The following is a 72,089-nucleotide window of genomic DNA, read 5'->3' on the forward strand; positions in this document are numbered from 1 at the left end:
TACTAAATATAATTATCAATTCAGTTATTACTGTCTTCTTGTAATAGACCACTGCTTCGTGGCTGATTATAACTTCACTCAGTGTTATTGACCACAGGTTTCATTTTAAGAGGTGGCTTCAGAAAATAGATGTCTTGATTAATTTCTTAATAAGTATATTAAAAAAAAACCTGAAGAATGGGGGTACACCTTTGGCTTACTATTTCTGTGTGGGGTAAATGCTTTAAGCTTAAAGGGAGAGGCGAATGAAAAGTGAGACTACCCCACCATTTCCTAGATACCCAGATGCTTTCCCACTTGGGAGGTCTAGTCCATGACTACTATCTCCTTATGTCTGTATTCCCAACAAACACACACACACACACACTGTATACACAGCATGTGTCTTTACTGCCATCTCTCATCTCCTCCTTTCAAGCTTTCTTACAGAACTTAAACACATTTCATGTCAGCAGTACCTCTATGGGTCACCTTTCTTTGGTGCTTCTTGGTGATTCAAACTGTCTCTTCAACACCCTCCATTAGAGTGAAACACAGTGAGCAGAACTTGGAAGGAATCCTTCAGGAAGTTAAACACAGCTAACAGTGTGTCAACATAATCATCAATAATGTTAATAAAGCAACAGCTTTCAGAAATGCAAGCAACTGACAGTATTCTGGGAGTTCATCGCAAAGGTAGTCAAGATAATCTTTGGGAAAAAGCAACACTTTGCTAATTTCCAGTTAAGAATTCTACCCACATAAGAAACATATGCAATTAATGGTAACAATGACCTCAGGTGCTCATCTCACACCATCCAACTATAAAGCAATGCACAAAAGGCTTTAATAAAGATAATTCTTGATAACTTATTAAATCGTTTGTCTTTAGTTTTAAATGACCATCCATGTGGACTTTTTTTTGGTGACATGGTAGCACATCAAATGTACAACCTTATAAAAGTGACTTATTAGATACCTGCTCTGATTGTGTCCCACCCATATCAACCAACCAGACCTCTTTCTTCTTTCAGAGGCTTTTTATTTCTGATTGATTAGGTTTATAATAAAGAGGATCAAAGTGGGGTACAGCTGTGTGCTGGATAGTGGATTGTCCTGAGTGCTAGTACTATGAGTAGGTGAAATCTTTGAACTTTTCACTTTATTAGACATTTTTTCTCTCACATATAAGGAGGTCCATTGGTGCAGTGTGCCCCCAAGTCACGCTGATGATACACTCAACCATTCACATGTATTTTCAATAGAAGACAAAAGCCTGGAGCGAAAATAGACGAAGAAGGGGATACTCTGATCAATATAACACAAATAAGGGAAGTGTATTCAAATCCTGATTTAGCTGCTTTTTTCTGGTCTTTGCATTGTGCTTTTTTTTTAAACCATACAAGGGATTGGTAATATAGTTTTACACTGAGTGTGTCTCCTTGAATACAGCAATCTGATGCGTCAGCATTAGTCAGAAAGAAGGAGGGGATATAAATCAGCAGCTAAGGATATCAGGCACTTTCATCAGGTGAGGCCAAACTAGACGCGCTCTCTTACCTGGAGTTACGCATTATCATTCTTTCCTCTCTGACAGAAGCAATGTGGACCCCGTGGGCAGTTTGTTTGGGGATCCTTGTGTTTGTATCTCCTTTGGTGAATGGAACATACCGAGAACATAGTAAGTTTGTTTAGTTTTATCATTTAATCGAATTAAAGCATATGAAGAATGTACTTTTAAGTATAATAATTAATATATAAAAATATGACATTTAAATTAAGCATTAAGAAAATTACTTTTATATGTTTAAATTATTCATATACCTCTACACTTAAAATACAGAAAGAATATATGCGTACACAAACACAAGCCGTAAGCACACTGTGCATTTGTATTTTTCTCCATGAATCGTATAGTGTATCTCATATCTATTAATTATATAGTGCCTTTTAGATCTAACACATAGTACCTACCATATGCATGTATGTATCAATGACATAGTACCTTTCAGTACCATCTGTTATATAATGCCTTTCATATCCGTCTCTCACTAATCACTCCTTATGTATCCTTTTATGCAGAGACCCACAAACATTAGCACAGCAGTAGATTCTTCTCAGACTGTGTTACATTGTAGGCAGATGCCAGAGTGCTACACCGTGAAGTCAGTTTATACACACACACGCACACACACATGCACACACACACACACGCACAGCTCTGACATTAAGTTCAACATTGTTGCTTGTACATGCATTTGAAGTACACATATCTTTGCTTGAACATATCAGGCACAATGATTTTTAGCTTCTAGTTCTGTGATTTTGCAAACTGATAGTCAAGTGCTTGTAAGACACAAACATAAGAACATCTTGGTTAAGTAGTATTTTTAAAGAAGCACTACTGAAATAAACTAGAAAAAGGACATTTTACTTAACATTGAAGACTAAAAAGAAAAAACAAGGTATAACAAAGGATATAAGCGAATGTTTTTTTTTCTGGGTTTGGGATTAAGGCACATTAACTATTTAACTTTCACAAAGATGTCTGCAACAAAGAAATGTTTGCCATTTCGGACAGCTTGAATGTTTTAAAGTAAAGTATGTCAAATGATTATAAATAAGACAGAACACAGGAGTGTGAGAGGAATTACCATGCAGACCTTTGTGTCAACTTGCCTCACTTGGCATGTAAGGCAGACAGGTACAGTAACTTGTATGATACGGTAGAGGCCAATCAAAAGGTTGCAGGGGTATACAGAATTACAATAACAGAAGCAGATGTTCCAATAAGTGGAATAAAGTGACATATGCACGTGAAAGCCTTAGAGGCCTGTTGAACTTCTCATATGCACTGAGTAATTCATACCTGAGCTTGATTTTGTTGATTTCTGATGACCTTTCAAAATAATGTATTTAATTCTATAATTATTTACTTTGTGAGGAAGTGTTTGAGTCAGACTAGTAATTTACAATTTAAGATTCATGGATCATGCTGTGCGATATTCACCTACCATGCCAATACATTATTTTTAAAATTGCAACAGCTTTAGTGAAGCAATAATTCATTTTCTTAAAATCTCCCTTAGCTTTCCTTAAAAACATAATTATGAGCTAAGTGCAGTAAATGAAAAGGGCAAAACACTATTCTGTACAATTAAATTATAATGACTTGCATTATGGAGAAGGATGTGCCTGTACTGAAATTATACATGTACAACCATATGAAGAACAAAAAGTTGCTTTTAAAATAAATATTTTACATTAACATAGACTACTAATATAAGTACTGAACTTGATCTAAAAAAATAGTACTTCTGAATGAAAACTGGCACATCTGGGCAAAGAGGCACTTTGGAGTATCCTGTGACTATGAGACACGTGCCACTTTCAATGAGTAGAGGCAGTGACATTGAATCTCTGGTTTTAAGGTAGTGTGTCCAGTTTATCTCATTGATTTGGTCCAGATGTCTCTCACATAAGCTCACTTTAGTGTTACCAAAGAATCTTACTGTTTTGGAGACACTTGAAAAAACTACAGGGGATATCAATCAGGAAAGAAATATAAAATATCTACAAAGTGCAAAAACCTTTAAGAAAAGTAAATGATGGAATGTGAAACAGGAAAAAATGAGGATTAAAAACAAGCAAGCAGAAAAGTTCATTTTCAGTAAAACATATCCATGAAGTTGAATTTTACTTCCAAAGTTTAAGATTTAGGAAAGAAAACTCTTCATTAAAAATGAGGCACACTGAACTTGAGATACTAATACAAGGTTTAGAAAGATACTTATGCTAGCTGGTACAATTTCAGATCACAATTGTTTTTTTTGGGACCTGAACACAAGAATACAGAATGTCATAGATGAATTAATTTATCTGAGTGCTTAAGATGACTCTTTGGTCCTGAATTCAGACAATTAGACTTAGACTAGAAAAACAAAAACAGCTAAAACATTCTGAAATTTGTTTTTCTAGCAGACTAAATTAGCTGCTGTATGTTATGCTTACCCCATTTTCTCAATCACATTAAATAATTAATACAAAAATACAAATTGGTAATAGTAAAATTGATTAAAGGTATGTCAGCATTTTTGTATATGTTAGTGTCAGACGGATCTCTGGACCAGGGTACAGATCAGCCTTAGGCTTGTCAGAACCTATGATACCCTGCAGGAAAATAACAATTCAAAAATGTTACATTTATTAAAGCAATGCTGACATAAAAATAAAATGTGCAGCGGGTATTGCTGCTGCCTTCTGAATCCAGCTGAACAGGTTAACTGGCACTTAAGAACTGGGCCTGCGTGAGTGTTATGCGCGAGTAGGCTTTGTGATGGACTGGCACCCTGTGTACTGATGTCTCCTGCCTTGTGATCACTAATTCCAGGATCTTGTCCCTCCACAAGCCTGAATTAGATCTGGCAGATTTGAGAATGTTATGTTACTTGCATAAAGGCAGAGAAGAAAAACAGTATTTATGAAGCAAACACATCAGTAGCTAAAGAATATTTTTGTTCATCCAACAATTAACTGCAGCACTAGGCACCAGACAGAAAGAAGTGCTGAGTGGAAGGCATCTTTTATTGGTCACACTCATACATACCCATTCTAACTTGCACCTGGCCAAGTAACATCTGACAACAGAATGTCTTAGGGAAGTAAAAGAAAACTGGAGAACCTGAAGGAGAGTCCCATGACTGCAAAGAATACATGCAAGCAGAAGTACAGTAGAGGACAACCAGGTTGAAAAAAAGGAACAAGTCCCAGATTTTTACGATTTGAACTTTACATTACAACCTAAAGGTCAAAAATGTGACAAAACAGCAGCAGCATCGGAACTAAACATAACACAAATATAGGGATTGTTCAACTGAATAACAATTACAGTGTGTTACTTTGACTGAGACTCATCTTAGTGGAAGAATAATACTGCTTTCTAGACACAACCTTCAATTGTCACTTTCACATTACTTATCTTAGTTATCTATTAAAGTGTACATAATATGTAAATAATGAAATGAAAACTACACTTGAGTTCCATTCCAGTCAGTGTGGTGGAGTGATAAAGGCTTCAGACTTCAAACTCTGAGGTTGTGGGTTCAAATCCCACTACTGACGCTGTGTGACCCTGAGCCAGTCACTTGACCTGCCTGGGCTCCAACTGGAAATCCAAAAGAAATGTAACCAGTTGTATCATAAATATTGTAAGTCGCCTTGGATAAAGGCACCAGCCAAATATGTAAATGGAGCTACAGTATATTACATATCAAAGAAAAGAGTAAAAATGTGGAAGGGAAAAGTAGATTAGTAAAGAAAAAGCAACAATGAACATCTAAAAAGGGAACAACAGATCAATAAAGAGAGCACAGAATCAGAAAATGATAAGAGGATGAGAATGGATACAAATGTCACGTTTGGAACTGAGAAGAGTGGTCCATTAACTTGGAGCTGATTACAACTGACTAATTCATGTACAGAGTGTTTAAACGTTTATTTTTTACATTTTGATATTGTTAGATATACTCACAGGAATGATGATGTTTGTTTTCTTATTGACACACAAAACAGATAAAGATGTGCACAGTTCGACAGTAAGAAGAGGCAATAAATGTTGTACTGCACCCTTTGCCTTGTTTTTATTTGGGTCTGAGGTCCCCGATTGGCTATAAATGTATAAGTGTAATGAGTCAATAACAATTTTTCTGTGGTTTGTAATTTCTATACAATTGTTCTATTCACGTTTTGTCCTCGGTCTTCGATTGTAAGAGTAACTTTATTATATTAGTCAATTTCAAAAATGTACATTACAAACATTGGCATAACGGCAAAGAGACAGACTTGAAATATATGTTGCACATACTTGTGCATACATTTACTTTACATAATGTACATATCCTACTGACATGTTGTGTTACATTCAAACCAGACTGAAATCACATGTCATCTGCCCAAGCAGGACGTTCTCCCTGCCTAGAATACCATTTGGGAGAACATCCAAGCACAATCAAGCATTACCAAAAAAGGAAAAAGAACACACAAGCTTTTATAATAAAGGTTTCTTGAAATGATCTTTCATTACATGGTTTGTGAAATCAAGTCTGAAATGAACATTGTAAAGAAAAACTTCAACATTTGCAAAATCCTCAATTATAGCCATTGCCTGCTGCTGTGATTACTGCTCTCAAGATTACACTGCAAACTCAGCAACACTTTGAATGAAGAAAAGAAAGAAAAATAAACTGCCAGGTTACAAGCAGAAAATGCCACTTTAACTAGTAATTCATTTATTTTTGGGAGATTTAGAAGACAGCAATGGACTGGATTCAAACATTTCCCATGACAACTGGGTGGATCCCAACTGTACCTGCAGCCCCTGTTCAGTTCATGTACATTCATGTACATATAATATTCCCTGATAATTTATAAGTGAACTTCTATATAATACTCACTGACAGGCTGTACAGATGCTGCACTGTCCCTCTGCCTCTGACCAGGTGTGCTATACTTTGCTGAACAGTAAAAAACAAATACATTTTAACAAAAAAAAAAGAAAAAAAAATCAAATTGTAAAGTATTTTTATGTTATTCCAATTAATTAATATCTTTTTGTATAAAAGCAGTACTGAATTATAATTTAACATTTTCTTTGTTATTTAACAGATTTTGTCAGTAAAAAACTAAGACAACCCTTTTTTAAGGATAGCATACAAAATGTAACATCTGTAAATGTAGCTTAATTTGGCAATTCAAGTAGTATCACAGAATAAAACTATTCAAAAAACAAAACACAAAAACTATACACTGAAAAAAATGTAAAAATACAGTAAAAAGGACGACACCAATGGGTGCCAACCAAAAAACCATCATTTACCTTATTTAAAAAAAAACACAAAAAAAACTCTAAAAAGCACAGTAATGTCTATTACGTAATTAATAGGAAAAAGACTAATTCACAAGTACACTCTATTCTTAAGGTAAATGTTAAAATACAAGCTTTTCACAAGGTTTTACATATTTGGTACTGAGAACTTAACGACTTTAATATAAATTGATGTGAAGTAAGGTGTATTCTGTCGTGTTAAGGTTTTTGCTTACGCACTTTTTACCATATTTTTTCTTTTTTCCATCACTGTATGCAACTCTACAACAATGTTTGGGCCGAGCACATGTACAAAGCTAGGATTTAATAATAACTAAACTTAATAATAACTAAATGTTAAGTCTAGTTCACATGTGGTTGAAAATAATTGTCATTGTAATATAAAATTTAACTTTTTAGATATTTTTCACATTAAAATGAGGAATTAAAACTCGAACATGAGTCCGCTAATTATGATATCACATTGTTAACGCTAAACTTTGAACTTACCCCTCACCACTGCGCCTGCTGCTTAATAAACCGTTCAATAATTTTTTTAATTTGACATTTGTGGCCGTAATAAACAAATTAGTGAGCTGACCATTTCTCCACCCTACCTCTGCTCGAGCCCCTTGCTCATAAATCATTCTTTTGCACATTTTCCTTGATTATTGGCGTCTCGCTCTCTAGGGGGCGTGGCCGGTCAGGCCCGGGCTCGTGTGATTGGGCAGGTGCATTGAGGAGGCCGCGTAGGTCAGGCTTGTGTCTCCTCGCACTCTCACGGCTTCACAGATGCACACTCCACACACAGAGAGGGAACCACCGAGAAATCAAATCAGTTCAAAGTAGGTTTGTTGGCATGAGTTGCCAAAGCAGAAACAGTTATATTGTTAACATGATTGAAAGTACAAAGATAAGGGAATAAATGATAACACACTCCTCACACAGTCCCTCCAGCCTGGGTCTCCATGTTTGATAGTGACGGTCAGCTTCTTTCCACCAGGCTGTGGCAATTCAGTCTGTACTGAGTCAGTCCTTGGGGTCTTTTGTTGTGACTGTGCAGGTATGGTGTCAAGGTGTAGTCCTGCTTCAGGTCCCATTGGCATTCCGGTTTACTTTACTGCTGTTTTTGTTGTTGCCTTTCGCTTATGCAGCTTTTCTGGTGCTGATGCCCGAAGTCTTTTTTGAATTATCATATTATACCAAATGTTCAGGCCATCCTCGCTTATCATAATAAAAGTAAAAAAGTCTTGGGCATTGTTGGACAATAAAGTTTTGTTTCACTTCCTTTTTCACATAACAAATATTGCAACCCTGCTCCAATTACTTTTTATTGAATTTATTAAATTAAGGATGCTGCTTTAAATGGTACTCGTGCTGTGTCAGTTTAGATTCACCAGTTATATTAATCTGTACATCTTTGGGATGTGAGAGAAAATTCAGAGTATTCAGATAAAGTCATGCACAGTCCGGTGAGACAGCGCCAGGCCAGAATTCAAGCCCACCTAGAGCGGCAGTGCGGCAGCAGTAACAAATACACTGTCAGGGAGTCCTGAGGCACTACCCTAGGGGGGCATTCCTTTTTACATTACAATTGATATCCTGAATTTTCACACCTAAGTCAACAATGTACTCACCTCCATTGGGTGAAGTGTAGTTTTCACTGATGGACCTCCTTCTCTCTATCTCTGCTTTTTATTAATATGGACAAACATTTCCTGCTGTTCTTGCAGCCAGTGAGATCACAGTCTTAACTGCTGCCGCTTAGAAAGATAGGCAGGAAAAAATGTGAAAGTCTACTGTGAGAGGTAGCCCGAACACCATCAGACAGACACCGGCAGTTCTACAAAACACACGTTTATTAATAAAGTAAAATCTCCACACAGCACACCGTGCCCCTAAACCAATCACCCTTACACGGGCCTTTATACGGTCGTGGGCTGCCTTTCTTCCTCACTCTTGAGCTTCGTCCTCTTCTACCCGACTCTGGCTTCTCGACTGTAGGAAGGCGGCCCCTTTTATATTCACCCAGATGTGCTCCAGGTGCTCCCTGACGTCCTCCCAGCAGCACTTCCTTGTGTGGCGGAAGTGCCGCATGAGCACCTGGAAGCACTTCGGGCGTCCCTGGAAGTTCCTCCGCCATCACTCCCAGGAGTGGCGGAAGTGCAGACATCCCATGCTCTATGAAGCTCGGGGCACCCCCTGGCGGTGGCCACGGGCCCCAATGGGGTTGAGCCTCCATGCTCCATTCCCGTGGTCCCCACACTAACTAGGGTGGTTGTGCCCTCGTGGCCCGGGGGATGTATAGTCTGCCTCCTGGTCCTTCTGGGCGTCCCGGCTGGGCATGACCCCCAGTCGCCCGCCACACTACATATCATTGAAGCTTTCGTTTTAATTCTGATTGCCGTCCACTGAAAATGAGTTTACTAAAGCAAACAGAGTAAGTTAAACTCCTAAGAACAGGGAAACCCTGAAAAATGAATGTCTTCAATCCGGTGTTTCATCACAATGTTGGAGAGAACTGGTGACGCATCAGACAGGTCGCGGTCATTCACTTGTTTGGGGCCAATTTACAATCACCCATTAACCTAACCTTGCAACTTTTTGTGAATTTGCAAAAAAAAGTATATATAGAGAAAAAAAAACCTCAGGAGCACAGAAAAAAATGGAAAAAAAGAATCAAACCCAGATTTCCAGAACTGTGAGGCAACTCAACACCAAAACAGAGTATCTACTGTAAGTTGGTCTGTGATGATCTATGAGGTTCGTTTAATGAGTATGGTAAAAAAGCAAGTTAAACAACATTTTTTAGGAAAAAAAAGTGCTTCCAACATCTGTAGAACATAAATAACGCATCACTTCTGGCTGAAATGTGGCCTGACCTAAACTGAAGAGCGACACTTGCTAGTCATCAGCAAATGAACTGTGGTGCCATCTAATAGAAATTTACCAAACTTATCAAACAACCCTTCTATTTTTAATAAACCTTTAATGTTTTTAATGAATGTATTTATACTTATACAATGTAAAACATGTCTCCATATTTCACTTGATAATGATAAATCTGTGGGTCATATTTGTGGTGTCACCTGTAAATTTATTGGTGATGTACGCCCCTTGACCATTTACTGCCACAGCCATCCCAAGTTGGGACACCAGCCCATTGCAGGGCACACTTACTCTTACATCAATTTATAATCACTAATTAATCTAAGATGCATTTCTTTGAAATACATTGGCAGTATAAACAATGATAATCCACATGAAACATTAGAAAATTGATAAACAAGAGGAGACCATTCAGTAAATCAGGCTTGTTTGGTTAGTTAATAGCAAATGGTTCCAGTTTTTCCTGGTCTTACTCTTTTAAAGTGGCTGAGGTTTCCTCTTAAACAACATGACTCAGTGGTTTTCTCCTGATGTTCATAACTCTTTCTGTGACAAAATGATTCATGCCTTCAGTCTTGAATGCTTTCCCCCTTTATTTCACTTTCGTCTTCAAGTATGTGATTTCTTATTTAATCAAAAGCGTTCTGTTGGATTTATTTGAGAAGTTTAAAGATCTGGATTAGATCGCCACACAGTTTAGGTCCCAGAGGCTGCAGAGTAGGGCATGTCCTAATGTCCTAGGATGCATTTAGTTTTGTTTCTTTGTACAGCTTCTATTACTGTATTACTATTTCTTCTTTTTGTAATGTAGTGTGACCTGCACAAAGTACTCGAGATACAGTTTCACTAGTACATTATGACGTCTGAGTATAACATTCCTTGATTTATATTCAGCTGTTTTTACAATATAACTTTAAATGTGAATTTCCTTTTTAAGTTCTTCTGCATATTGCACAGAAGATGAGATTGTTGCATTACCATAAACCTTTTGATGTTTTTGAGAGGTGGCTTCCTGTGACATGTTATTATCTTGCATGTTCCTTTGTCTGTGTATAACGCAAGGAGAATGTGCAAACCGCAGACAGACAACAGTGGGCCAAGATTTGAACCCAGGCTCCTGGAACTGTCAGGTGGTAGTGGTGATTTTGCCCCCCATGAAGCCCATAACACGTACTGTAGATGCTCATAAGTGATTGCTTGTCATTCTGTTCATAAATTGTTCTGACCTGTTGTACTGTAAGTGTGTGTAGCACACAATGAATCGCACAAGAGCACTGCTTAAATGATTTTCATCATGTTATTTAGTATCAAGGAAAAAAAAAAGAGTGAACATTTACAGTGGGGGTGTTTGGAGCAACTGAGAAGGATGCAGACTTGGCCTGCAGGGATGAACAAAGTTTAACAAGCCCAAGAAATGAGAAGTCTGTTTACACAATCGAATAACAGTGTAACACGATGTCTGACCAGAACTGTGGCTTGAATTCTTTTGAAGGCGAATATAAAGGTTAATTACTCATCGGGACAGACTTAACAACACAGACGAGACAAGGGCTGTCTTTTAAACCCGATGATTGGCTGCAGGCTTTACTACAGGCAGAAAACAGATCCTAACCCCAAACTTGTGGGAAATTATCAACTAGAAAAGCATTTCTCTTGTCAGGACATGGCACTTTGACTTTATCAGACACCAGTTTTGCTTTGATGATTGATACTGAGGCTAACTCTTTCGACTCCAGTACCACACCAAACACTCTATTATTTGAACTTGTCTCAAAAATAAAATAAACTGAATTAGTCATTTTATATATTAGGCAGCAGTTGCTTGATCAACGTGCCATTCATTTACTGGGTTTGGATCTTCCCGACATTTATTAATATTGGGGATCGTGTGTATGGACCAAGTACTTGACACTTACCCAGGATTCCTTCTGATCAGAGACCACCACCTTCAAAGGAACTGGGGGAGAAGTCATGGAAAAGCAGAAAGAACTGTAATGAGATGAGCTCATCAATGCTGATACACCTTTGTTGTAAGCTGCACTATTTAAAATTTGTATTTTAATTAGCTTGGAATTTACTAATTCACACTGTAAACCTTCCATTCAGTTTCCCCGCCATGAGCTTTTTAGTTATAATACATTAACCAACACACAGACACACACTCTGATCCCAGGCCAATTGGGAGTTACTCATCAACCTAACACAGGAGCCTGGAGAAAACCCACATGCACGTGGACAACTACACAAAAACAGGGGTCAGGATGTGCCCTCGACCCACGAGCTGTATCACTTCCATGCCACCATGACCCTCTTTTTACTTCACATTTTTCTCCTTTAGATACAAATAGGCAAAATGCGAAAACATTAACACATGGATTAAGCAGGTGTTAGAATGTTATGTTATTTTAAGAATTGTTATGCAGTGTATGTTTTTCTAATTTGAAAAATCAATTTTCTCATTTAAACGCACAGTTTAAACAAAGTGCTCATTCATCCATTCATTTTTAATTTAATTAAATCCATTTATGGTCTAAAAGTCTATCCTAGCAGCATCAGGAACAACCCAGGAAACAAGTCCAAATGAGTGCCATTGTATCACAGAGTACAGTAACACACTCACGGGCACACCCACGCTCCATGGCATCTTACCGGGTGGACCGACTAATTTATCTTATGTGCGTGTCTTTTGAAAGCAGATACAAAAACAAAGAGCCTTGAATGAAAACTGACACAGCTGCTAGGGGAATGTGCTGAATCCACACTGAGCTTGCTAAGGCCAGGACTGTGGAGGTGTAAAGGAGCACTGCTGGTCAATGTGCCACATGCAGTATGAGGCGCGTCTTGTAATTACAATGGACCACAGCCTAAAGTAACTCGGGAAGGAGTTCACCGGTCACACAGAATATGGTGTAATAAATCATGTTCACGATGGATAGCGATGCATGGCAATAATGTGCTAAACTCTTATGTTATATATAAAGAATATTTGTTTAAATCATTTCACTTTGAGGTAGGGGCCTGCAGAAGCCCACCCATGTTTTTTCTTTCCACATGATAATCAGAAGAACATTTCTGCCTTTAAATGGATGTCACTCCATTGCAAGGCACACACTCACTCCCACACCTCTGCCCATCTTTGCTTTGGTTGGAAGTTCACATGAGCCTGAAGAAAACCTGTAAACAGAATGAAGCCTGCCCACCATCCAGGTCTTGAACCAGAGTCTGAGAGGTGTGAAGCTTGAGGAGTATTACCCTACCATAAGTTTCAGCTCGTAGGACTATGTACTGTATATGTGCTCCTGAGAATTTTTTTCTCTAGATCATCTTGCAGGACTATTTATTCAAATAACGTTTCTCTACTGCTGCAGAACATTTCTTATATGGAATATGGAAGCGGTCTGGATAACATTTTTATAAACATGTTAATCACTTTCTAAATGCAAAATCCAAGCCAAGCCTCATTCTAAATTATGTAGGAGATGTAGCAGCCCCATGCCCACTGGCATATTCATGTATAAATACAAGACACAAATAGGTTTCTCCATTACTTTAATCAGGCTTCCCAGATAAACACCCTAATTAGCTTCTAGAAATCCTGAAGAGAAATATTCTGGTAGCATTCTTAAAAGCATCTGTCTATGAACCAGACATGTTTGGGAAATTAAATTAATGAATTGTGTAGGTGGTATCTGATTGCAACAATGATCACTGTGCTTTTTTTTTCATTTATTAATTTATTTTAACAAGTTTGGGCTTTGTACAGTGCCGATCTCTGACATGATGAGACAACAATATGTCATGAAGTTTCCTTGCATTTAACTTCTTTGCTTGTTTTATGTTTAGGTGTCTGCAAGTGCAATGGCAAATCTAATATTTGCACTGTAGACTCTCAGGGATTTCTCTGTCTGAACTGCATGGACAACACTGAAGGACGCAGCTGTGAAAACTGTAAAATGGGATACTTCCACCAAAAACCCACAGGCCGTTGTACTCCTTGCAGCTGCAGTAACCTTGGTGAGTCATTTTTTAACTGAGTTAGTCTTACAAAGCTGCCATGTGCCAACCTACTGATGTCTTCTGCTAAACTGTTCCTGTCGAAGAAGAGTGCGTTAGCTCAAATCATACAAGACAATCCAAGCAATTCTACCGAGGTGGCTAGCCAGATGGTCTCCAATTGATATCACCAGGCACCTAGTTCATATTTCACTGCTGGGATTTTGTGTAAGAATAAGCAAGTCAAAAAGGCTCAGCCATTAGTATTCGTGTAGTTTCCATGGATTTACCTATGTCCACAGCCCATGATCCACCATTTTTGATGTGAGATCTTTTCAATGGCCTTTCTAGTATATATCAATTTCATGTTAATGTTCCTAATTACTATTTACACTGTTCACCTTTTATTACACCTCTTATTTCAGTAATGGCCTGCTGGGGGTTGGAGCCCATAAAATTAGACACAAGGATGGAACCAAACCTGGACTTGGTGCCAGTCTATCACTGAGCAATCATGGTGGAGAATCCAGAAAGACTGATTGAACTGAGAATCAAATCCTAGTCTATGGAGGTCTTTGACTGAAGTGCTAACCACTGTGTAGTGCCTTGGCATTATCCTCTGCCGATTAAATTGGCACATTTCACTTAAAAGTAAAGGAAAAAGCCTCTCTTGTTAAACGACTAGAGAGCTCCCATGTTAAGCACTCATAACTTACGTTTTGCCCCATGGTTCAGTTTTTGTTTGCAGTTGCAGCCTCTGCCACTTGTCAAACAAAATCAACAAATCTCTGATTTTAAAGTAAAGATGTTCCCATCCTTTTACTTCAAATTTACTCATGAGTTTATCACTTTGATTTTGAAAGATACCTAATGGTGGTGTACCAGCCAAACACAAACTCACAGTGGCAATTTACATTTTCAAGCTGAAGTGAGGATACCAGGGAACTCTAAAGGACACAAACAGGTATTTGGTTTACACGTTTGCTCCCACCACCTTGAAAGGAACCATCAACATCACACTATTAGGCCCAACCACAAGATCTAAAACTAAATTATTTAGCCTGCTGATCAAAGTAATGTCTCAGCAGCCCATAAGCCACAGCAACCTTTCTTCAGTGTTGGGCTCACTTCTTAACTGTAATGCAACATAAGGATTTCTTTCACTTTGTATTCAACCAAAAAATTAATGGAGCAATGGAACACTGAAATCTGAGCTGAACTGCTTGTGGAACAAGCTGTGGGTATCATTGAACTCACTGCTGCTGCATCCAGCATCCATATTCCTCATTTAATGTTACTCACCTTTGACTTCTAGGCTCTCTGACTGCACAGTGTGACAGTAATGGGCGATGCAGCTGCAAACCTGGGGTAACAGGAGACAAATGTGACCGCTGTTTAACAGGTGCCACCCTCACTCGGGATGGCTGCAACAGAAGGTGAGAAGCTCTTCTTGAATTGCTTGTTGGGCATTACAGAATGATCTTCTCCCAAGGAGAATTTACAACATTTGGAACTGAGCATTTTAAATGCATTTTCTGTTTTCTATTTTTATATTTAGATGCAGATCAAAAGCTAACAATCAAGTAAGGTCAGAGTCAAACAACTGCCTTCCATGTTTCTGTTATGGACATTCATCTGATTGTACAGAAACAGACGGTTACAGTGTTTACCCCATCACTTCTACATTTGACCATGGTAAGTTAGTGGATCAAACAACGTTTCATCCAAGATTCCTACTTTGGTGCCAGTGCAGCCAGTTCAGGCCAGTAAGTTCAGGAACTGAATGAAAAATGTTGTGATTTTATGGCTAAGGTAGGAATAGGTGACTCGGTACTTCTGGTTTGAACAATTCAGTGAAAATGATTTCTAAGACACATTAGACAAAAAGAGTATCTTAAAAAATATGTAGGAAGCATTTTTAAAGACAGGAAGCTGATTGTCTGATTTGGTGTTTTATTTATATTTGGTAGCTGGTAAGAAGGCCACAGCCCAATAAACATGGTGCCTTGCCTGGCAAATGGTTCTTTATGTGTCTGTCCAGAACAGCCTGCTAACATGCTGGGATAATTGCCATGCTAAGTGATTCCAGAAATTGTATTAGTATTAGTGAAATATAATTCGTAAAATATGTGTGTATAATTAAATTATTTAATAAAAGCTTACAGTTAAGTTGAAATTTAGTGTCATGAGTACATAATCAAATAAAAGTATTACTTGCATGTCTCCCAAAGTCTAGTGACAGAAGTAAAATACAAATAGACCAAAAAAAAAAGACGAGGAATGCATCTTATTTAATATACTGCATATAAGGTATATATTGATCAGTATGAGTAGCTGTTGTGTATCATTTTGACCTGTGGATTTGCAACATCACTTTTTCATCTAAATTAAATAATTCATATTAAGCTCAATCATGTCTAACTTGTCTTTTAATCCAGATGCTGATGGGTGGCGAGCATCTTTCCGAAATGGTTCACAAGTGCAGTTCCAGTGGTCATCCAAACACCGTGATTTGTTTGTAACATCCAAAGACAATAGTCTTGTCTATCTGCATGCACCAGGTATGAAGATATACAGTTCTATTATTGCAGATAAATTAAGAATTCTTTAAAATGAAACACTTGAGAACAGGGAAAGAAATAAAATCCTTTCCCTCTTTAGCAGTAGCAGTAGAACTCTTTAAATAATGTTAAAGAAAACACTGTATGCCTGATGACCATTGATCAAACCTAATGTTTGCAATCCAGCAAAGTTCTTGGGAAACCAGGTGATGAGTTATGGCCAGAACCTTACCTTCTCATTCAGAGTGGATCGAGGTGGCCACATTCCTTCGCTTAATGATGTGATTTTGGAAGGAGCTGGGCTGAAGGTTAGCCTGCCTCTCACAGACATGAGTACTCCCTTACCCTGTGGCCAGACAAGGATTTACACCTTCAGGTATGAAGCAAATCTATCTATCTATCTATCTATCTATCTATCTATCTATCTATCTATCTATCTATCTATCTATCTATCTATCTATCTATCTATCTATCTATCTATCTTCATACTCTGAGTCAACTGGTATGCATTTCCTCCACACTGTCAGGCTTGACGAAGTTCCAAGCAGTAGATGGAGTCCACAACTCACTTCATTGGAATTTCAAAAGCTGCTAGAGAACCTGACTGCCATTAAGATCCGAGGCACATATGGTCAAAACAGTGAGTTTCTGGATTTGTATTAAAATGCATTTACTTCCCTTATGTTTAATTTATTAAATAGCAATGCAAGTAGATTAAAATGATAACGATGCAGTCATTTTATAACATTTACTAAATTAGTCATCTATTTTTGTCATTCTTTCAGGTTTTGCATATCTTGACAATGTAAGCCTCATCTCAGCACGTCGAGGTGCTGGTGTACCTGCAACATGGGTGGAGAAGTGCAGTTGCCCAGTAGGCTACCAGGGTCAGTTCTGTCAGAACTGTGCTCCAGGGTACAAGAGACAGACTCGAGGCAGCGGGGCATTTGCTCCCTGTGTGCCATGCAACTGCGCAGGTGGCACGTGTGACCCTGACACTGGTAAAGAGTTTGCCATTGTTTTTTCAAAACCTCTATAAAAACTTGAGCTGCCAGATAATCTAGTTCCAATGTATTGTTTTTTGCTAATATCCAATCCATATTTGTATTTTACAGGAGACTGCTATTCAAGAGATGAATCTCCATCTGTTTTAACTCAGTGCCCAGCTGGATTCTATAACAATCCCTTAAATCCCAGCAGTTGTCTGAAATGTCCCTGTGGCATTGGTGCCAGCTGCTCAGTCACCCCGGGTACTCAAACAGTAGTCTGTGATCATTGTCCTGTAGGCGTGACAGGTAATGGAAACATTAAATAAGTCTTTTCTTTCTTTCTTTCTTTCTTTCTTTCTTTCTTTCTTTCTTTCTTTCTTTCTTTCTTTCTTTCTTTCTTTCTTTCTTTCTAATACCGATCCCTGTTTTATGGGGTAAACCTCTAGGGTTGGTTGATATGGCATACACAGCTTCAAGTTCTTCTGATCTTTTTTGCTGAAGGCACCTATTGGTTTACTCTTTATTATAAGGATGTAATTTCCTTCACAAAATATGTTCCCAAAATGGCCTGCAAATGAGGGTTTTCAGATCTAGAGGACCAAAAATAGAAGGGAACCCCAAAAAGCTCAATGTCAAGACAAGTTGTTTATGAGGGGTTTCTTGTACAAAAAAACTGAAATGATTTCAAAGCATTCATAAGTATTTTGATGAATACAATAATACAAAATAATTTTAAAAATATATTAAAGAATAATGCAATACATAAAGAAATTTTTCACATTTTCACAGAATTCACTCATTGGTTGTTTGTAGTGCAAATGATTCACAGAAAAAGTACAGCAGCAAACAGTTTTGGCCTTTCAAAATAACCATAATTATGGCTTCTGTATTTGGAAGTGTTCCTATAATGTTTTGAAAATCAAAAAATCAGTCTTAACATGTGCTCATTTTACAATCAGTGATGACTGCCAAACATAACACGATCACAATAAAATACCCTTTGGCCTTTTATGATCACACACACACAAAGTTTTATTAACACTGTAATTTTAATTGGCAGGTCCACAATGTGAGATGTGTGAAGATGGTTACTTTGGAGACCCCATGGGTAAGAATGGGCCAGTCAGGCAATGTCAGAGATGTCAGTGCAATAACAACATTGACGTCAACGCTTTAGGAAATTGTAATCGGCTGACTGGCGAATGCCTCAAGTGTCTGTACAATACGGCTGGCTTCTACTGTGAGCGGTGTCGTGAGGGATTTTACAAGAGCTCCGTGGTCCTCGGCTCTGCTCAACGCTGCACATGTAAGATCATTACAGAATTCATACACTTGCAGGATTTTGGTAATGTAGTTAATAGAATTGCTGATATGTGATTGTCTGATACTGTAGATAAGCTAATGGAACATCCATGCAGAAGTATTAATTGAAAATTGCATGTGGCGGAGGTGCTATTAAATCTCCTTTTAAGAGAATTAAGAGTTGTCTTTATTTGTAAGGGGAAGGGTTGGAAAGAAGCAAACTTTTATCTGTCCCCGTGTAGGAATGGCCTGTTAATTGTGCTAGTTAGAAGGATGGATGATTTTGGCACTACTTTTCAGTGTCTTTTCAATTACGCATTTATCTTTAGTATTCATTTTCTAGGTTCAGCAAAGATTAAGAAGTTTATCCATCCATCCATTTTCCAACCCGCTGAATCCGAACACAGGGTCACGGGGGAGAAGTTTATTACATTTTAATTGATATATGTTTTAACCTACAGCATTAGCACCCTGGGACCTTTAAGAGTTCTACACAGGCTTTTATACAATTTAAGAGTATATCACTACTATAATTAGAGAACCTACATAAAAGTCATGGACTTGACATGTATGGTGCCAGTAAAAAAATAATACAGGACACATGAAATACATTTCCCTAATAATTTCATTTTACATACATTTCCCCTTGGGATTAATAAAGTATCTATCTATCTATCTATCTGAAATGAGAAAAGATCTGGAAATGTTTCCTTGATCAAATCAATAGCTATTTAAATGTAATCAATCCTACTCAATTTTGTGCAAGTTCGTCAGGGGCAGAGCCCATCCCAACAACTTCAGATACAAAGCAGGAATCAATCCTAGACAGGATAAAATAAATATGCAATTAAAAATTAGTTATTAAAACTTAATCGATTAAACTTGCACTCAAGTGCCTCAAAGGCTCATTGGAAAGAGTTCTTATTTGGATATTCCAAGCTGTCTGTTCTTTACAATAATTGTCTAGGTAATCAAATAGCAATGTGCAGTTCAATATCGATCACAGTGTAATCTTGTAAAGATGCTTTCAAGACAAGAAGTGCATTTCAGCTTCCTCACAGTCACAAATCCTGTTTGTCAGATTATCATTAACAGAACCAGACTTAGGCAGTACTTACAAAGATCTTTACATACACCAGATTAAAGGTGGGAAAATATGAAAAATGAGGTACTCTTGTCTGCATATTAAAAACAGAATAATTTAAATTATGAAGTCAAAACTAAGTTTCTAGAAGGAACTAATATATGCCATTTCTTCTAATTCCAGCATGCGGCTGCAATCTTTTTGGATCTCAGTCACTGCAATGCAACAGCAATGGCCAGTGTCAATGCAAGACTGGCTTTGGAGGGCTCAAGTGTGAACAGGCAGTGTGTCCAACCTGCTATGACCAAGTGAAATACCGGGTAAGGTCTAACGACTAACATGTTGGCTGGTGTTGAATTGTTATACATGTTTTCTCAGCTGGATTTGATTGAGCTTTTTATTAGGACACATGCATTAGCAGTAGGTGTCCAAAGGAGTATACAACATGAGCATTACAGCAGCCTTTACATGCCAAAAACAGACTGAACCAGCACCTTTATCTAGAAAAAAGGTCTTTGATGGAACCCGCATATGCAATGCAGAATGCCAATGAGCCAACAAAATTCTTCCACCCATTGGAGCTAGAGCCTTTCCCAGCAAGCATGTGCCACAAGGCAGGAACAAACCCTGGACTGGGCGTCAGTCCATCATTTAATGAACACACACGGGACACTTTAGGAATGCCAATCCACCTAACCTGTATGTCTTAGGACTCTGGATGGAAACCAAAGAACCTGGAGGAAACCATATGGACATGGCAAGATCATGCAAACCACGCAGGGATGATCTAGGATGTAAACCCTGGTCCTCTTTCTGCAAGGCAGTAGCACTACCAATGCACCATTGTGCCCCCTAGCCAATAAAATGTCATTAATCTCCTGGAATTTGCTGGATTAATTATTTCATTTTGTTGTATTGTACTGCGGTGGGCTGGCACCCTGCCCGGGGTTTGTTTCCTGCCTTGCGCCCTGTGTTGGCTGGCATTGGCTCCAGCAGACCCCCTTGACCCTGTAGTTAGGATATAGTGGGTTGGATAATGGATGGATGTTGTATTGTATTAATGTAGAATATATTGCAAGGAACAAAGAAATATGTTTTTGTGATCATTAGATCAAGCCTTCATCACACAAGAATGATGGATGACTGTCGACACTGCCTTGCAAATCATTGAACTGATTTAAACTTTATTGCTGTGCAACACAGTGGAATATGCCATAGAAATAACACTAGTAAAATACAGTTCCAGCATTGGATACAACAGCAGTAAACGTTACTGTAGTGTAAAGGAACACAATAAATAGATAAAACAATATGAAAAAATACAGAACTGCACACCCACGTCTTTAAACGTAAACACAATTTCAGTTGAACAGCAGTGTTTAGGAACCTGTGAAGAAAGAGGCGAGTCAAAAGTTGTGATTGAATACAGAAGGAAAGAAGCTATTGTTTCATGGTAAAAATAATTGGAATAGATGATGTATTTTGCTTATATTGTCTAACTGAGATGTACTGTATATACTGGAAATAGTCCAGTTTCAGGCCTACAGCATTTGCTGCCTTCTATGGCATGCTTCAGTTCTGTTTTAATGAGCAGACAAAGTGCCAAATCAGATTGTCACAGGGGAATCAAGAATGCTTTGGGAATGAGATTTCATAAGCTAGCTATTGTCTTTGAGTGGGCTGAGCTACACCTGCCCAATGCTTCCTTAAAGAATGTTTTATGATTAGCTTAAATCTGACTGCTATGAAAGTTGAAGTTATTTTTAAAGATTTTTTTTTAACATATTACCCATCTATCCATTTTCTAAACCCATGCAGACCAATTCAGAGCCTATCTCAAAGAAACAGGTCTGGACATTGCGAATGTTCTCCCAGTCCAATACAGGACACACTGACACACACCACCACCATGACTCATGTCTGACCAATTCAGTTTTGCAGTTCAACATACTGTAGATATGAGAGAAAACCAGAGGACCCAGACGGAAGTGAAGCAGACAAGACAAAAACATGCAGACATTTTTCTTGCATTGACCAAGATGGGACCTGTAGTCATGTGTTTGAAGGCAATATACCTCCATATTACCTTTTAGCATCTCATATTTTCTTATGTATATTAAATGACTGTATTAATATATAAGAATACACTGCAAAGATGAGGTGTTCCTGAATGATAGAATGAGTATATTTAAGTACACATCTTCTAATACTTTGAAAATTTTCCCTGACTTCCAATACCTGACAAGTGACATACTTCAACATATAAAAACAATTTAGATCATTGTTTTTAATGACATTTCCCTAGTACAGTATTTACTTTCTCCTGACACCCTAATGTTTACTCACTTTACTGAATAACTGTCAAACTTATATTGATGTGCTAATAATAAATTTATTCTCTCTAATAAACGGTGAGTTGAGTTTTAGGGATAAGTACAATTGGTAGCATGGTAGAATATTAAAATAAAGATCATTTTAACAGATTCAGACCTTCCATACAGAAGAATTAAGGGAAGGCACTACAAACCAAACACAAGATCTCATTCTTCAAATAGGATGGTAACTGATAACCAGCAAGAACTAAAAATTAACAGCCACATCAGCTTCACAATCCAATAAACATTCAGTGAGCCACTGTTCTGTAGAGCGAGAGACTCCATTAATGTCCTTCACAGCATACAACAGTGCAGTAAAGATTTGTAATAGCAACATATTGCTACATCTGGGTATGAATACTTCTCCAAACTGCTAAATATTAAAAACACTCTTAGTTGTTTGATTTCTTTTAATTGTCTTCCATTCCTACAGTTCAGATGGATAAAGCTGCAGATTACAGTTAATGCTGTTAACAACCAAAATTTTATCTATAGTATTTTCTAAAATATTTCTGTACTCTTCATTTTTTTCAAGGCTGGATTTTTGAGACATATTTTGCTATATCGTCTTGGTAGACTTAGAAAAAAATGAATTTTTGTCATGAGTTTGGTTTTTCACTTGTCACATGTTGAAAATAGATAGATAGATAGATAGATAGATAGATAGATAGATAGATAGATAGATAGATAGATAGATAGATAGATAGATAGCACTTTATTTGTCCCAAGGAGAAAATTAACCTTTTATTGAGGCTCAATAAATAAATAAGCAAATGAACATTTAAAATATTCTTTCTCTGCTCTTTTCTTTGTTAGTCAATATTTAATTTCTTGGCTGTTAAATGAAAGTCAGAGGTAAGCCCAAGACACCACAAGTGCGACACAACACTTTAAACAGCAGATGCCGTAATGTCTGTGGGTTTTTTATTTCACTAAGGGAAAAGCTCAGGATCAGCTTCTTCACATTAGCTTCAGACTATAATTTAGAAAGCTGGACAGGCAGTCAGAAACAGCAGTTAAAATTACTAAACAAAATACATAGAGTATTTAATTCTATATTGGAAAAAAACCCTAGAATTTATCAACTAAAAATGAGGCATCTAAAAATGCTTATGACAACTAAAAACTGAAAGATATTTGTTCACAGATTAGCCTAGCTAATAAAATGGCTGTGCTCGATTGTGACTTGTCTCATTGGTGTCATTGTGTCTTTGTCTAACTCAGTCTATAAAGAGTGTATGGCACTTTATTCTTTATTGACAAGTGCATTTCTTGGAGGAGTGTGTGTTTTACATGAATAAATATAATACTGGCTTTGTACAGCCACATGGTACACTTTTGATTAAAGGATAGATAAACAAAATAAGTTAATTAAGCCTAAAGATGCTTGTAAAGTGTGTCTGAAAGTAATGCATAACAATCATTTATGGACTTACTTGAGTCATGCTTATCCAGTTCATGTACTTTGCGTACAAGCAGTTATTTCTAAGTATGATTAACAAGGTGGCATGTTCATAACTCAAGGTGTAATGCTTGGCTTTTATTGCAGATGGAGCACTATCTTGGAAAACTGAAAACAATGGAGTCACTTATTGCAAACTTTGATGTTAGAAGAAATCCAGTTAATGAAGCTGAGATGGAGAAAGCGATCAGAAAAGCAGAGACCACTATTGCTCAACTGCAACAAGATGCACAGATAGTGTCTGGTAGGAACTTTCAAAGAATTGCTGTTTAAAATGCATTTGAAGTTTCTACCGTATTTGTCTTATCAGTACCCATAACAGAAATAAAGAGCTGAATGCCAAATGGTGGACAATTTTGGAAATCACTGGTTTCCTTCATGCACAGCTATTTATAAGTAGTCTTTATGTAATAAAGCAAGATGCAGTATGAGGGTGCAGTGCTCAGTACTTTAGCCCTATGGCTGAATCCTGGACAACGGTGCAGTTTGTGAGGAGTTAGGATGTTCTTCCCATGTTTATGTGAGTTTTTGTCTGGGTGCTCTGGTTTTCCTCTCACAATTATAAATATAAGAGTGGGAGGTTCATGACAGCCCATCCAGTGTTGGTTTGCACCATAGTCCTGTTGCTGCTTGGATAGATTCTAGCCCGTTTGATCCTGAACTGGTTTGAGCAGCTTCAATAATGCATGGATCAATAAAGCATACTTCTCAATGTGGATGATATTGTGACGTTATGGTGTCATAGTTGAAGAAGAAATGCTCTCCCTACATGTATGTGGGTGTTTCTCTGAGTACTCTGGCTTTATACCCACATCTCAAAAATGTCTTATTCAGCTGATTGATGACACCTATTTTCAGTGTGTGTGTGAATGTGTCCCATTTATGGTTGATTTCTGTCTTCACCCAGTAATGTCATGATGGCTTGCCACTGTGATCCAATAATTTGTTTAAACAGGTTTAGAAATGGATGGCTCTTTAAATGAATTTTATAGAAAGAAAAGTCATATAACAGATTACATTGGCTGAATAATATATTAAAAGTAACCAACCATATGGTCATCCTAAGGCTAAATGTTCAAATCAATCTTCTCATCCTGGAACTTTTATTTTGATTTTTTTTTTTCACTTTTGTTATCACCAAACAAAAGTCACCTGTCACCATATATGCACCATTGTGCATCACTACACATTGTAGAGTATTGGTAGTCTTTGTCTGAGGTGTGGAAGTGTAAACATATATACTACATTTCCAATTAGTAAAGTAATTGGACTGCAGCCTGATCCCCCTGAACACAACATGGAGTATCAGCCGCTGACAAAGACTGAATGAACAAAATGCATTTTTGGGTCTCCTCTAGTAATGAATGCCCTGTGAGTAGCTGACCAAAGCAAAAGAAGTTTCAGTTACTTCCCAAGGTTAGCTTCAGTAACAATAAGAGATGAATGCAATTAAAATTTTAAAGCAATCCACAATCCGGCTGCACAGCATATCCATCAGTTTCTTGCCCTTCCAGCTAAGGATGTCATCCCCCATCCCTGCTCTCATATACAAATATGTTATGTAGGCTACCCAGCCATACTAAGTCTTAGGCTGCATTCAGCTGTGTCCTTGCATTTTTGGTGAACACCATATGTTAAAGTAACAGCTGGAATACTGCATACTTGATTTATAAATCCCATAAAAATGTGTAATGGACAACAAATTACAGTTTAGTGTTCTAAAAATGTATATGATGCAGATATCCAACCATCACTAGAACAAATCAATTTCCTTTCAAGATGGTCTTCAGCCTGACAAGGACCTGAGGATGGCAGACAGCTGCAGCCAGCATTCTCTTGTCTTTGACTTAAAGCTGTACAGTAACCTCAGCTGGTTTATGTTTCACTCCCATGGGGATCTCCAGTGCAAGAGACATGTGGGGAAATCTGGGGTCAAAGAACTGCTCAATACTAGTTCTCAAAGATTTTTAATTCAGCCCAGTGAACGTCTTACTGCCATTATGTTCCTAATATCTTTGAGATTCTACCTATGCTACCCATCTAAGATGGATTGAAATCTAAATTATCGAAAGTAGACCTCAGTGTTAATGTTTGCAGTGCACCATGCAGTGTACATGTCTCTGTTATATGTCATTTGTTATGGGATTGGTGAAAAGAAGTGTCAGTGTTTATGAGGTGCCATCTTTTGGATTGACAGAGACAGAGCAACCGACGGATAAACAGAAAGACACCTATTACTAAGGTGGATTGTCATCAGGAATGTGTTTGGATGTCCTGTTGCTGTCTGCTATCACCTCTTTAGCCTTTTCTCAGTCACAACTCAGCAACGTGTTCCCAATAATTGCTTACAGATCTCTGTGCTATCTTTAGTATCTGTTAATTTACTCAAAAAACACATAAAATGATCAAAAGGTTGATACTTCAAGGAAATATTGACTTTTCTCTGGAGCCTCAGTGTTCATATAAATCATGGAAAGACAGCCATCCTGTTTTCTTTGACACCCATTCCTGTTCTGGCCTTTTAACGAGTGCCAGAATTTTAATGTGACTTGTCTAGTTTTTGCTATCTCCGTTTATTGATGTAAAATGATCCCATGTTTTTTATTTTACTCTTAAAAACTTTGAATTGGGTTTGAGACATTTAAGTCCCAGCAGTTACTCTGGCAGTCTGTTGGGCCTGTCGAAAACTATGCAGGTCTGACACAACGGTCAAGGTAGATGAACAGGCATTAAGAGTGCTGAAGAGAAAATCCACATCATTCAAAACCGACCTTGTTCATAGTAAGCAGTCTGCTCTTCAAAGGTAGCTGAAAAAAAGAACTGCAAAAGTTAACCAAAAATCCACCAAATGAAGAAATTGTTGTGACATGATGTCACAGTAATTATGCAAGTCTTTCTCATATTTCACCTTTGGGGTATGTTTTGAATCTCCAGCAGAAAGACATTAAATCAGGAAATGAAGTAAAGGCAGGATAAAGATCAGGCTATAAAGACGGAGTGGATAAAGACGTTGGGGTGGTATGGTGGCTCACTGGTAACCACTGATGACCTACTGCCTGGTCACTGTGTAGAATGTACATGCCTGCCCTACCCTTGCTAAGGTTTCTCCATGTAATCTGTTGTACTCTCACATCCCAAACTCACACCATTTAGGCTGAGTGTGGAAAAGAGAGTTCTGTGATAGAAATATCACTATTTCCCTTCTTTGGCCTAATACTGAGTTATTAAAATAATCAGGTTCAAAAATAATATAATTAATGAATAAAAAATGTGGTTATGACAGATTCTTGTATTCTTCTTGGCACATGGGGCATACCTTTACCATACCCATTTCGTAATCATGATATAGGCCTAGTGGACATTTCACCTTGTACCATATTTTAATGTGTTTGTATTTCAAAAATATTATTGCATCCATTTTCTGATGTGATTAATCAAGTTTAGGGTTGTGGGGCTGCTGAATGTTGTTCTGGTTATAAGTGTGTTATAAGGACACCAAACCCGAATAGGGCACCAGTCCATTACAGACCACATGTCCTCTTCTAACAATGCCTACTTTACATGTCCCATTTAAACTAAATTTCTTTTAGATTTGGGAGGAAACCTGGAATACCTGGAGAATATCTCACTCAGACATGGGATGAAAGTACAAATTTCATACAGATAATAAGTGGGCCAGACTTTAAAATCCTTTCCTTGGAGTTAGTAGTTAGTAATCTTCCAGAGATATTAGTGTTAGCCACTGTGCCGTGATGCTGCCTACCAAAAAAATAAATGGCTTTGAAACTTCGATACAGTAAAACCCCAGTTTTATAGAGTTTATTAAGTATGGACTTCACCACTACCAGAGTTCTGAGTTTTACCTTACAGCAAGTACCCCAAATGACACACTGGGTTCAGAATACACACCATTAGATAAAGCAACTGGAGTCCACTACATCTGGAGAGATCCTGTCCTTGTGATAGTTGACATTACTTTTGTTGTCTTGTAGGAAGTGGAATGTTTCTTAAAGGAATTCTATTACTTTTTTTGTGATCAATGTTTTATTGATTCAAGCAATTTAACAGACACATAAAAAGGTCAATTGAAAAAGGGAAAAACTATATACCCCAAACAGCGCCTGGCGCCCCTTCCTCAAAGCCACCACTCCATCCCACTAAACTCGAACAGAGTCTAGCAGTAGAGTCAAAATCAACAAAATGCATACATGAAGAGAAGGAAAATAGCATCAACTGAGCTTAAGTGTGCTGTAACTGTGATGTCAGTGTTCATTGTTGAAAGTGAGGTAGCCCAATTCTCAGTGAAGTCTAAGAATGCTCCATTAATCCAAGGGGTAGACTGTTGCGAAAAATGACATTGAAAAAGAACGATTGATAATTTATCAAAATAAAAAAGCTCAGGAGATTCCCACTGAAAAGCAAGACGTTTTAGCTGCTATAGGATACAGCACTTCATACTGGTGAGAGGTGAGAGAATGCTTTGAAAAGTCCAGCAGAAGTAGATCTGAGGAACAGGAATGATATTTACAGACAGAAAGGAAGAAAGAAACCATAAAACCAAAACAGGAGGATACGACCAGAACATATAAACCAAGGGAACAAAAATAAAAATGTGCATGAGGAGAAAGACCCAGGAGAAAACATTTCTGGGGAAAGTCTATGAATTATTTTGAGCTGGGTGAATTGGTAGTTAGGGTTTCTGGAATACAAGAGTTTGATTACAGTTAAAAAATGTGGTTTTCTAGATTCCTTAAAAATAATGTTTTGTTTTTTCTTTATAGACTCTGACCAGCAGTTACTGACCCGTTTGACTGGGGTCAAGACTACACATTTGAACCAATCGGGATCTTTAAATGATATCTCTCAGAAGGTGGATCTGACCAAGACACTGGCCAGGGAATATCAGGACTTGATTGTAAAGATTCAAGCAATTATCAGTCAAAACAGGAAGAGTCTACTACAAATGAAATCAGACCTGGGGACAGTGGTAAAATTCTAACTTTCATTTTTTAGTATTCAATTCTTTGGGGTTTTCTTTATCCCTTTTCTTCCTCCAGATTTAAAACATCAGCTCCTTCATTACCAGTGGGCTTCAAACTTCCTCTCAGAGGCTATATAAAATTGAAAAGTTTATATTACTCACATTTGTTTTGTACTCTTAGCTGAATTTAAAATGCTAGCCTGTATAATTATTTATTGTAAATTCCACTTTATTTCTATCAAATAATCCATTTTATGCCCTCTAAGAGTCTTGCTGTTGCATATTGCCAGATAGGAAATGAAAGCTTTACAATTTTGTTACAATGTGCACTTTTTATGAGGAACTACTGTACCTGATAGAAGCAGCACCCAACCCGCTGGCCTTTCTCCCAGCGCCTTAACGTGCTGAGCCCTCAGTGCAGATCTAAGTTGGGCTGTCTGCAGACCCCCAAATGACATGCTGCACAATGACCCTGCTCTCTTAATGTGGTCACCAAGCAGGTGCTCTAATAATGGATGAACTCCAAAAGTATTCATAGAAACCATCTGAGTTCATGAGCAACATCTAAAATCTTAGACTGACCATCAAAATTAGGCATGTACAGTATCCTACTAAAAACAGTAACACTTCATAATATCATTGATTAGTCATTAAAACTTCTCTACAATGAGTGAATATTTTCAACTTTACATTAAAGTGCTGCAAAAAAGATGCACAACTAATGAATGCATGAGTTGTAAAGGCATAAAAAGCTTACTGTATATACAGTATGTTTGTTAACAATTTATCAATGAAGGTTATTATAAAGTGTTACCAAACTATTTATGTTAAATGAATAGCCATCCTGACATGTTCAAGTCTGTGAACATCACTGCTCAACTACTTAAAAAAAGGGGGCAGCCCTTTACACTAAGCCTCTCTTATTACCGTGTGACTAAGCACTATTACTGTGTACGTGTGTGCAACTCATGATATGGGGTGTGGAGTAAGAATGAGACAAATGTAGTGACCTATAATATTGCAAGTTACACTGTTACAATATTTAATGTCCTTAGTGTTAGGTTCCCCCTGGAAGATGCATTTTGTTCAACAAGGAAAACTTTTATTATGTATAATAGGAACATGTTTATACCAAAACATCAGTATAAATAATAATAATAATAATTCATTACATTTATACAGCGCTTTTCTCAGTACTCATGCAGTAGGAAATGTATGACTAGTGTCCACTGCTGTACCAATGCAAATTTAGTTCACGTCCTTTGTGTGACATGCTTCGAAAAGTCACCAACACAATTGGGACAGTAAAGGCATGTTTCTTTGCACACTTTCTTATACTTTTCTGCTGTTGTTTACACACAAAAGGGCAGAATGTCAGTGCCTGATCCGCACAATTGATGCCGCCTATTGTGTTATTGTAGGCTACCTTTAGTGTAAAACTTGTGACTTCCACATTTCCACTGACATACACACTGACAGTTGCTGCATTGTGAACAGTGCAGATGTCTTTCTTGTCCTTCTACTTCATTGAAAACATTTTGGCTTTTTGTCATGCAGCTGCAGCACCATGCTGTTGTTTGACATCACCAGGCATATTATGGAGGTTCAGTCATACAGTGCCACGTGTGTTAGTTTTACTATGTCAACGTTGGATGACCAGTTCATATTGTCATTGTCACCATTGCTTGATAGATAGATAGATAGATAGATAGATAGATAGATAGATAGATAGATAGATAGATAGAACTAATGGTTCAGTTTCAGTTTGCTCTAAAACTGGCTTTACAGCTCTTCATTTGAACACAATTGTTGCTTTGGTTGAAGGTTCCACCTGACTCATGAATATGAATGAGTCTCCATAAAGTGGCAGAATGCATAGAAACATTAATGATTTTGTTGCAGCATGATACTAATAATAATTCTTTGCATTTACATAGCGCTTTCTCACTACTCAAGTGCCCAACAGAGAAGAGTCCCTATTGGCATTTACGGGATTTGAACCGGCAACCTTCCGATTGCCAGTGCAGATCCCTAGCCTCCGAGCCACCACTCCACCTATTGTTTCATCCACAAGAATAGTACTTTGAGCATTCTTCAGGTTTAACACTGTATATGCCACCAAAACAAGTTTCCTCAAGTACTACTCAGGGTTAACCATTTTTACATAGAATTCCAAGCCCGGGTGATGCTAATGGCTAAAAGGTTAATTATAATGAGCAATTATAGTGTGCACAGTAATAAGAGACATTACAGAAAAGTGTTGTCAAAGATGTTTTTGAACCAAGTTTTACAATTTCCTAAACCCATTTATGACAATATGGTGTCCTGAGGCAACAGTATGGAATTTAGAACTAATTTAAATGAAAAGTTAATATAATATTAGTCATATCTAAGATATATTCCCAATCTTTAGCTATTATTATTATTGTTATGATTATTCATGTAGATATTTCTTTAAGTGCACCAACTCATGGTTCTCATGTGAAATAGGACCATGGTTGTTCACTTCTGTTCCGAGTATATTTTTAAAATGCTATAGTGACATTCTCACGTGAAAGTTTTCTTTTTTTTTTTTTTATGTCTTCCTATAGGAACTGCCCTCCATGGATGCTGCACCAGGTACAAATGGTCTAACTGACTTGGAACATGAAGCTACATCTTTAGCAGACAAGTAAGATATTCATAATTTATTTTAATCCTCCATTTTTTGCTTTTATTTGGGGATAAAAAAATGAGAAACTCTTACCTGATAGACTATCATAATTAAAAAACAAAGCTATACCAATAGTCTTTGTGGATTATTTCCTTTATCTTACTATATAACCATGTCACTTCAAACAGTGTCTTAAGTGTTTGAGGACATACTGTAACTCAGTAATAGCATTTGCTGGTGGAGTGCACCAGTACTAGGCTTTACGTAAACTGAATTTACCAAAACTACAAACTTTTGTAAATGTGATTCTGCAGGCATCGTGGAGAAGCTGAAGAGATTGAACTGACTGCAAAAGCAGGAAGCACCACGATGGATGAAGCCTATGAAATGATGCGGTCGGTGATTAGTGGAGAAAACAAAGTCACCAGAATGGTTCACAACTTGAAAAACAAGTAAGCATTTTACATTAGGCTTCTGAACTCCCAGTTTTGTCTTCTTAAAATGTCTTTTGTTGGTGAAAGACAAACAAATGCAAGCATTCTAATGACATGGCCTCCCTGTTACACAGTACCCACCACCATGACTTAAGGAAGTTAACACAAGCTCATCTGACCGCCTGGCCTTGAACACAATGTTCTGGTAGCCCCTCAGACTGATCACCAAACTGTTACCATAATACCCAAGAACGATCTTGCCATATTCATCTTTTTGCAAAGTGGGTGTCTTGGAAATAATTAATAATTAAAGCAGTGATGAAGTAGTGTTACAGTAATTGACGATTCCTGCATTGCATCTGATAATTGCTAAGACAGGCTCCTGTTCTCCATGACTCTAAAACTGTAACAAATAGGTTTATAAAACAGATACCCCAAAAGATTGCTTTTATTTCATTCAAAATAATTAATGAATCATTTTATTCTTATTCAGGTACAAAAAAGATTTAGACATTATTAAAAACATGGAACTGGAGGCCGACAATCTGAATGCAGAAGCTAATAACGCAATTCAGCAAGCTACAGACACTCTGCAATTTGTCACGCGCCCTGGAATAACAAACCTAGGCAACATTGAGGTATGTTTATATTTTAATTTACTGATGTTTTGTATAACAAATAGAAAGGGGCATAGTGGATGGCAATGCTACTTTACAGCTTCACTTACCCTTTTGCTGTCTCCTTGGAGTTTGTAGCTTCTTCCCATTTTTACTCATGAGTTTTTCTTGGCAATTCTGCTTTCTTTCCATGACCCAAAAACATGTACATGAAGTTAATGGTCGACTGTAGAATATTAAAACATTAGAACAATCTAGACAAGAACAGGCCATTCAACCAAACAAAGCTCACCAGTCCTATGCACTTCATTCTCCCAAAAATAACATCAAATTGGCCTATTAGGATTAAGTGTTAGTAATTTGTACATGAGTTGGTCCTGTGATAGACCTGATCATTTTCAGGCTGGGTTTGCTACATTGTGCCTTAGGCTGTTGAGTTAATTTCAGAATAGACCCTGTAATTGAATAAATGTGCTCAGGAAATTAGTACATAGATAAATGTATAGTGACAAAGTGCCTTATGGGCACTCCAACCAGGAAATTTAAAATATGAAGGGGAAAGATAATTACAAGGAGAACCCAAAACTAATAAAACGGAAAGGAAATGCTCTCTTTCACACTAGACCTGGTTGCACTGACGTTCAATCACTGACTGCCAAAAACACACAATTCAGGAGCTCTCTTTCTCTCCCTTCACTTTTCATATGTCTTTCTTGCTCTATTTATCTGACTACCTCTCCCTTTTCCTCAACGTGAACTCCTGACTACAGATTCAGTCAAGATCGGGTTGGAACCCCTTCATAAAATCCAAGGGCTGGTAGGTCAGGCTTTTGTTTAAAGGGACTGGTGCTCTTCTGTTGTTTTGAGGCTCCCGATGTGGGGCTCCACTAATGATGTCTGTTGCCCTAAGTGGATCCAGTTAACTTTCTTCCCGTCTCCAAATGCTTCTTTCTAAAAGTTGGCCCCTCCAGGGATCCCCAGACTATGGCACTCTCCATACCAGCCGCCTGATGGAGTTTGCATTTCCACAGTGACCCTCGGAAGGATTCAATTTTATTTATTTGTCATATGTCACAGATATTTCAGAATTTGTACTCAAGTTTTCTTCATTAATAAAAAGCAACAACCTAATCACATGGCGTAACACTCCAGTGTGCTTGAAGGCTTTGAATGTTATGGAAAAATTTCTATAATGTAAAACGTATTTACATTTACTTGCTTAGTAGACACTTTTATCCAAAGCAACTTATGAAAATGGTCAACATTACCAAGTGAAGGGGACTGTTTAGGAACAAGTGTTACAGGACAGGTTACAAAATTGATCACTTCAAGTGAAGAGATGAGAACAAAATGCAAGCTAGTTGCAATTCTTAGCTTACAAAAACCTAACAGCCTATATCATGTATTCACCACATAAGAAAGTCTTCAAATACTTCTTAAACACATGGAGACACGTCAGATTTCTGAATGGAGGTGGGCACTTCATTCTGCCAGTAAAGAGCTACACATGTAAAGAGTCTGGACTAATATTTGATACCACACAGAAGTGGGATCACCAGACACTATTCATCAGTAGGCCCCGAGAGTTTTTGAAGGAGTAATGTTGTAATCAGACAAGAAGAGTGACATGTGACCACCTCGGCTGGCTGAACACCAGACGTGCCGCTGCATTTTGAATCCTCTGCAGAGGCTTAGTGAGACAAGATGGTTCTCCTGCCAGCAGAGAGTTGCCACAGTCAGATAATAATACGACCAAAGCCTGAGCCAGGAGTTGTGCTGCATACTTGGTTAGATACGGTCTGATACTGTGAATATTTATACACTGTGTGCATAACAGATTACAAAGCAACACTTATGGTATGTCCTCTGATTCATTTCCAGAAAAGTTAAGTGAATTTTTGTTTTCCTTGTTTGCATTTTCTTACTTTTATGGTTACAAAGATCATTTAACTTACCTGGTATGACTTCAAGCAGCAGCAGAACTGACTTGGCATTGCAGAAATCTGCACTAGCCGCTAATGTGATGGCGAACTCCTGCCCACATGTGAGACACTGCTGGTGTTTCAAAAACTTGTGTAAGAGATCCGTTTTTTGGTTATCAGACATGTAAAAGAGGACAATATACAAGTTCAAAACCTCTTCCTAGGTACATTTGAAACAGTAAGTGAATCAGTTATGAATTAACATGATAACAGAATGATTCTCTGTTTTAGGGTAATACATTCACAAAATTCATCAGTGTTTTTAAATACTTATGACAATGGGTGCTTGGCATTTAATGCAAAGGCACCTAAAAACACATCTACTATTCCCTATGTTTCGCTGCACTCTACTGGCTGTTATAAGATTAATGATTTTGAACATACACCAAAAATGTGTACCATGCGCTCTGTCTGAGATATCTCAATGAAAACTGAACTCTCCACACATTCTTTTGAAGAATAAGTGTGCCAAATTTCAAAGAAGTCAGTCCTCTGGTGGGGGTGACAGACAGACTGACTGTCACACAGACAAGATGACTATAGGCACTGTAGCAGTAGAGGCGTGTGTCCACCTCTTGAACCCTCAGGTACCACTCCAAACACCAGGTAAAAGCACAAGACTTCTTTATTTTACAATGAGCACGTGCACAAAGCACCCTCCACTCCACACTACTCATATAACTATTACAATTCTCTCAATACTCACTCCTCCTCTTCCAGACACTTAGCCACCCTACCTCCCAGCTCAGCTCCGTGTACTGGGCTTTCCCAGAGTCCTTTATACTCCCTGACCCGGAGGTGTTCTTGTTCCATTACCCACAAGTCCTTATTCCTTCCGGGTCAGGGTAGAAGTCCTTTTCTTCAACCTGGAAGTACGTCATCTCTCCTGCTCACGTGACCAGGACGTACTTCCAGGTTATAGGGCACATATGAGTCCACGGGCTTCCCAACAGCGACTCCCAGTGGTCCCCAAGGTATCCGGCAGGATTGTGTATAAAAACTACATAGTCCATAAGGCCCTGCTGGAATTTGGGGCACATCCATGCTGTTGGGAGAGCTCCTCCTGGCAGCCTGGGGGTGAGGGCCGGAATATGAAGCCGGCCATCCTTCACAGCACCTAAAAGGAACGAATAAACACATAATACACAAACACAGAAAAAATCTACAATACTGCACGGGAAAGGAAAAGTAGGCCCAGCGCAGTCTCTTCATGAGGGGCTCTCTAACTGCATACCATGTCACCATTAAAAAGGCAGTTGTTAGAGTTCTGCATCCCTTAGTGCCCATTCTGCCTCACCAACCTCATTCCAACTGAACACCCTTTCAATATAATTCTATATGTTGCCACTGGGAGCCATGTTAGTGTCCAGAAAGATGTAAATACACAGTCAATTGTGCAAGAAACATCAATGGGAGAAATACGAATATTCCTTCAGTTTGGTGGGCATTGTTTGGTTTTATGTGCTCCTGAAAACCATAAAAGCACTGACTGGCTTCCAATACGAATTCAGAAATGCACTATAATTTATAGAAAATATACAGTGTCACAGTAGAAGAGTGGACCCATTGTGTAATGTCCATATTGAACAGTGGCAGGAAGGTTTTTCTGGGACATAGCAGGAATATTATAAGAAAGCTTTTTTTTCATTTTACTTTATTTTTCTCTTTATTGTAATAAGCCTACCTGGAGGATTGGTGAATTAATTAAATTTTAATGTATTATGATCATTTTAATTTATAAACAACTAGCTGTCCCCTGCAGCTCCGCCCGTGTAGCAGTGAAACAGGACAGTGAGGAGGGCCCTGCACGGCTCCCTACTTTTGACATCATGCATCCCCCACCCCTCGGCCCGCAGCCTCTGTCTCGGATTAGTGCGAATATATTACTCCTGCAATCAAGCTATGATTCTTAGCGCGATGAGAGAAGTTGCAAAATCAACTGGAATGTTAAAGGGATTTATAGAAAAAAACCTGATCTAAATACGTTAAATAGTTCTCTCGTGAACAGCAGACAGACAGACAGAGACACTGGATTTTTTATATATATATATATATAGAAATACATTGTAAAATGGTGTTTTGTAGGTGTTACTTGGCTTAGGCAACTAGTTGCCAAATTTCAGTACTGCAGACAATGGGATGCCATTTGAGTTCTAAATGCCTCAAATTAGGCCTAGAGGTTATTACACTTGCGTGAAATTACACTTATTATCATTATTATCACAATAAATCAAGCAATCAGAAATTAAATAAAATACCCAGCTCTTTTGATGCTTCTGTATATGAGAGTTAGTACTGAATGTTGCCAAGAATCTCAGCAGTGACAATCGCTTCTTGTTCTCAGTTTGGATTGTTAACAAGCTGACACACATTCTCAGTCACCATACGTGTTAACATCATAATGTGAAACAAATGGCAATTCAAAGGAGACGACCAGTGTGTGGGCTCAGCACTGGGGAGGTCTGCTGGAGGATATTGACTTTGGTGCCTTTAAAAGTCAATAGATGACATTTTTTCATTTATCTATCCAAAATGATTGTTATTCTCTTTTAACAAAGCTCATAATGGTTTCTCAATTCCATGTTTAGAATGACCTCAAGAAGCTCAACAGGGATGCACAAAACCTGCAAAACACAGTGAATGGAAAACTTTTAAAATATGATCAACTAAACCGAGGGCTGAAGCTTGCTGAAGATGGTGCATCAGATCTCATGTCAAAAGGACTCGCAGACAGAGAGGTGGGTTAAAGATTCCAGATTGGATCATTCAGATCACAAACGTTGTGAGCCAATGTAAAGTGTATTATCAGGGAATACAATGGACTTAATCTAAACATACAGCATTTAACTACGCATATTAAAGTCCAACAGTCCAAACATTTTTGTCTTTGCTTCTCAGTCCAGTTTTGAACACAGAATAACCTCAGCGAAATAATCTGATCTGAGTCTCCCTTAGGTTTTCCTATAATGAACAATCAGATTTCCTGAAGTTTCAAGTTTGACAGCAGGAAACGTCTTATTTTAGGTGTGATTTGTAATTAAATGTTACCTATGACCTGCTCAGAATCTATAAACATTTCAGTAATGTAAAATATGTTTTAGTGGATTCTCTGACAGTATTAGTGATGCTACTGCAAATCACTAAGTGATAGTGCTGATTATGAAAACTGCCATATACTGTATATCTATCTATCTATCTATCTATTCAAATGTATTCAAAAGGAGACTTTTAAAAGTTTATTAAGAGCTCTTCACTGCTACATAAAGGAAATTCACGCATAAACGCAGTAACTTGCCATGTACAGTTAAAACCCTTGTATTGCCATAGCTGTATAAAAATCAATAAGACATTTCCATGTCAGTCCCATCAAGCACTGCGTACTGTGAACCAAGTCATTTAGTTTGGTTAAAGAACTCTGTGCTAATCCCTGTCTAATCCCAATTTAAGGAAGCAAATATAAATAGGAGTCTGAGCTGCCATGCATTCTAGAGTTCTGTTCAAACATGTACTGCCATTGTCTTCATGAACTCATGATGTAATTGCAGCTGGCTGACAAACTTCAAGCAAGAGCTTACAATGCTAAAGCAGAAGCTGACAAGGCTCTGAATGAGGGACATATAAATCTGAGAAACCTGGAGGATGTCCTGGGGAAACTTGAAGGTACACTTCTACAATAATAATCGGGATTTCTTTGGAACACACTTCTGCCTACAAAATGGGGTGGGCAAATTGTCTATTATGAACTATCAAAAGAGGTGGGAGGCTTTGTATAATGTATATTAAATTATTTTACACATACACAAACATGGTGAATGAAGGGGGGCAGTCCCATCTCTTGAAGGTTCACGAAGACACTTACATGGGAAAAGGTGGGTGGGTTGCTATACCAGAACCGCTGAGAAACATTGAGAAACACTGATCTAAAGCGCATGGTGAGCAAATGCCAGTCTCATATGTCTCTGCTGCCACCGCATGGCCATTACTGTGATTTAACTTACTCACTGACACTTTTGGATTTTAGGATTCAATGAAATGATGATAACAAAAAAGGCAGAAGCCGATGACTCATTGAGCAAGATTCCTTCTATCAGTTGGATGATTCAAAATGCCAACCAGAATAACCAGCAGGCAGCAGATGTACTGAGAGCTGCTGAAAGCAATGTGAATTCTGCAATAAACGCAGCAAGGAATGCAAGGAACCTCATTGACATGGTAAGAGAGATCAGAATTTATAATGCAGAATATTCATCTGACAGCCTCAACAGATCTTTGCGATTATGAAATCTCATGTAAAATAAATTATGCAGAGTCACAGGGAACCATAACATATTTTTTAAGTAACAGGTGGAAGGAAGTAATTCATCTGAGATGGTGCTCAAGCAGAGACACACACGCGTCTCACCAGTTAACTGAGAGACAGAGCTTCATTTGTTCACAAGTTTTTGAACAGAAATGAAGCCCAAGGTGCACCCATGAAAATCTACTGTGAATGTGCAAACTCAGTGCAAAAATGTCAAATGAGAGCTGGAGCTTCTTTTGTGGGGATGCTAATAACCAGATTTACACTGGGAGAGGACAGGGGGAAATGGTATAACTGGGATAGTATATTCCTGAACCTGTGCAGTAGGACACCATCATGCAAGTTGTCATCTCTGCTGCTTGTTAGGTGCAGCTTGACCACACAAACAGAGTGCTGAGGAGATCCTGCTCAATGTACCTCCAGGGGTGTAGTTAAGGAGCCAGCTGCCACCTAGATATGAATTATGATATTCAATCAGCAAGCTGACCAAGTTTGGCTCAACAGTTATTAGTAAGCATTCACAAATGCACAATTATTTAGCCGGCTCGGTAACTGCTGCACGTTATGTCGAGGAATGCAGAAAATGAAAGACAACAAATCTTGCACATAAGTATAACACATGTAAACTCTCTTAAAGGGGCTTTTCTTTGGGGGATCACAATCTCTCGACTTTAAGGTGAATCTTACCCATATAACACACTTTCTGGTTCTAATAGCATAAAGATGCAGTCCCCAATTCCATTTAGTATACACACAAATTCACCATTACCATAGAAAGGATGTTCAGAATGTCCTTTCACTGCATTGTGCTTGTGTTCTAAGATTAATATAATCTATTGTGGCTTCAACTCGGCAGTAAATATTTGTACACCTGCACCTGTTATATGCGTCACTGTCGCTGACCTGAAATGCTTGGGACTTCAGTAAAGTCCAGTTGTCACTGGTAATTCACAGCTTTAGTCTAGGATATCACACAATTAACCATTTTTTTCATGAATCTGGTATTTAATGCATATTTATTCAGATCTGAAGTACAATCCCTCATTATGTCCCAGTTTATGGATTCATAACAGTCATGCCACTTTTCCTCTGCCTCCTTTGTCCCAAAAATTGATGTTGTTTAACTTCGTTTTCTACACCAGTGAGTTCTACAAATGACTAAATGAATATTTTTTCTGTCTTCTTAATTTGTTAATGCAGGATTTGTAAGTATGTGCTGCAGATTAAAGTTTCAGTTTTGGTCAAGAAAAACATTAATCCGAATTACAAAGATTGGAGAGATTGGGCTTCCCCAGCTTTGATAAACTCTGCAGATGGCACAGTGGTAGCACTGCTGCCTTGCAGTCAAGGAGATCATGGAGGGTTGCGTCCCGGGTCCTCCGTGCGTGGAAGCACTTTGAGTAGCGAGAATGACAACATACTGTAAATTGAAAGACTTAGTAATTAATTAATTTGCAAGTAAAACAAACAGCATGCACTTGTCTGGAAAGCCACTCATGATACACTAAATAAAAAGTATGACAAGCACCTACGAAATATGAATCAGGTTGAAACAAACTCATTGAGACGGCCACCCAACATTTTCAAACGTCCAGTTTTTTCAAATACATCTGTATAACATGCTAAAGGCTAATTTCCTTCTTCTTACGTCTAGTTTCTTTTCTTATTTTACAGCAGTCCTTTGCACATTCTGGTAATTTAGATGACTTACTTACAAATGCACACAATTTGAATGCTAATATGGATGGACTGAAGCAGGATATGCAGACACTGGAAAGAAACCTGTATACTGAGGAGCAGAAAGCAAAAGAAGTCAATCTGACTGCCACCCTGGTAAGTCAGCCGTACAAAGATGAAACGGAGCTAAAAAAGAAGTGGTGGGCTTCATTATGAAACATGCAGACTGCTGTGCCCTCTAGTGTCAAAAAATAGCATTGCATTATTGTATTGGGTGTGCTTGTTTTAATGTATTACATCCGTTGCCATTTTGGACAGTTAAATAATCGCACTGTTAACTCAGTGTGTTTTTTTTTACTCACTGTTATGAGCTGCAGAAAAACTGGCTTTGTGATTTGCCCTTTTTAAGATATTTTAAAACTAGCTGTGTAAGCCCGTGCGGTCCTAGAAACTTTTGAAATCGTCAGAAAAGAAAAATGAAATGTAGAGATGTCAGGTAATTGAAAGGAACTACTCTGGGCATCTCTCTCCTAGGAGGTTTCGTGTTGTCGACGTGCTCGCCTCGTTTGTGCATTAGCGGCGGGAGGAAAAGTAAAAGGGATACCGTTTTGCTGATGTGCTCGCCACGCTGCTTCTGTATTAGTGGCTAAGCGAGTGACTCCTTCCTCAGAGGGTTCGCTTTGCTGACGTGCTGGCCTCGCCTGTGTATCCTCGGAGGTGGAGCTGACCGTTACCCAGACTCCACCGCTCACTTCCGGGCCGGACAGACACACACACACATTTCTACGCGTAGACGTTTATACATAAGATTATGTTGATTTATACACACTACCGATAACAAGTCTGAAAACGTTTTTGTTTTTATTAGAAACTGATGCCTTTTTCTAAATCAAGATACCATCCTTCTTTAGTCATTTTAAATATGAATGGGTTATTAGAGAAACTTTTATAATTGCATCAGCACTGCTAAACCCTGCTGTTCTTTTCACTTGGGGTGGAATGTGCTGCATTCCTAAAGGTCAGCTTCACGTTCAAAAATTACCAAAATTAGACACCTTTCTCAAGAAACATGTCAGCCTGTTTTTTTTGTTTTTGTAGAATGAATGTTATTCCATGCAACAGTTTGCCTAGAATCTGAAGATTTCATATAAATATGTCTATTGCTGTTTTGATGGAAGATGGCATAAAAATTCTAACCAGGACATAAACAGAAGGTGAAGGTGCAGATTCACTACTGTGTAAGTTGAAAAGAGCATCAGAATCTGTAGTTTGAGAAACACTCGCCTTACTGGTCCTCAGTTGACTTCTTCTTTAAATACACGCCAAATACCCTTTACAACAGAGAAAGGACGACACCTCAAGGCAGAGTTTCAATGTAAAAGTCACATCTGAAACATGCAAATAAAATAAAATGGTAAAAAAGTTGGGCAAAAGATCACCAACAGTGGATGGAAGATGACTGGAAAAGCATATTGCGGTCAGCCTCCTGGAGTCGTCTTTCCCTGCTGCAGACAGCACTGCTTTTTGGCCTGTATTTAAGGAAGAAGTCAGCGGAGGACCTGACTACAGACTCTCATGGCCTTCTCCACTAACGCAGTTGCCCATCTGGGCCTTCTTCTTCAGTTTGTCTTCTTCTCTCAAGACAGCAATAGATACTTTAGTATGAAACCTTCAGTTTCTTGACAATCTGTTGCATGGAATAACTTTCATTCTGTAAGAAAATCCCAAAGAACTTTAGAAATGCCAGTACCTTGCAACCCAAAGGGAGAGAATAGCAGCATTGCTAATGCAAATAGAAAGGTTTCTCTAATAACCAGTTAGTATTTACACATGACAAAGTAAGGGGGTGGACCATTAGGGCACATGAAGGAATAGCTGCTGAAAATGGGGCTTTGTAGCCATATGTAAATAATAAACCAGTCCTTTCAAGCAGTAATAGTTAGCAGAAACAGTAGTAATGACTTGGAGATATGTTTACACAGTATTCTGACACAAAAAACAGATTTGTTTCTATCAAAATCATGAACATTTCTGGGCGTGTCCAGACGTCTGACTGGTAGTGTATATGCAGTATATGTTTATTTGGTACCGAAAAGCCCAGTAATGTTTCAGTCACACAATCTTTAGTGTATATGGTGCCCTTTCCATTTAGATAATTCCTCCTTGTCACATAGGATGGCCATTAGGAGTAATAAGGTGCCCCACAGTGAAGTGGTCTCCATGTCTACTTAATCCTAATCCAATGGTAACACTTTAAAATAAATACTTGTTTACATCCTTAAAACTTTAAAATAGATGAAGATTTGCAACTTTAGATTAGGCAGTGCACTGTGATCTGCAATTAATGAATGTAGTAAATAATCTAAAGGTGTGAACAGGCATTCTATAACATTTCTAAAAGAGATATTAATGAAAGGTATTATAAAGTGTTATCAGTTTGACTATTGTTGGGATCAGAAAAAAATGTCTGCTTTAAAAAACATTTAGAAAAATTGACGAGTTCAGGAAAACATCAAGTGAGCCATAATATGTATTTTATAAAAATGAAACCGCACACTGGTCATTCATCAAAATGATTAAGAACAGCATTCAGATAATTAAGGACATCAGACAACAATTGATTGAAAAGAAAACTGCAGCCATGTTGCTTTTAGCAGATTAGCATTCAAGGGCCACTGCCTGCTCTTCGCTCTTTGTGAGGATGTGCAGGAAGACATTTATTTTAATTCCTTAACTACAAATACAAATCTGTGAAAATTATAGAAATGTTTACAAATTAATCGGGTGCTGGGGTAGGTGCTGGACCCCCTGCCACCTTGAACTGGGATTAGTGGGTCTGAGAATGTTATTTGATGTATTGCTATAAGTTTAAACCCAGCCATTGTTTAAAGTGTAGCCATTCATCACATTGTTTTTAAAGAAATAAAATCAAGCAGATCAAAGAATGCAACCAATTTTGTTTTTGTCACAGGCCCTTGGTGACGCTGAGCGAGCCTTCAATAATGCACAGATGATAAAAACTCCTGTCACCTCCACCCTGACGGTCATTAATGACTTGCTGAACCAACTTGGTAAGTGTCCACACAGCGTATTGGCTCCAGCACTCGCTGTGCTCTCCAAGCCGCTGGGTTTTGCAGACACTCATTATCAGGCTGTGTTTTATTTTTTATTATTTGTTACTGTGAGGTGGTCCTCTCTTGTCTCCCTGAGGTCCATCATTCTAGTGTAAATTGAATGTTCCCCTCTCATCTGTTTCACCGAGACCCTGATGCTCTCAGATGCTCCTTATCTGGAGTTGTTTCATTTTCTGCTTGTGCATCATCCACACCTTCAGACAACTTCTCTTTCAGCCCATTTTCAGGCACTTTCCCCCCGAGACATTACTAAAATACTTATATTGCATCCATGTTGGTAGTTTTCACATTTTTAAAAAGAACTTTTATAACTTACAGAACCAGAGGGGCTTTGTGGTGCAGTTTATTTGTGTCCCACTAAAACCCTGCAATAGAAAGGACATTTTTCACAATGTTTCAATTTGAATGTGGTGTATTATTTGATTCTTTTTTTTAAGAACGTCTGTTTTAAGTGTTGTATTAATTGGCATTTCACAGTACAGGTAACTTATATTTTGGATGAATTAGACATCAGTTGCACTTCCTCGCTCTTCGACAACACTCAGAAACATTTGTTACAGCATTGTGCGATAGGTGTTCCCTCAAAACAGAGGCATTAACAGATTAATCCTTCTCTCTTTAGATCAGCCGGGCCAAATAGATGAAAGAAGACTGACGAAAATGGAGGAGTCAGTAAACCAGATGAGGGGGTCAGTAAACAACCAACTCCGACCCAAACTGGAAACCCTAAAGGATGCTCAAAGCAGACAAAGAGCCAGGATTGCTTCCCTCAACCAAGACATCAGCAACATCCTCAAAGACATTGAGAATCTGGAAGAAATCAAAAACACAATCCCAATAAGCTGCCTTAATGCTGCAGCAATTGAAAGACCATAAAAGAACAAGAGTGGCTGCTTTACTCAGACATTTTGAACTCTTTAGACGGAACAGCCTTCATGCCAGCCAGAGATACTCCGTGGGAAAAATGGCTGAAATGATAGCACTTACAGCATGGTATTCAATTCCCACTGAAAATCTTTAGCTGTGGCATCTTGTGGGAATGCACTGTCATTAAATAATAGACTGACTGTATTTTGTTGTTTATTTTGCTTATAAATTATGTGAATAATTAAAAGAACTCATGCACTTTAATTATTTTTATTAAGGATTGTGAAATGCAATCAACCTTTCTTTTGTTTTTATTATTATATACTTGTTCACATCATGGCACAAATAGGCACCCCTATCTTGAACAGACATTCATGTCCCTTTCAAGTGTTTGCTGTTTGTGTGACTTTCTTCAACCCTAAAGCACTTTGAGAAGAAAAGAAACAGAAAACAAGGAGCCATTCAGAATAACAGACAGAATGTCGAATAAGTGATCACTGTATCATACATGGAAAGAGAGCATTTGTGCTCATTGACCTCTGCAGTTTTGAAGTGGAATTACTTTAGCTAAAAAATGCACCTTTTGATTAACCATAAATATATAAGGGGAAGTTACAAAATATCCACAACTAAAAAAAATTAAAATAATTGTGAATGCTTTTTGACTTGTATGCTTTCACATATTTCTGATACAGCAGGTAGTTCATTCCAGCCATTCATTTACTTGGTCAGAACATAAATGTGATGTCTCAAGACTCCGGTAGTAACAGTCTTTCCAAATTGTCCCTTATTACTGTAAAGTATTAAAAAGCCAGAAATCAGTGGCGTCTGCTATCTGTGTCAAGTTAGGGATACTTTGTCACCAAATGTTATCCAATGTTGACTACGTCCCAAAACTCAGTAAGACTCTGAATCTATCATTATAACCAACCAGCAAGAATTCCATCAACTGCTGGATGGGTGCAGTTCAGAGTATAAGCTGAGCGAAGCAGCAGCAGAGTAACGAATGAGGGAAGGCCCTTGGCATCCATCAGGAGCGGCTAAATACTGAAGAGTGCCACATTTGCCACATTTTGTTATTTGCTTTCACGTGTCAGACATGCCTGATTTGTGAAAGCTGTCTGTGTGGTCCGTGACCCTTCTACGCCCCCTCTGGCTTGTTTTGTTAATGTCCTAATTGTGACCCGTGTTCAATCCCTAGACAAGACTGCACTGAACAATGTTTTTTTTGAGAGGACTGTCAAAAAGGGGGTTAACTTTATGAATGTTTGGTGATTCACATGTTACATGTGGGTGGGGTAACCTGCTTATTTTCCAAAATGTCATCCTATTGGTTTACTATATCCTATGTTTTGTTCTTTCAACACTCACAATAAACAATTGTTTGACAAGGAAGTTGATTGTTTTATTCTTGTTTACACGTCACATTTGGGGAAACAGCCAATCTTCCTTCAAACCTTCTCTTCAGTTCATCAGCCGAAATGTTGTATACATTTAATATGTTTACAAGTTTGTAAAAATAAAGAAATTGCTGTGGATTTGACATGGATTTTACTTAAAATGATCTTAGTAGGAGGAAAATTCAGGCAGAAACAGGGAGAAGTCCAGGATACTTGATCCATGAAGCAGTGGTACTGTGGCACCACATGTTTCACAACAGGAAGGATTCTTGTTAATTGTTTTATCATGTGAAAGTGTTCAGAAAAGGGCTTTTAATCTCTAAGGTTATTTTTATATTGGTAGACAAAATATTGGAAATTCCTAAATTATTAGCCTTGATTTACATGTTGTAGCATGCGGCCGGGACACCTCCACGGTGGGAGGACCGGGGGAGCAAGCATGGCCAGAGGGGATGCTAGATGGCAACCCCCCTGTGTTGCAGCGGTACCTCAGACTCCTGCAGGGATTCATGGGAGTAGGAGTTTGGTGGCGCCCTGTTGGCATCTGCAGGCGCCGCCAGGGGGTGATGCAGCAGGAGCTGCTGAGCCCTTATGGGCAGTTCTTCCACCACACCCAGAAGTGGGTGCCTTATAAAAGGAGTCAGCAGCCACTACTCGGGGAGCCAGTGTCGGGATGGAGGAAGACGAAGCTTGATCAGAGGAGTGGAGGAGAAAGGAGAGAAAGAGAATTGTTTTGTGTTTGTGCTGGACTGTGTTGAGCTTGTTGGAACAGGGAAGGCATTGCCCACAAGGTTAAAAGAGAAAATGAACAATAAGTGTGTGCTTGAACTTGTGTCCCACGCTTCTCTGTGTCGGGTTCAGGTGGCAGTATCAGCCTGGATGGTCCACAATGTACACCGTGCAATATTGACCGCCTTGATATTCATTCATTACTCATCTTCCTCCCACACAGCAACAGCCGATGCTGGCTACCTCAGCTTCAATATCTTAGCAGGGGCTTTTTACTAGGATGGCTTCACGTCAGACACATTAGCAATGGCTGAGGCTGGCTACCTCTGCTTCAGCACTTTAGTAGAGTCCAGACGGATGTTTATATCCAAATCATTACCCCTGGAAGGCTTCCACAAGAAATCTAATAGAGGTCAGGAGAATATCCTGCCAACTTGCTTAAATCCTTCAGCTCCTAGAATTGCTACCTTTGAAAGAGCTGAACAAATGACAAATCACATTCATCATTCAAAGCAGATTATATCAATAAACATGAAACGTTTTAGTGAGATAATATTCAAACTTTAATTGTTACTTATATATGCTTGCAGAGAAACTAGGCATGACATATTAGAAGTCAAAAGTAGAAGAAAACATAAAACCTTTATGCTTCAGTATGACCAAGAAAGAGATGTCCATGTAAATAAGAGTCCATTCCTTTTTATCCGAATAAGGTGCAGTTTAAAAATATGTACCACCATGGCACAGCCTTTCTCCTCTTCTCCATTGGGGTACATTTTCATTTTATAGGTGGTGTTGTACTTTTGTCCTTGGACAGCTTGTTGTTTCAGTGTGGCTTCAGAACTGCCTACACCCTCGATCTCTCATATCAGCACTGTATTTCACAATTCTCATCAAAAGCTAGAGGTCATCTGCCTATATCAAAAGCTGTAAGCCGCCTGCGTCAAGCCAATAGAGGTGCCATCTCTTATATCTTGATGGCCATTTTTAGTGAGTGATATCAGTCAAAATCTAGATAATGGAGAATTTTCCCTTGCTCTTGCTACCTTTTAAGTTATTTTAAGCTAATTATGAGATACAAGTTAAACCAAAGTTCCCAAGCCCCCTTTTCACAGCTTCTTACAAGTACATACATCCTGGTTAGTTTATCTGAATATAAACTGTTTATGTTAAACATATACAATCTAATAGATCATAACGCTTGTTTTGAACATTTGTGTTATATTTGCATATCTTTCAAATACTTCTTGTGTATGTTCATGTCCATTTGAATAACTGTGTACCAGAATCCAACACTCTGTTCAGACAAATTCTCATTACATCAATTTGCTGAGCAGCTGACTCAAAAGAAGAACAAATCTCAAATGATCTCAACCTTGGCCCACATTCACAGCACCTCCTCAAAGCAGTTTCGGCAGCTTCTCATTCACTATCTTCACTATTCTACACTATTAACGCTTCACTTTACAACACAATTTTATGTGGCAAACAAATGTATACATTAATTGAGAAGAAATAATACCAAATGTATCCTAGAAATCCCAGGAGGACACTAAAGGTAGGGCCTCCAATGCAGATACTAAACTGCTCACTCACTTTTCTGACTTTTGCGTTCTGGTATCAGGGTCCTACTGATTACAGATGGGATATTGACTACCGTATAATGTGCAGGTTAAGTTCATCAATGACTCTAAATTGACCCTATGTGTGAGTGAGCGTGCATGTTTGATTGTGTTCTGTTTTGAACGGTCACTCCACCCCATGCCTGATGCTGTAAGGATAGGGTCTGGTCTTAGTCCAGAACCAGACCCGGGGCAACACCCAGATTATCTCCCTTTCCCAGATATAAGGGTGGGAATTCTGTAGCCAATGGTGCCTTAGGGCAGTCAAGGTTCACCCAACAATTTCACAGCATTGGGCCGAACACCTTCAGCTTTAACAGGTTTGAAATACAGCATGGGTAGGATTGTTCTGTAACTTTCACTTTCAAATCAACCCCTGTGTTGACTCACCCCAACATGAACCTCTGAGACTAGAAAAAAACCAAGAATACACATCAGATTAATAATAAACATATTTCTCTGTATTTAGGTATACAGCACAATACAACACAAGACCAGTAGATTATATCAATGTGTATGTAGAGCCCAATAAGTAAATTTCTTTGCTAACTAAAATAAAGCCTCAATAACATAATGAGTAACAAAACTAAGTTTTGCAATCTTGCAATTATTTTACATATATCCTTCAGTCTTCGAAGGAAAAATGTACTGTGATCAATACGGGTTGCTCTTGACCAGACCCTGAACCCAGACTGCCACTCAATCACCACAAAATCCAGTAAAATGTTTTCAAGAAAGTACAAGGGTACAGAAACAGTCAAAAGGAAAACGGCAAACATTAGAGGACTCAAGGGCTTGACTAACCCTATGCATCGCAATCTACACCACCTATTATACCTCCCCCCTCTCTTTCTCATCCAGTAGCAGTGGTATATCCTTCTCCACCTCCATCTCAGGTGAGCCTTTGTCTCTTATCTGCTCCCAGCTACAAGAACTCCTTCTAGAGGGAGTGCTTCTGGTACTTGACCCACCTTTCCGAAAAGAAGTTCTGGGTCAACCAAACCACCTTCATGGGTGTGGCTACACACAAGGAGCTCTCTCTCACCCAAAACAGTTTTTGAGACATTATTAATAATATATGGGTTGGAACCCCAAACCTTTCCCTTGTATGTTGTGCTCTTTTACAGTACGAAAATGGTCCTAACTACAGTAACTCAAAAGTCTAAGAGTGATACAAATTGGTCCTATGTTTATGCATAGCATTTTATCAAGCTTCTTAATTTGGAAAAGTACTCCTAACTTCACCAGGATTTAGAAGAGTTCATGAGCAGTCCTAAATTGCTAGGGGCTGTCAGAAGATGGCGTTCAGGCAGAGATCAACACACACATTTCAGGAAAGTCAGAATATTTTGGAAATGCTGGGCAACAAGGAACTTGTATAAAGATATTGATTTGACAGAGATACAGTATGTAAGACAATATTCATAAAACATCTTGTATGTCATGTGATCACTCCATATACACTAAGAAACCATGTTCTGTCAGCAGAAGTTAACGTGTTTGCTGAGGTTGTGTTTTTTGGGGCACAGGGACAATGCAGCATTGCAATAACAATGATTTGGATCTGTTGCAACCAACCATGTTTCAAATTCTGCCCCAAATACCCTTAAATAGCATGAGGTAATACTTATACACTTCCCCACCACTCCACGTGAGGTAATGTTAAAGCAAGCTGCATTCATGTAAATTGTTAGTTTTCCTGGAATTGTTGATTGACGGAGTGCACATTAAGATCATTGCTCCAAGTGTGGACGAGCATGCATATCTAAATCAAAAGTAATATCATAGTATCAACACACAGGTGGTCATGGTAGCAAACTGTACAGTGTTAACCAGCATATTACCTTGAAGATAGGCAGGGCTTGATAGGTTATTGACATTGAAATGTCACACACGTACACTGAACTCTGCATTCAATGAACCCTTGCAACATTTGCTTACAGTTTGCAAGCCCAGGAAGATTCAACAAAGCAGGTGGAGACTATCATGTGAAATGTTGGATAAATATTATTAGCTACAAGATGTGAGTCATGGAACATCACCAGTGGTACCACATGATTCAACAAGCAGTTATTGACTTTGAGACCAACAGTCTTTGTTTTAGAAGGAATACAATGGAAAGAGAAGGAGGATAACTTTCAAGATCTGTAGCTTATGGTGGACGGCTGGCCCCATTACCCAGCCAGTACGCCTTCTTAAAGGAAGGACCGGGAGAGAAAGTGTGCTCAGGGCATTGTTGCCCCTGGATTGCTAGATGGCAATCCCCCTGGGATGCTGGGCAATTCCCACAGGGGATGCTGGGACTTAAGAGTGTGGTGGCTCAGCCCTGTTGAGTTCTGGGGGTGCTGCCAGAGGGTGCTGCAGTGACTGCAGAGCCCTGATTCATCTGGCTCCCACTTTACCTGGAAGTACTTTCCTATCAAGCCTACAGGACACTGGAAATACTCCCGGGTATTACATAAAAGGAGCCAGCTGCCACTGTTCCAGGAGCCAGAGTCAGGAGGGAGAAGACAAAGCTTGCTGGAGGAAGAATGGAGGTGGAAAGAAAGAGAGAGAGAAGCCAAAGACAGAGACAGAGAGTGTGCGTTGTGCTTATTGAACTGTGTTCTTCTGTGGGAAGTTATTGGGAAGAGTTTCCCACAGCCAAATAAAAGCTTTGTGTGTTGCAGAGACTTGTGCCAGTGTCTGACCATGATGGGTTGGGGAAGCTGGAGTGGCCCCTGCAGGTCAAAAGCTCCGCAAATGAGCTCTTGTTATTTAAAGCCACACAATTAATTTTAATGGGCATCACTGTCTTTTCAGTAATTGTCAAGGTTGACTATGCTGCCCAAATCTACTTTTCTGTGTCTTCAGTGCCAAGCCTGATTTCACCTACACGAAAGGCTTAATCATACAGGTATATAAAAGGACCACAGTCTTCCCCTTCTCAGCCTTTCTGTATTACTTACCCCCAGAGACTAAATAATATTTTTAAGAAGTCAAGTTGTTTTGTTTTGTGTTTTCTTACAGATTTGGTTTGTTATGCCTAATGTGAGAAATTAGAAATTTGCTGTAAAAGGCACCAAGTGATCAGACTAAAGTGTTTGCAAGGTAGTGTTTATTTGCTGTTCATTAGGGTGTGTGATCTGCTGAGAGCAGGAATGCTCTTGGCAGTAGTACAGTAAACACTGCAGAACTGCTAATTAAATTAAGAGTGCTAATTACTACGTGGACTTGACAGTTGGCAACATACACATGCATCTGGCAAACATGGTTCCATCCTGCAGGCAGCTTTTTATGAAAGTGCACACGCATCAAAATGTACTAAAAGAAGTGTTGTAAAGTAGGCACATTTCTGTATGTGATTACTCGGCAGAGAGTCATTGAATTCAGTTGCATTGCTTTCCATTCTTCTCTTGCATAGCAGGAATAGTCAAGTAAAAAACACTACAGTCCTGTAGTCTGAACACTAAGGGCAGCCCACTTTACAGGGGTTGCTGATTGTGGTTGATCCAAATTTTGTAGTGAGCCCTGAAAATAGTTATGTGGATATTGAAAGATTACTGATATGTCAATTACAAGAGGCCGTAATTGACTTCTCCAACTATCACCCTATTTGTTTGATGAATTTGGATGCCTAGCTGTTGGCACTCCTACTTGCAAGATGGTTACAGAGAATTATTCACAAATTGAATAATCCAGGTCAGGCAGGGTTTGTCCTAAACCCATCATGCTATGGATAACGTGAGGTGGCTAATGCAGGTCTTAGATGGATAGCCATCATTGTGTCGTTCAATCGCCCTTCTCTGTCCAAATGCTGAGAAAGCATTTGACAATATGATCTAGGATAGGTTATGGCAGGTACTGGTTGGTGCCAACTTCTTATATGGGGGTAAAACTTTGTATTCCTCATCTACAGCAACCACCATTACTCATACAAACATATCCTGTTTTTTATGTTTTGAAAGGTGCTAGTAAGGGATCCTTGTTGCTTCCTCCTGCATTAGAGATCCTTGCCATAGATCTGTGTGCCAATGATTTATTTGCTGAAATTATTGCTGCAATTTTGGGAAGCCCCCAAAAAATTGCACTTTATGCAGATGACATTTTATCATTTTATGGCAACACATCTCAGGACCTACCTCATGTTTTAAACTTATATTATTTAAACTGGTAAAATTCCACGTTTTACCACATAACGCTGTAATTCAGAAAAGTATTTTTTGCCATCCACTAGCCCAGTGTCAAAATCCATCACGTATCTAGGGCCGGATATTTTACCATCTCTGCGTTCCACCATGGCTAATAACTATCAACGAGTATTACTGAGTGTTAAAGAATCTCTCACTGCTTGGTCTTTCTCTAGACTGACAAGCTCTCTTTAAACTAAATATAGTTTCATGAGTTAATTATGCTAGTGTTCTACGACCATCAGCTAATTATTTGTCTTACATTAAGTTATTTTCTGTATTTTTATGGAACAGGAGAAGGCCTGCACTTAGACAGGTTACTCTAATTAGACATGGGGCAAATGGAGGAGTATCTTTACCAGACATGGAATTACATCATCCTGTTTCAGACTGGCTGTTGCCAACTGATAATTAGGGCCCACGATTTACCACGGCAAGAAATCGTAAATTCTACGGCGCAGCAAATGCAGTACCAGAACTCCATAAGACTAATTCGTAACCCAAGCAAAATAAATGCAATTTTTCTTATTCTTAATCCTTTATAATAATCAATCATAATTCAAAATAAATAATTATTAAATTAATAATTAAATATTAGTATTAAATAATCTCGCTCCATCTTATATATCGGAATGTCTGACACCTTATATTCCAAATCATAACCTTAGATCTTCAAATGAGTGTCTCCTTAGAATTCCAAGAGCAAAACTTAAAAGAAGTGGTGAGGCGGCCTTCTGCTGTTATGCACCTAAAATCTGGAATAGCCTGCCAGTAGGAATTCGCCAGGCTAATACAGTGGAGCACTTTAAAAAAACTGCTGAAAACACATTACTTTAACATGGCTTTCTCATAACTTCACTTTAATTTAATCCTGATACTCTGTATATCCAATTCATTATAATAACTTTTCATGGTGGCTCTAAAATCCGTACTAACCCTTACTCTCTCTTCTGTTTCTTTTTCCAGTTTCTTTGTGATGGCGGCCTGCACCACCACCATCTACTCAAAGCACCGTGATGTTCCAACATTGATGGATTAAAATCCAGAAGTCTGCATGACCATCAAGTCCTTCCGTGAGAACCTTAAATACAAAGAGGACTATTTCATTTTTGTTAAGTAGAATGCTCAGAGGGGGACTGGAACCCCTGCAGATTTTATTTTTTTCCTCCAGCTGTCTGGAGTTTTTTTTTTTGTTTTTTCTGTCCTCCTTGGCCATCAGACCTTACTCTTATTCTATGTTAACTAATGTTGTCTTATTTTAATTTCTTACTTTTTCTTTTATTTTCTTCATTATGTAAAGCACTTTGAGCTACTCTTTTGTATGAAAATGTGCTATATAAATAAATGTTGCTGTTGTTGTAATACTAATCAAATAAGTATATCGAAGTGTTCACACCCGCACAATTTAATCCACAGATTTGCTTTAGGCAAACGATGCTGAAACATATGTAGGCATAATATTATCCTCAACAAACTATCGAATAATGTTTCTAAAGTTATTGTTTATTTATTGTTGACAAAAACGGCACTGTAAGCTCGTAGGTTTTCTTGTGACAGAGAATATCGCAGTGGTGACAACACCGATCCATATTTTGAGAACGAACGTTCCACATCAACAGAAGAGTTCGGCAACGCAATGTAAACTTTAGCAAGAGCTGCTAAGTGAGGCAGTCTGTCCTCTAAGGCATGCCAAAAAGCAGTGATATTAGTTGGAATTACTTCACGAGATGCTATGTCCAGATAAGCTTGCCATTCATCTGCTGCAGCCATCATTGCACTGATTGTGCATGATCAGCAAAATTCTTTGATAAGAGTGGTAGCTGTCGTGGATCAAATATTCTCACAGATCTGAATAGGTCTATTGCTGGCTGTTTGGTTCCCACAAAATATTCTTCAAGTTTAGCAGCAGCATTGTGCTTTTCATCTTCACTGCTGCTGGGTGCAATTGGAAATCCGGACGATTTCAGGCAAGATAGTAAGTCAGACACTTTGTTATAGACATCGACAGCTATGAATGACTGTGCCTCAAAAGAAGTCAGACTGTTCATAATTGGCTGGCAGTGAACAGATACAAATTCAAGTTCAGCTCTCAGCTTGTTAAGTTTATCAGTACTTTGCAGCAATGCCAACAGCTTCTTTAACTGGACAGTAGCTCCACTGTGTTCGATTTCAGTAGCAACGAACGAGATATAATAGTCTAGATACTCAGCGTGATAGAGCACAGCCTCGAACCAAGAGTTCCATCTTGTGATGACTGGAGTTGGCGGCATGACTGCCTTTTCAACTTTCATTTGTCACAGATGATGAAGATACAGTTAGGTCCATAAATATTTGGACAGAGACAACTTTTTCTAATTTTGGTTCTGTACATTACCACAATGAATTTTAAATGAAACAACTCAGATGCAGTTGAAGTGCAGACTTTCAGCTTTAATTCAGTGGGGTGAACAAAACGATTGCATAAAAATGTGAGGCAACTAAAGCATTTTTTAACACAATCCCTTTATTTCAGGGGCTCAAAAGTAATTGGACAATTGACTCAAAGGCTATTTTATGGACAGGTGTGGGCAAGTCTGTTGTTATGTCATTATCAATTAAGCAGATAAAAAGCCTAGAGTTGATCTGAGGTGTGGAATGTGAGCATGTGGAAGATTTTGCTGTGAATAGACAACAAGCGGTCAAAGAAGCTCTCCATGCAGGTGAAAGAAGCCATCCTTAAGCTGCGAAAACAGAAAAAACCCATCTGAGAAATTGCTACAATATTACGAGTGGCAAAATCTACAGTTTGGTACATCCTGAGAAAGAAAGCAAGCACTGGTGAACTCAGCAACACAAAAAGACTTGGATGTCCACGGAAGACAACAGTGGTGGATAATCACAGAATCATTTTCATGGTGAAGAGAAACCCCTTCACAACAGCCAACCAAGTGAACAACACTCTCCAGGGGGTAGGCTTATCGATATCCAAGTCTACCATAAAGAGAAGACTGCATGAAAGTAAATACAGAGGGTGCACTGCAAGGTGCAAGCCACTCATAAGCCTCAAGAATAGAAAGGCTAGATTGGACGTTGCTAAAGAACATCTAAAAAAGCCAGCACAGTTCTGGAAAAACATTCTTTGGACAGATGAAACCAAGATCAACCTCTACCAGAATGATGGCAAGAAAAAAGTATGGAGAAGGCGTGGAACAGCTCATTATCCAAAGCATACCACATCATCTGTAAAACACGGTGGAGGCAGTGTGATGGCCTGGGCGTGCATGGCTGTCAGTGGCTCTGGGACACTAGTGTTTATTGATGATGTGACACAGGACAGAAGCAGCCGAATGAATTCTGAGGTGTTCAGAGACATACTGTCTGCTCAAATACAGCTAAATGCAGTCAAATTGATTGGGCGGCGTTTCATGATACAGATGGACACTGACCCAAAACATACAGCCAAAGCAACCCAGGAGTTTATTAAAGCAAAGAAGTGGAAAATTCTTGAATGGCCAAGTCAGTCACCTGATCTTAACCCAATTGAGCATGCATTTCACTTGTTGAAGACTTAACTTTGGACAGAAAGGCCCACAAACAAACAGCAACTGAAAGCCGCTGCAGTAAAGGCCTGGCAGAGCATTAAAAAGGAGGAAACCCAGCATCTGGTGATGTCCACTAGTTCAAGACTTCAGGCCGTCATTGCCAGAGAACAGTTTTCAAGCAAGTATTAGAAATGAACATTTTATTTCCAGTTATTTAATTTGTCCAATTACTTTTGAGCCCCTGAAATGAAGGGATTGTGTTAAAAAAATGCTTTAGTTGCCTCACATTTTTATGCAATCGTTTTGTTCACCCCACTGAATTAAAGCTGAAAGTCTGCACTTCAACTGCATCTGAGTTGTTTCATTTAAAACTCATTGTGGTAATGTACAGAATCAAAATTAGAAAAAAGTTGTCTCTGTCCAAATATTTATGGACCTAACTGTATCTAGTATGACGTCCTGATGCTTTGGAGAATATGGCCTTGACAGATACAGCCAGCATATCACAAAGTCGTAGTGCTTCACGAAACTCTTCTCCAACTAACGACAGGATGTGGGCCCAACATGTGACATGAACGGCATGTGGCAGTATTCCTCGCAAACTGTCATGAAAACATTTTTTCATATAAGCTGCATTATCCGTAACAAACGCTACAATGTCATTGAAGTGCACATTAACCTCAGTCAGAGTACGGATAATTAGCTGCGCAATGCTTACATTGTTCACTTCGGTTAAAAAATCTGTGTTCACTAACATTGCTGTGCATTCATCTGGTTTAAAAGCATTGAGCGGTTGAATAAGCACATTCACAGCATAACGTCCAACAACATCCATTGTTTCATCGGCAATAACGACCACTTTCTGTCCGGCTAGCTTCGCTATTACATTAGCCTGTTGTTTGTTGAAAATTCTTGTAACGTATAGTTCCCTAAGTGTATTAGCCTGTGGTATTCCACCACCGCCCTTCAGGTTCTTCTGCATAAAACTACGCATGGTAGGGTTGTCAACTTTTTCCAGGGGTATATAGTCTGGTGTCTAACATGATCGACCGGTTCAGTACAAGTCTTGCACCAGAGTAAACCACCTTCGGCGTAGAATTTATCCTGTCCAAATTCTTTAACTCGCTGTTCCGGTCCAATATTCACTGCAGTTTTATTGCGTTGCTTGTTATTGGCCATACTCAAAGACTAATTTTACTGAAATTTAAATAAGCCTAATTGATTGTAAAGTACACGATAGGTCAAATTGTTACCACAGCCAATAAATCGATTTAAAAATTGCTACAAGTACCACCAATGCTATAAATTGACTTAAAAAATTAATGTTTACTCTTCCAAAGGAAGGGCTAATGACGTAATGAGATGATGCAATAGGCTAAAGAAAGAACTTAAAAGAAGTAATCAAAACTAATCCTACTAATATCAATATGCCTCAAATGGTGAGATTTCATTCAGATTTGGTATTTTCCGCGGCAGTTAGGTTAATTCCGTGACGTGGCGTTTTACTGCTGCAAAACCCTAAATTCCGCAGCGTGGCGTTAAATTCCTCGGGCCGCGGTAAATCGTTGGTCCTACTGATAATTATTCTTCTTAGCTTTTAATGGAGTCTAGCACTGCTGCTCCCAGACCACTTTCTAATGTGCCTATCATTTTACTAAAATTACAATCGGAGAAATTACACCTTAGGAAAGGCAGCTAAATTCTTGCCCATCCTGGCAACTCCCAGCTCATATTTTTCAGAATCCAGCTCTGTAGGCAACTGGTGGCCCTCCCACTGTGGCCTAAGCGAGGCATGTCCATACTCACTGACATTTTTGATGACTCTGGTCTTCACACATGTCAGTCCTTGAGGTCCATGTCTGACATTCCTTCTTCATTGTTCTTTTTTATCTCCAGTGTAGATCATTCCTTAAGACCTGTAAAATGACTTTACTTACTCAGTATCTCATTCTGTCAAACCAGAATCATCCCTATATACACTTTTTCAAGACACCTTGCACCATACCTTCAATCTGTTTGGCAGCGTGATCGATCCATGGTGCCAAGTGGGGGGTTCTCTTCATTTAATAATTTATTTGTGAACCCAGTTTGTCTGTAGTTCGTTATATTACCCTTTTAATAAACTAAATTGGTCACATAAAATGGTTCAATATAAAAGTCTAGAGCCTATGCCTCTGCTGACACTACAGCCAAAAGCTCAATCACAAGGAGGAGGTCAGTGGTTAGAGGGCACAATAAATGAGTCAGAAGAGACAGTGTTTGAGGGTCCAGTCCATGGACACAGAAGAGTGATACCATTCCATTGTATGGGTAGCCACACAGGGCACCTTACTTGGAATGAGTTTAGTTTCTTCTGTTCCTTATATGACAACAAACCATTAATAAAAATAATTACAGAATTTTTAGCTTTGGAGTTACACCTTCCAAATCCTTCCTCTATACACTGCCACGTGATATAGCTTATCTCTAAACACTACCCATATCACAGGGAGAATGTGCAAATGTCTCACAGATTCAAACTCTGGAGCTGAGAGGCATCAGTGCTACCCACTGTACCAAAAGGAACATCTTTGTAAATGATATAAATTGTAACAAAAGAAATGCCTCCCCATTATGGTTTCAACTTTGCCCTAAAACGTTGGTGTCCTCACATCTGCATGCATAATAACCATATGTTTACTTCCAAAATCCATCACCAAATGACTGGCTTTTGCTGTGTATCCATGCAGCATCAGATGAAAAGCAGCTCATCACAGAACTGATTTAGAGTCCCCCAATTAACCTAACGTGAATGTGTTTGGGATGTGGGAAGAAGCCAAGGGACGTGCAGGAAAGTCACCCTCCAGAGCAGTGAGGCTGCAATGCTGACCATTGTGCCACTGTTTAATTTTCAGACTGTAAAAATGGACAGTATTTCAACATTTCTAATTTAAGTATAGTAGCGGTACAGGCAAGTAAATTATGATGCCATCAGGGCTTCTTACAAGTTATCAGAGCTAGGAGAGGACGGCAAGAACATTTATAATTGAGCAGAGACACTGATCTTGCCTATACTCTATAGTAGAACCTCAAATATTAACCACCTTAATGGCCAGGAAGGATAGCCGCATAGCAGAAATATCAGACAAAGAGTAACATAATAAAACCGTCCATCACTAATTGCTAGCATCTCCTGAATAGAGTAGCTGTGGGTGAGCTCACATATCCAGTGTGTTGAGATGCCCTTGCTTTACAGGCTCCAGCCCTGCTTAAATTTATTTCCAATGATTTGACATTGGAAGTTACCCCCGCCATGAGGCATTAATGAGTTAAAAAACATACAGAACATGTCTGAAGCTGAGTCCAGGGAATAGATGCAGAGAAAAAGCCACACCATCAGCAGAAATTGGACACTCTATTGATCTGTACATCCTATCATCAGCAGTTATGGGCTTTGGAAAGGAGGTGTCAGCTGCAGCTCTCTTTAGTGTTGCTGCTGGAGGGAGGCACACCAAGCGTGTCTGATAAAACATGCTGCAAATGTCTCTTTAAAAGGCTCCTCAGGCCTGAAACAGCCGCAATCAGTTCAAAACTCAAAATGCATTTCCGTGCCGAATAATGAATGAAAATAAGGATTTCCTCTGACAGCAGCAGTGGGTTTTTCTTTTTCACTTTTATTAATCTAAATGGGAGGAACACTATAGAACAAATAGCAATCGTTTTTTTTTTACTAGGCTTATTTTTTGTTGAGTACAATGTACTATTACAAACAAGGAAGAAAGAAAAAAAAAAGTAAAGTTACACCTTGAAAAACACATTGCCCTTAAGAATATAATGTAACATCAGGACAGGAATAATTCAATCGGCAGACCTTCTCATTGAGGTTTGCACATCCATCCAGTTTTTTGTCTTCTCTCACCTAAGGCCATAATGACATATTCTCTCCTTCTCACTGAGTGTAAAACTTTAAAACATGTTAACACTCATCATGTCTGCTTTACAATCTTTTGTCATTTTTTTCTCTATTATACAGTACATATACAGTAGACTACTTACAGGGTATAGAAAAGAGAAACACCCAGAGACAAAGAAGAATTAAGCCTTTTGTTTCCAATAGTCATGCATCATTGTGTTAAGTGGAGCTGCTGCTATAAAAATAAAAATAATTCTAATCTGCATTATGAGTCTAATCTGAGGTTAAAACAGGTGTTAGGCAGACAAAAGAAACAGCATTCGAATAATCTCTGCTTAAAAACATTCAATGAACTTCACTGGGAGTGCAAGTTGTGAAAAAGGAAGCCACATTTTCAGTGGAAGGGGTGAAGAATACACCCCGGCCTCTCGAAAGTCTTCCTACATGACTAGAACTGGGCTCTAGCAGAGGTTTGGGGTATTCATCTGGAGCCCATAACTACAGACATGTCGCTGGCCTCTGACTCTTTCACTCTTTTGGAGTCACATCAGTAACTTGTGGGCCCATGGTTGCCTTTTCCATTTCTTGCATTTTTCATCAAACTGTGATCCTCCATTTTGTGAGTTATGATGAGTAGATTTAAAAAACGTATGAAAAAATGCCTGACTGCCTTATGCTATTGTGGAAGGTAGAACTGGTAATTATATTGTTTGGGTGGATCTATGATAAACTGAACCACCTTGATAAATCTGTAGGTAAGCAGAGTGTCAGGAAGGATCTCACAGATCCAAACAATTAAAGTGGCTCTATAAGTAAGTATCCCTTTAGTAACTGATCTTTTAGGTAACTACACATTAAGATGGATCTACTGCTAACCATATACTTAGGACGGATCTGCTAGTAACCATGCCTTTGGAATTGAGCTGCTGTTAAGTCAGAAAGTTAAGATGGATCCATTGGTAACCATACCTTTAGGATGGATCTGACAGTAACCATTTTATTATGACAGATCAGCCAGCAACCTGTTTACATAAGCTACTAATAACCACATTATTAGGACAGATCTTCCAGAAACAATAAAATTAAGATAGATTGGCAGGTCAACATGATGTTAAGAAGGATTTCAAGATAATCACATCAAGACCTACCAAGAGAATTGTCTTTTCAAAATCATACCATTAGGATTGATTGCCGAGGAACCACACCATTAGCATGGCTCATGTAGTAACCGTATAGCTGAATTGGCTGTTGGTGACGATTGTTATAATAACCAATGCGATTTAAAAATAATGCAGATTTGTAACCTCTGGGTATTGTTGTTCACTCTTAAATGGAAAAAGTGTTAGTGCAGAATCCTCTTGTTCACTTTTGTCTCAGGTAAGTTCAGTTCTTTTAAGGAGGCTGTAATGAATGCAGGAACTCCTGTGTCTTCTTTAATGCTGTATTAATAAACCAATAAACAGTATAAGCTAAGCTCTATTTGTAAGGCATTTTTTTTTATTTTTAAGAAACATTTGACTACAACTAAACTTCACACAGATAATGTAAGTGCAAGTATCCTGCAATAATAACATTAATATTCAAAACATGCAGGTGACGAGCTGGGCATACAATAGGTGCTTTATTCTGTTAAATTAAAGTCTATATTTTGATAAAGATAACATTATTTTTATAAACTCTAGTCATAGATTTGTGCTCTACATACTACAGCATATTTAGAGCTAGAATAAACAAACTGGTGCTATAGTACTTTACAAATGATTATTGAATTAGTTTGAGTCTTTGACCAGGCAATGATGGATTGTTGAAGGATACTCATGGATGTGTCCTTATTTGAAAGCTTTGCTGGTAAACACTGTTAAATATAATATTCCGTCTAAGCGATAAATTTGTATAAGTTCACTTAGGATGAACTGAAGATTCAAAGACTATTGTGTTAAACTGCATCTCGCTGATGAGGCTGAAAAAAGCAGATCAGCAGTCTTTGGCATTAAGAGGATGGAGAAATGATGCAGCGGTTTACTCCTTGATTTCAGATTAGGTCAAAACACCCAGGTACTCATGGTGTGAAACACATGGGCTGACACAGCAAAATGGTGGCAAAATTATTATTTTTATGAGGCCAAATCAAGACAAAAGTGCACTTTTTTAGTATTTCATTCATTCATTTCTTTCCCTTTAGAATTTTACAAGAACTTCAATCTACTGTGATAGCACAGGTAAGAAAGCAGGAATACTCTGTGCATAAAATGCTCTTACAAAACACATTCAGAGACATTCAGCTATTAGCATTGTATGTTGTTGGAATAGAAAGGCAAAATGTGCATTACGCCAGCACACGGAGACCATGCAAACTCCACAGAGAAAGCATTTTCGATTGTTTCCTGGGAGTTGAGTGCCTCTTCTGGCTTTATCACTGCAATAGTTCTACAAATGGAAAGATTAATGACCCAGGGCAGGGGTAGGCAACGTCGGTCCTGGTGAGCCGCAGTATGTGCAGGTTTTTGTTCCAACCCAGTTCCTTAACGAGAACTCAATTATTGCTGATGAAGCACATATTGCTTAAGTGACATTTTGATGCTTCATTTTAGTGGTCTCTTGTTAAGGTTCTCCAACCTTAATTGCTTATTTCAATCTTAAACTGCTGCATTCAGTGTTTTAATTGCTCCTTATTAGCAATAAGATGTAAAAGACAAAGCAGCCAGCAGTTCTCCAGCTAGCTTTTTTCCAATTACATCTGTGTGTGTTCATCATGCACTGTTTGATTTAATAAAACACTTAATAGAAAAATGTGACAGACTGAAAATGATCTGTTTTAGGCTTCATATCATTTGGATGATATCTTTGGAAAGGAAAAAAATCTACGATATAACAGCCTTACATTGCACAGACTAACAAGCCATAAAATTAAATAAGGTCTGAGATTGGCAATGATTGGTTTCTAATTAAGCAATTGGGTTGGAATGAAAATCTGTAGCCACTGCGGCTCAGCAGGACCGACGTTGCCTACCCCTGACCCAGGGTCAAGCAAGTGGCTTCTGGATTTGGAACAGGTTTAGATAAACACCACCATCTATCACACATGTAATGTCTTCAAAATTGTCACCTATGGCAAAAGCATAGGCTAAACACAGTAGTGAGAAAGTCAGACAATAACTATACTATAAGTGCTAACCTAATTGTTCAATTTTCATTTAGATGCATAACACGTGGCACTCTTTCCAGAGTGTGCCCCCCAGCTTCTCTACCGTCAATTCCAATGGGAGGTCTTAAAGCAGAAGAAACCATTGATTAGGTTGAATGCTCCTGCTTCCTGTCCCTCTTCTGTCATCATGCAGATCATCGCCTCTCTCAAAAGATGACTTACACACATTTTTTCTAAGTGCTAATAGCATGTGCAGCAGTGAACATGAGGTTTAAATGAGGTTAAAATATTAAATACAAATAAACTTTCCTGCTACTGTATATGATTCAGTGCAACTTATTGGTTTCACCTGGATCTTTCTCTGTATGTTACGTTGGATTCTTTCAAGACAATTGGTCTGGCAATAAAGTTCCAGGATTAATCCATCCATCTCTGATCCTGCTTAGTCCAGTTATGGGCTGCAAATCCAAGAGTCTACCCATACAGCATCAGCAAACAACCCTGGATTGGATGGCAGTCCATCATAGCTATGCAGTTCTTGCAACAACAACAACAGCAACAAGAAATGCCACAATGGGCTTTAACACACACTCTTTCTTGAAAAGGCCTTGCCTCTCTATGTAGACAAGAAAAAAAAACCCAAAAAACTAATAGGACAAAAAAATGGAAGAAATCTTAGGAAAGGCAATTCAGAGAGTGAGAGAGAGAGAGAGAGAGAGACCCCTTCCCAGGTAGGTGGGTCACGAAATGGGTGTCACAAGATGGACTAAATACAATGCACAAAACAGAACACAAGTAATCTCTTACAATACTGTACCAGAGTTGAACCAATTTAATTTTAAGATAACCCTCAAAGCGTGCATTGGCTAAGGTCACAGGAGTCATAATCCTGATTTGAAAAGCCAGTTAACTCAAAAGCCTCTCTTATTGATGCAAGAAGAGTTCCTTTTGCTGACATTTCCAGTTTTATACGAACAAAATATCCAAGTGTTTCCAAAAAAAAAAAGAGAAGAAAAAGATACAGGCATAATGGACAGAGTCAGCACTACAGTATGGCAGTGTGTGTTTATAAAGCTGTTAACCACAACATGCATGTGTCCTTGGAACAAAAGTAACCAATATCATAATAAAGTGAAACTTTTAAGATAAAACTTGACAATGAATTTGTAAACCTATTCAGTTACAGCCAATACTTGAGTAATGATCTTCCAATTAAGGCAAGCCTTCAGTCTGAAATGGCACCTTCTTGTCTGTGGGTCCTGGAAAGATGATGTTAACAAGCTAGGCTTTCATACGTAGGGCTGTTACAATGGACTAATTCACAAGTTTCAGCGAAGTCAGTAAAATTAACGATGATGAATTTTTGAAATATTCCTCAGGATTCATCATCATCAGTTCAGGTTATGATTAAGGATGATGTTAATGATGACAAGTGTAAGGTTAATGAAAATTTAAAAGATGTTGTCAATGCAGAGGCAGTCATGTCAGAGCTCTCAGTTCTACAGCCACATCGTAATCAGCCGTCAGACTAGAAAGATCTTAGTAAGCCAGTGATTCTCTATGCTCACACAGGCTGTGGATAATACCAGGCCAAATAAGAACATTTTAACATACGATATTTAGTAGTATTCCCTATTAAATGTCACTCATTTCTGAGGACTCTTTCATTGCCATATGAATTTCTGTGTTTAAGTTCGTGATGTAAGACTTAATCATTGCAATGTAAAAACCAAGATCATCTGCTACGAACAATACTACATTAAAAAGGTCTACCTCCTTCATTAAGTAATGCAGCCTAAATATCAAATGAGATTTTCCAGTACTGTCCCAATAACCCAAGAATCTGCTTGGCTTTCCAAAACCTCTGACTGCATCTGTGAGCCACACTGAAAGACACATGCAGCATGATGATAATTGGATACGTTTAAGTTATATCTCTTCATAGCCTGGAAAAAGTGGATTCAGAAAAATGGATGGAGAGATTATCAGAAAATAACAGACACATAACTGTACATGTAGAAGGTTCAACCAAATGAGAAAAAACAGAACTGACTGACAGGAAGAGATTGGCAGTGGCACACATGCTGGAATGCAAAACCCAAGCAAACGTTACCACAATAACCTCCATCCTGGAACCTTGTTGTCAAACCTCCAAAGTGACACAGAGTAACATAAAAACATCTTGAATGGCAGTAAGCGCTGACACTGTAGTCAGGGAGGAACAGCAATACCTCAGTTACAGTGGCCAGAGAGCAAGAGAATGCACCAGCAAGTGTGAGGTCACCTTGTTGACTCAAGGTCCCATTAGTAATTATTGAATATTTTCACTATGGATTATAAATATATTTTATAATTAAAAGTTTCATGCTAAGAAAGAACTATATGCACATGCAGCATGAAATAAAGAGCAAAAGCTAAAAGAGCATTGTACAAGAAAAACAGTACTTATACCCCAGCCCAACAAACGCAGCCCACCCCAGCCCCTACCCCCCAAGCAGCCCCTAGCATGCACAGAAGAAAGCCAATTCAAGAACAACTGGATTCTGTGCTGTATTTTACAATGTGGTACCCCTGCGGGGTTCCCAAGTTGCTATGTTATACTTTGGACAAACAGTGACACCAAAAGGCTGCTGAACATGGAAAGCAATAGAGCAGCAGGGGATTGGAATTACACAGAAAGAAGAAGAAGAAGAGAGTGACAGAGAAAAACTAAAGGCCGTATCAGGGAGAAAGAGCAAGACGGAGAGATCATGACACGGAGATGGAGAAGAAGTCAGGCCTCTATCCAGATGTGTTTATGTACAGCTGACTCTGCAAGATGTAGTCAATAACTGGTTGGCTCAAGTAATCCACTACATGACCATCTCCATGTTGTAAGGCCAGTCTACAGAGAAAAAAGAAAGGACAACAAGTGTTTAGCATCACCACTTTAATACACTTTTTTAATAAACAAAAGCACTTTTTGTATCATTAATAGTAATGATTTCTCATTAGCTTTTTATACAGTCCAGACCCACATTACAGTTGAAAAACTGATTGATCCAATGTGTTTGTGAACACTAACTTGGTAGGGTGGATTCTGGACTTTTTAACAAGCAGAACACAAAGCATGAGTGTTAATGACTTAGAGTCTTAACACATCTATGGGGACACCTCAAGGTTGCTGACTGTCACCTCTTTCGTTTATTGTGTACACAAAGGACTGCAGGACTTCACACAAGGGCAGATGTATCCTGAAATCTGCCAAGGACTCTGTAATTTTGAGACTTTTAAAAAAAAAAAATAAGGAGGACAGCCATGGACCTGATTAAGTTTGTTCAAGGATGTGATCATTCATTTATACAGAAAAATATCTCTGAGACAAAGGATATGGTTGTACAACTCAAGAGCACCCCTCCTCTCACTCTCTCAGCATTTTATAAATGGGAGACAGTGGACATGGTAGAGCACTGCAAATATCTGGGAACAATCTACTATATAATAAAACACTAAGGTCATTCTGCCCAGTCCCTCAAAGCAATCTGATTGGTCAGTTTGGCTTTGGAAATCCAAGTGTGAGACACACAAGGAGAAATAATGGTGTATGAGGCATACGGAGATAGTCGCCTTCAAAGACGTTAAGTATAAAACCAGACAGGAGGTGAGAAAGACATTGTGTATATAATGACAGAGTCTGAGAAGCAGGCTTTATGGGAACACTGTTCAAGAGAAGTTCAAACACAGGGCAAAGGAGCTGAAGGCACATAAAGGGCAAGACATAGCAAATATGTTTTAATTATTTTATTACCTGTCTTTGACAGACACTAACTTTTGATCTCAACATAGAATGAATTGGTAAGAAGGGGCAGACTCAGCTTTGATTTCCAAGGAAAGTAAATTGTTTTAATGTGGGCAAAACATAAAAAAACATTTTTATAACTCCTTTATTGAATCTCCAGTTACATTTGCTTTATATGCTGGTTTGGTGACCTCAGCATTAAGAACATAAACCATAATAAAGTCTCTTGGAATTCTTATGAGATTCTGGTAACACAGTTTATGAAACATCACAAAACTTTACATCACAAGTCAGTCCTTATTCTAATAATTGTTTACTCTGGTGAGCATGAGTCTAGATATCTCAATGTATTTATATTTTGAAGGCTCATATAAATGAAATGTCTATGCATCCATGCATTTTCAAGTACTTTTAGTTCAATGTATGATTAAGAGGGAGGACAGGAGCTTGTGACACAAAGCAGGGTGTCTGGGAGAGTGCTACTCCATTTCAGGTCACAATCATGCTCCCACAATCACTTCTTCTGGGCCTATTTACAGGCTTCACTTAACGTAACAGGCATTTCTTTGACTTTACATACCAACGTTCTCAAACCTGTTTTAGGATCTTGGGAGGTCACAGCCTATGCCATCAGCACCAGCCACAAAGCAAATGTCTCTAGCCCACCAAAGGACCCACTCACACAAATACACCCAAATACCTGCACATACACTCAGACTCATGGAGTGTTGTCAATTAACTTGACTTGCACATCTTTGGAAATGGTGAAGGATAAAATGATAGACACAGGGAGAACAAGAATATGCAAACTTCACATGGACAATGACCAGGAGCAGGATTCAAATCCAGGACCCCAACCACTGTACTGTCCATATCTGTAGAATGTTGAGATGTTGAAGGAAAACCAGAATACTTAGAGAGAAGCCCACACAGACAGTGGCCAAGCCTGAATTCAAAATGTGTCTCCCAATATGACTTGCAAAATGTCTGAAGTCTCAAGACATGGACCAGAATTCAGTAACATTTTTGGCTTGAAAAATGAATCTTTCCAGTAAGTTTTAAGTACTAGGGTGCTGTACCGTGTTAGCCATTATGAATGTAGAGAAAAGCCAAGCTGGAAAGCTTGCATATTGTAATCTTTCTAGTTAGCCAATAAAAGGTGTCATTTTGCTTGGCTTTTCTCTACAGTAAGTTTTAAGATATTTCTTCAAATTGGGACACCAGCATCCATTAGTTCTGTTACAAAGCACACTTTGGAATGTAATTTCATGTCGGAAACTAATATATACCATGATTGTGATGAAATAACTTCTACTCGAAAAATACTGAACTTGTCCTTTAATATTTTTCAGGTTGTAGCATAAACATGGATAGAGGTTACTGAAGCATTATTTTATATACTCATGTAATATACCTTTTTAAAATAAATAATTGCTAGTACAATCGGACTAATCAATTAGTCAATAAGAGGAATCAGATGATTTTCATGCATTGTCTATGATCAAACAATCAACTTACAAGAGCTCAATTGCTTTGTGACCTTATGAGATTAACAATGTGGAACAAGTTAATTCTCAGGAGCCACCATCTAGCATTGGATTTAGAAATTTTCAATTGTAAAGGAGGCTAATAAGATGTTAGATTGCATACCATGATGTATAGAGTAAAAGTCAAAGGAGATTATAATCAGGCTATGGAAAGCACTCATCTCGAATATACAGTGTGCAGTTTCAGTCCCCATAAAACAGAAATGGCAGTGCTAGGTAAGGTACAGAGGAGAGCAACTAAACTGATTTTAGGACTCCAAGGTATGGGCTTTGAGGGAAGATTATAGGAGGTATATCTTTTGGGGACTGTTAAAACTCAACTTGTTTAATTGGAGAAATTAGATGAAAAGGATTAACAAGCCTGTTGGGGTGAAAGGCCTTGTTCTAATATTCAAAAGCTGCCAAGGCTGTTTGCTTGTAGAAAAAGAAGTACATACTCAATTATACCACAGCGCTGCACTTATAAAGTGTATTACAAGTGGTGCTCACTGCAGAAAGGCACTGGATACAACAGTTTATTTGAAGTTGGTGTCCTTTAAACAGAAAGGCTTTACATATTCTTATGCAATTATTGTGATAAATTGACTGAACTGTCATCCACAGACACTAAATAGCAATCCTTTCATACACCTAAATGTCACACTTAAGTGGACTTTATACAATCATTAGACAATATAGATGAGAACAGGCCATTCAACACAAGAAAGCCTGCTATTCCTATCCACTTAATTCTCTAAAATAACACCAAGATTAGTTTTGAAAGTCCCTAAACTCTTAATGTCTACCACACTACTTGGTAACTTATTCTATGTGTTTACGGTTCTCTAAGTAAAGAAAAACTTCTTAAGGTTTTCACGAAATTTACAAGTTTACAACTGTGTCCCTGTGTCCTTGATGAACTCATATTAAAATAACAGTCTCAACCCACTGTACTAATTCTCTTCATAATTTTAATTTCAATCATATCTCCTCTTAATCTTCGTTTGCTTAAACTGTAAAGGCTCAGTTCTTTTAATCTTTCTTCATAATTCATCCTCTGCAGCCTTGGAATCAGCTTAGTCGCTCTTCTCTGGACATTTTCTAGTGCTGCTATGTCCTTTTTTGTAGCCTGGAGACCAAAACTGCACACAGTACTCAAGATGAGGCCTCACCAGTGCATTGTAAAACTTGAGCAGAATCTCCTTGGACTTGTACCTTACACATTGTGCTATGTGACCTAACATTCTGTTAGCCTTTTTAATGGCTTCTGAACACTGTCTTGGACTTGTAAAACAATTTGGGAGTAGTGACCCCTAGAAAGACCTAGATAAAATAATAGCAAGGTTGTTTGCCTTTAGTTGTATTTTGGTCATTAATTCTTTCACTACTTTTCATGGTCATCTTACCTTCATGGATACATTAAGTTTAACTGTAGCTCCCTACCTTAACTCTTTCAGTTCAATTTATTAATATATCACATTACTTACGAAAGCACTAAATATGACACTAGTATGAAATTAACGTGATATTGTATCATGCAGATGCTTCAGAAGAGTAACTTCTGGGCTTACTTGTGGTGAGCGATACCACTCTGGAGCAAGAAGGGGCTCTGTTACTAACTATGTTGTCTCTTTATTCGCCTGCAACGACAGGAATCGAACTCCGCCCCTTCTGGTCAGATCACTATAAAAGCCCAGATGCCTCAGAGAGAGTCGTCTCAATCTGATCCTGAATTGCAACCTGACTGAAGCTTTCGGACAAGAGCCGCTCTACCACGAGAGTTGAGAAGACTGTCATTTATTTCTGTTGCCTTTGCTAGTTTTGAATCATCAAGAGCATGTTTTCTTTATAATCTTTAAGTGAGGATTAAAAGGTGTGTCCTGATTGGCACCCCAACACTTCCTTGAATTCCTCGAGGGTCCTTCCACCTGTGCACAATAGTTTATTTGAAAAGATTTATATTACATTAACAAGAAAAAAATCATTAGTTCCACTTGAAAATGCTGAATAAAATCAGTTGTTTTTTGGAAGGCATTTGGTTGCATAATTGCAGATTTTTGCTCTGAAAGGTTCATTAAATGTTGATCACAATTATTATTTTCATGTGCAGGAAGCATTTGTTCTCAAAAAGGCACAATTTACTTAAAATACACTAATGACAAAGCACAAAGAAAATACTGAAATGACAATTTGCAATACTCACCTACTCTTGGTAGAACTGACAATAGACATGGGGTGATTCATATCATCTTTCACAACAATAATATTATCCTGAAAGTAAAATAAAATATTTGTATTACACCATTTTTAAAGATACCACTATTAAATGTTCCAGCTGTGTCTCTTTTGAAGTAAAAAATCAATTCAATATACAGTAATCCCTCGCTATATTGCGCTTTGTCTTTCGCGGCTTCACTCTATCGCGGATTTTATATGTAAGCATATTTAAATATATATCGCGGATTTTTTGCTGGTTCGTGGATTTCTGCGGACAATGGGTCTTTTAATTTCTGGTACATGCTTCCTCAGTTGGTTTGCCCAGTTGATTTCATACAAGGGACGCTATTGGCAGATGGCTGAGAAGCTACCCAACCAGAGCACGTATTACATATTAAATAAAACTCCTCAAATATATTGTGAGCACGGGGGCTGTTTGCACCCCTAGAGGATACGGCCGCTCCTCAAAAAATGCTGAAAGATTACCTTCACATTGCTCTCTTCCTTGCTGGGCTTACATGTGGCTGCTTTGTGAAGCGATATGCTTCCTGCACGGTGCTTCGCATACTTAAAAGATCAAACAGCACGTATTGATTTTTGATTGTTTGCTTTTCTCTCTCTCTTGCTCTGACATTCTCTGCTCCTGACGAGGGGGTGTGAGCAGGGGGGCTGTTCGCACACCTAGATGATACGGACGCACGTCTAAAAATGCTGAAAGATTACCTTCACGTTGCTCCCTTCTGTGCAGCTGCTTTGTCAAGTGACATGCTTCCCGCACAGTGCTTCGCATACTTAAAAGCTCGAAGAGCACGTATTGATTTTTGATTGTTTGTTTTTCTCTGTCTCTCTATCTGACATTCTCTGCTCCTGACGGAGGGGGTGTGGGCAGAGGGGCTGTTCGCACACTGGCCTAGAGGATACGGACGCTCCTCTAAAAAATGCTGAAAGACTACCTTTATATTGCTCCCTTCCTTGCAGCTGCTTTGTCCAGCGGTGCTTCGCATTCTTAAAAGCCAAACAGCCCTCTCTCTCTCTGACATTCTCTGCTTCTGACGCGCACTCCTTTGAAGAGGAAGATATGTTTGCATTCTTTTAATTGTGAGATGGAACTGTCATCTCTGTCTTGTCATGGAGCACAGTTTAAACTTTTGAAAAAGAGTCAAATGTTTGTTTGCAGTGTTTGAATAAAGTTCCTGTCTCTCTACAACCTCCTGTGTTTCTGTGCAAATCTGTGACCCAAGCATGACAATATAAAAATAACCATATAAACATATGGTTTCTACTTCGCGGATTTTCACCTTTCGCGGGGGGTTCTGAAATGCAACCCCCGCAATCAAGGAGGGATTACTGTATACATTTTCTAATTTGTACAGATCAGGAGAGCATTACATCATACAACAAAACTCGTTCCTTCATTCAGCTCAGCAGTAAACGCTCTACTGTGCCACATTATCAGGGTGTCCTACTGCTGGCTGTGGATGGAGGTCCTGCCAGGACTGGAACTGTCGGTACAGGATGTGATGTGAAATGCCTGAATGAAGACCGCAGAGTTGGGAGTTTCCTGTCAGGATGTGTCAGTGCTGTAAAAATGGAATGACTTGGGGACAAACGCATAATGGCCGGACAGTGGGAGGAAAATAAGTTTGAAAAACATTTAATGCTGCTTGTGAGAAAATATGCTCCGATACATAATATTCTGAGGAAAACTGGGTATCCTAATATTTTAGACTGCATTTCCCTCAAAGTTGAGTGCTTCTACTATTGTGCTAGAGCTGCAGCATTGGTCTGTTGCAGGGTGGTGTAAATAACATTTTTTTAGTTTAACTCTAACATAGAACATAGTTTAACATAGAAAAGAAAACAAAATTATCTGCTTGCAAGTTTTAGATTTACTTTAAAAGAAATTAAAACAGAACAATGACAATGTCCCAAATAAAGGAATTTTCAAA

At 38.6% G+C, this 72,089-nt stretch overlaps 2 protein-coding genes across 2 annotated transcripts in view; one reads left to right on the forward strand and one right to left on the reverse strand.

The window, feature by feature from the left end:
• Positions 1-1,495: 1,495 nt before the first annotated feature.
• Positions 1,496-45,532, forward strand: lamc2 (laminin, gamma 2). The gene is made up of 22 exons (XM_028811342.2): positions 1,496-1,660; positions 13,574-13,744; positions 15,039-15,159; positions 15,282-15,418; positions 16,162-16,284; positions 16,471-16,660; positions 16,812-16,924; positions 17,070-17,285; positions 17,400-17,579; positions 18,334-18,579; positions 19,843-19,979; positions 23,584-23,740; positions 28,278-28,483; positions 31,069-31,148; positions 31,445-31,582; positions 32,058-32,202; positions 36,752-36,901; positions 37,709-37,823; positions 38,185-38,375; positions 40,138-40,296; positions 43,112-43,211; positions 43,897-45,532. Exons 1-22 carry the CDS (start codon positions 1,582-1,584, stop codon positions 44,148-44,150), a joined length of 3,408 nt encoding a protein of 1,135 aa, XP_028667175.2. The 5' UTR covers positions 1,496-1,581; the 3' UTR covers positions 44,151-45,532.
• An 18,365-nt stretch (positions 45,533-63,897) lies between these two features.
• Positions 63,898-72,089, reverse strand: part of nmnat2 (nicotinamide nucleotide adenylyltransferase 2) — a 367,363-nt gene continuing 359,171 nt past the window's right edge. The window contains exons 10-11 of the mRNA XM_028811343.2: positions 70,127-70,194; positions 63,898-65,503 (exon numbers count right to left, since the gene is read on the reverse strand). Of these exons, the coding sequence (XP_028667176.1) occupies positions 65,401-65,503; positions 70,127-70,194 (171 nt within the window). The 3' untranslated portion in view covers positions 63,898-65,400. The remainder of the gene's footprint in view (positions 65,504-70,126; positions 70,195-72,089) is intronic.

This window comes from Erpetoichthys calabaricus, chromosome 10 (assembly GCF_900747795.2).
Source record: "Erpetoichthys calabaricus chromosome 10, fErpCal1.3, whole genome shotgun sequence".
Classification (NCBI taxonomy): domain Eukaryota; kingdom Metazoa; phylum Chordata; class Cladistia; order Polypteriformes; family Polypteridae; genus Erpetoichthys; species Erpetoichthys calabaricus.

Excerpts from the sequence above, each read along its gene's own strand:
- lamc2 (XM_028811342.2), top strand. The coding sequence starts at position 1,582 with ATGTGGACCCCGTGGGCAGTTTGTTTGGGGATCCTTGTGTTTGTATCT. Across the intron at positions 1,661-13,573 it reads TGGAACATACCGAGAACATA|GTGTCTGCAAGTGCAATGGC; the intron begins GTAAGTTTGTTT and ends TTTTATGTTTAG. Across the intron at positions 18,580-19,842 it reads CTCTGCTCAACGCTGCACAT|CATGCGGCTGCAATCTTTTT; the intron begins GTAAGATCATTA and ends TTCTAATTCCAG.